A 60,500-nucleotide genomic window follows, 5' to 3' on the forward strand; every position below is an offset into this window, starting at 1 on the left:
CTCGACTACGCCCTCAGCAGCAGAGGGACTCCGAGTCAGAGCCAACAGAAGCCAAGGAACAGGCAGCTGACTCTTGTTGCCTGTTTACCAGCTCTGGGGACTGGGGGGGGGGGGTCCGGGAGGAGCACAGCCAGGCAGCCTTGACTGCAGCTCTGAGCACCGGCACGCCTCCTCGGCGCCAGCCAAGCACAAACAGGTAGGAGCGCTGTCAGCAGGGAATTCTGAGCCTGTCATGGCCAGCCTGCCCCCAGCCAGGCTGACAGGAGCTGTGGCCAGCCTGGGCTTTCCCTGCACAAACCAGGACTGCTGGGACCGTGGGGCTTCCTCAGACTCCAGGTTTGGTTGACTCTGTGGGCATCAAGCCTCAGGACCAGGATGCACGAGGGTGAGAGAGAGCAGTGCTCGTCAAGGACACGCCCCTTTCTCACAAGATGCAGGAAGGAGTCCTACCACAGCTCAGGCTCCGGAAAGCTATCAAGCCTGGGGTAGGTCACAACTGTACCCCACGTCGGGCCCTGACACTTTTCCTCAGTAAGCCAAGTTACAGGTGGGAGGCAGAGGAAGGCGATGTACTCAGTGTGGCCGCATCAGGGACGAATGGATCCGGTCGGTCTTCGGGTCCTACAGACCAAAGTCTAAACAGAGACGAGATGCAACATCCAAGCAGTCCCAGGCAGCGTGTGCCGCGCCCTCCGCTGACCGTCGAGGTCTGAGCGTCAGCGCCACCCTGTGAGCTAGACTGACAGAGTGTTAGAACGCTGGGGAGTCTTTCCAGAAGACTGCCCATATGCTCTAGGGTCCCTTGTTCCAACAGTCTGACAGGCTGAGATGCAGAGGAATCCCTCCAGAGAATCCTCACAGGTTCACCCAGCATACACACACACACACACACACACACACACACACACACGCACGCACGCACGCACGCACGCACGCACGCACACACGTCCACATCTGGGCCCTGAGAGGTGGGCCCTTGAAGAGGACCCCCTCACCTTCATTCACAGGAGCAGTTCTCGGAGGGGAACTTCAGCAAACACTCCAAGACACTGGGGAGGAACAGAGGAGCTTGGACTCTGCGGGGAAACCACCGGAGCACAGGGAATTCAGCTCCAAAAGTTTGTATTTCACAGCTGGGGCTACGCAGCTCCACCCACACTCCTAGTACCTTGATAATCGCTGACGGGTCTGTAAAATATATGCAAACGTATGCAGATTTTATGCAAATTAGGGATTGTGAGGGTGCAAGGCCTGCTCTGAGGAATTGGGGGTTTGTATTCCCCCCCCATTAATGCTGCTTTGGTGATGTATAAGGCAGGAAGGCCAAGTTCCTTCATTCTGGTTTTGTGCAATTTTTTTTTCTTGTCCAAACTTTTTTGTCCCTTTATAGGGACCAAATAATTTGTCACCACAGGCTGAGAGGTGTTTCCCAAGAAAGAGCAAGCTTGCCATCAACCACAGCAGTGGTTCTCGGTCTTCCTGAGGCTAGGACCCTTTGACACACTTACTCATATGGTGGGGACCCCAACTGTGAAGTTGTTTTTATGGCTACAGAGCTCTGCAAGCAAGCCTTCACGGAGTGAGTCAGGTCACGCGTGACAGCTGCTGCTGTACCTTGTCTCTTGGCTGCACGGTTGGGGACGTGCAGTTCTGAAGCGGCTCCTCCCTCGCTGGACAGCTGGCCTGTGGTAACATCACAGCTCTAAACTGTTGTGTGGATTTTTATTCCCAGCCCCCCTGGAGCCTGGCTGCCAGGCTCAGCCCTCCGCTTCCCCTGCGGGTGCTTGCCCAGCTCTGCTCTTCCTTCTGCCTGTGGTGGGTGAGGTTGAGGAAGTCACATTGTTTTTGGTTTACCTTCTGGGAAAGAGCCCCGCGCACAGGTTTAAACACAGCTCTGGAGACTCTGCCACCATCTGGAAGGTTCCAGCAGCCAGGAGCTTTTACACAGGGCAAGTTTGTGACCTCCCACACTGACACATTGCCATGCGACCCTTAGCCCCAAGACACAGGTCCAACCCCCCTCATGGTCCTGGCGTTGTCCTCATTCAGTCCAGCAAGCTTCTATGATGATGACAACGACGATGATGATGTTTTCCAAGACAGGGTTTCTCTGCTTAGCCCTGGCTGTCCTGGACTCCTAGTAGACCAGGCTGGCCTCGAACTCACAGAGATCTGCCTGCCTCTGCCTCTGCTTGGATTAGAGGCGTGTGCCGCTCTGATCTTCCAGTATTCTGAGGACTGTGTGGACCACACGCAGCCTTTGGGAAGGAAATGTAACAGAGAATCACACACAGCCCAGACGCTGACACAGCCTGCTCCCATCCCTCGGAGGACAGGGGAAATGTCTGGACGCTCACTGAGAGGGCCTGTCATGCGTGGGCCCAGGGTGTGGGGACTTGCTGAGGCTGCAGGGGTGCAGAGGGCAGGAGCGGGTTCTCGGTTTAGGAGAGCAGAGCGCAGTGTCCTGATTTGACTTGCAGTGCTGTTTGGGGAAGCACAGTGCCTTCTGCTGCCACCACGTCAGCGGTCGGGAATGAAGACCTCTGCTGCCTGTGCATGGGGATTCTCAGGACTGCGGCAGGGACAAGGGAATAGGGGGGCTGAGGGGAGGCGGGGGCAACTGGTGGGCCCTCTCCAAGGTGTCCCTGGATTCTCCAGGTCCCTGCCCACCCATCAGCCCAAGCTGGGGGCCTAGGCCAGGGCTCTGAGGCTCGTGTAAAGCACAGGAGCAGAACTTCTGTTAAGGGGGTACAGAAGGGCTGGGCGGGCAGACGCCTAGTGTTTCCGGGGTGGGAGTTCCGGCTGCCCTCTAGTCAGGGGAAGGACAGAGAAAGGCTCCCAGTAAGAACTATCTCCACTCCTGTGCAGGCCCATGGCAAGGCACTCACTCTGACCCATGGGAAGGGTGCTAGCCACTGGTCGCTCTTGTCCTCAGATGGCTCTGGCCTTAGCTGGCCCTAGATGGAGGCCACCTGGGAACTGCCAAGGAGGTCCCTAACCATCCTTTCACCTGGCACGACTGTCGTGACGAGCTTGCCAAGAGAAGTGTTTGACCCTGAGACCCAGCTCCTGACGGGAGGGCCTGCTGCTTCTGCCTGAGGAAGGAAGGCAGAAGAGCCCACACTGTGAACCCCGTGCCCCGCCAAAACCTCAAGAATGCAGGTGGGCAGGCAAGTCCAGTCTGAGGAGCCAGGCCTGGCTTAAATTTCTGTTGGCTGGGCTTCCTGCTCCACTCTCCACACAGCTGACTGAGGTGAGTCTGAAGCCGCCCCTTCCCGGGGCTGGACCAGCATCCCCCAGGGGCGGCACAGTGAGGTTGTTTAGTTCTCTGCAGCTTCACAGGCCGCACACCTTTCCTCACATCTGTGAGGCACGAACAGGACTACATGTGGCCTGCTACCAGAGCAGCCTGCATGTGGCCAGAGAGCAGAAAGGCGGTGGGAGAGGGAAGGATGCAGCAGCAAGCCTGTGCCAGCTCCTGACCTCAGACCTCCCAGGACCCGCTTTCTCTCGTCTCCCTGGACCTGCACCTTTTGTGTGCCCGTCTCGTTGTGAGGGAAGGAAAGACAGAGAGGGCAACAGGCAGGGGAAGTAATGCAGGGGTCAGTCTTCATGGGCCCCTGGGACCCAGAATAATGCACTTGCATTCAGGCCCCATGCACCAGGCGGCTGGCAAGATCTGCCGTGGCAGGTGCGCAGAGTCTGATGGCAGCAAACCAGGTGGTTCTGGGAGAGGAGGGACTCAGATGCCTTCCGGGAACTGCGCTTTCTCGGGGCCGGTCTTCTTGGCATGTGTGTGAGGTCAGCCCTCCCTAGTCAGCTAATACTGCTGCAGGCCAAGAGGCTTAGGTGGGTCTCCATGACAACCGCTGCTGGCCTGCCTCCAGGGAGCTGTGGCTCAGCTCTAGGGACAAACACACACTCTGCAAACAGCGGCCCAGCGGGCTCTCTCCTCCAGTAAAACTTCCTGGAGAGGAAGCCCAGGAAGCACAGGAGCGGCCAGCAGTGGAAGAGGCAGAGGGAGGCTGAGGATGGAGCTCGCCCTTCCTCCCCTGCCGGTTTTTAGCCGCCAAACATCCTACTTTCTCTAGAAAAGATCAAGGCTCTCTTCTCCCAGACTGGGGAGCAGAAAGCAGGACCCTCACAGTGACAGTGACAGCGCCCCGAAGGCGGTGGACCTCAGGTAAGAGGGGGTCTCCCCAGAAGTGGCAGCTCTGGGCCCTCACAGGGAACAGCTAGCCACGCTTGGTGATGAGCTCTGAGGGGAGGCTGAGAACCAGAAAGTAGGCTGGACCCAGGTGGCCATGGGGACCCTCCAGTCCTCACCGATCCAAGGTGAGTGGACCCAGCCTGGGTCTCTCCTCGGAAGTTTGTGGAAGCCACAGCTATTGTCTACTCTGGGCTGAGAAAGCCAGCCTTGCTCTCCCCTGAGCCTTGCATGGGGAGAAGGCGAATCTTAAACCAGAGGATGCCATCCATCTGAGAAATGCAACTTGAGCACTTCTAAGGTGCAGAGCCAAGTTTGGGCACAAAGCAGGGACCAGGAACCCTGTGGTTCCCTCACAATGGAGGAGACTATTAGGTCCAGTAAGACACCAGAGGGAACCTGGGTGGAGGTGGGGAGGGCCCAATGGAGACGGCCTCGCTGTAACATTGGGATGAAGGGAGGGCTTCTCGGAGATTGTCCACTGTAGTCAGACCTGATGATCTGCACCTCAGCCTTAGGGTAGAGACCACTGATGGAGTCTCAGCAATCTACACACTCCTTCATTCACATATATTCTACCACCCATCCATCCACCCATCCTCCATCCACCCACCCACCCATCCATCCACCCATCTTCCATCCACCCACCCATCCATCCACCCACCCATCCACCCATCCTCCATCCACCCACCCACCCACCCACCCATCCACCCATCCTCCATCCACCCACCCATCCATCCACCCACCCATCCACCCATCCTCCATCCACCCATCCTCCATCCACCCACCCATCCATCCACCCACCCATCCACCCATCCTCCATCCACCCACCCATCCATCCACCCATCCTCTATCCACCCACCCATCCATCCACCCATCCTCCATCCACCCACCCATCCATCCACCCATCCTCCATCCACCCACTCATCCATCCACCCATCCTCCATCCACCCATCCTCCATCCACCCACCCATCCATCCACCCATCCTCCATCCACCCATCCTCCATCCACCCATCCTCCATCCACCCACCCATCCATCCACCCATCCTCCATCCACCCACCCATCCACCCATCCTCCATCCATCTATCCATCCTCCATCCATCTATTCATCCTCCATCCATCTATCCATCCTCCATCCATCTACCCATCCTCCATCCATCTACCCATTCATCTACTCATCCTCCACCCACCCACCCATCCATCCACCCATCCTCCATCTACCCACCCATCCATCTACCCATCCTCCATCCACCCACCCATCCATCCACCCATCCTCCATCCACCCACCCATCCATCCACCCATCCTCCATCCATCCACCCCCCCCTCCATCCATGCATGCATGCATCCATCCATCCATGGACCCATCTATCCACACATGCATCTAAGTATCCCTATACCCACCCATCCATCTACCCATCTGCCACCCTTCCATCTATCCACACATGCATGCATTGCATTCATCCATCGCCCACCCACTCATTTACCCGCACACTCACGGATTCATCCACCCAGTCCCTCCCTCCCTCCCTCCCTCCCTCCCTCCCTTATTCACTCACTCATTCTCACTCATCTACCCGTCCATCCAACAACCCACATGTCCAGATGCCCATGCGTCCATCTACCCCCCATCTCAGACGCTGGCATGCTGGGTCCCATGGCCGCTGAGATCCATGCTATCTCCATGGGGTGTAATACGGGTCAGGCTACAGGGAGCAGTTAACTCTTAGCGATTGTTTTGAGGGATGAGCAGGTCTTTGTCAGGTAATCTTAAGACCCACAGGCTAGGCCAGTTTACAGCTGGCCTGGTGGACTGTAGGTGATTATTTTTTTAATGCAGAAGGAACAAGGTCAACTGCAGCTTGTGAGGTTGACCTCGGGCCTGAGAAAACAGAGCCAGGAAGAGAATTAGTGAGAGAGGGGAGCCGTTCCACATGCTCTCTGCCAGGACCCAGGTCTGGCCGCAGCTCCACCAGGGAACCTGTGCTCTGCGGCCCGAGGGTCCCCGGAACAGAGCCCTCCCTGGCCTGCCGACGCTGCGGGAGCCCGGCTGTACGAGGAGAGCGCGCCGCCTGGTCGGCTCCTCTGGACCACTAAATCAGGGTCCTTCACCAAGGACCCCTTCGCTGTGCGGCACTGGTGCGCACAGTGGTCTAACTGCCTGCAGCCTGCGTCCTCTTGCCTTGGGGAGTCAGGGTAGGCTTGGGGCGTTTCTATGGTGAGAAGTCACTGTCCTCAGGGATGTCCAGAAATAGGCCAGAGGGGAGGCTCCGCTTGCGCGCAGAGGTGACGGTGTAATGAAGGGGGAAGGCGGCAGGTGCGAGGAGAGCGACGCCTAGCGGCAGCGGTGGAAATGGGGGCTTTTGCGTGCCCCGAGACACCTGCAGTTTCTCTGGAAGGAAAGGGGCTCAGCTCTGCCTCCAAAGCCACCAGATCGCAGGGCCTCAGAAGGCCTGGCTCCAGGTTGGGGTCAAGCTTGCGCCAAGCTGGGGGCAGGAAGTGGTGGTTGATAAGCGTTCCTTTCTGCTCTCCAGACCTTTGGGGGTCAGCAATAACACGTTTTCTGAGAAGTGTTCCTAAGTGAAACCACCAAAGCTGGGTTAGCGAAAACCAGCTCTGTAGAAAAGCAGCTGCTGAAACATCTGTGAAAACATGTGACACAGTGATAGCTGTGCTTCTCTAGGTGCAGGGAGGATGATGAAGTCTATCGACACGCCTAACAAACGCCGTGCTTCAGAGTAGTGGTGAGCACACGCCATTCCATAAATGGCGGCTGTGAGGACTGGGCTGTGAGGACTGGGCTGTGGTTACCCCCTCCTTGGCTGGAGGGACAGTAACAGGAGCTACGGACGGGCACGCCCGGGCCAGGTGGTGGCGATTCTACCTGGAGGAAATGCTGCGCTAAAATACTGCAGATCTACTCACGTGCATGCGGGCTTTGCCTGCATCTATGTGTGCTCTGTGTGTGGTTGGGCCTGTGGATATCAGAAGGGGCCTCAGATACCCCAGAACGTGAGCCGCTTTGTGGGTGCTGGTCCTCTGCCAGATCAGCAAGCGCTCTTAGCTGCACAGCTATCTCTCCAGACTGGAAATGCTACATTTCAAGTTAAAGGTGGTAGCAAAATTTTCCAAGTTCATTATTCCATTCTCTCAGGACCCCAGGGAGGGCCAGTGACAGCCACAGGGGACCAGCCTTATGATATATAAAGCTTTTGGCCAGGCTTCTCTGATTGTACAGGAAGCTGAAACAGCACCTTCACTGACCCATTACAGATGGGGAAACTGAGGCTCCAGTGATCTGGACATAGATAGGCTAGATGAGTCAGGGACAGCTGGCATTCTCTCCCTGGCCTCAGCATGTCTGAGGTTGTTCTCCTCAGAAGAGATCTGGGGAGAAAGAGGGAAGGAGCCACCAGCAGTGGGCTGCATCCATCCTGCCCCATCTCCCAGACACGGGAGACAGCCACCCTCCAGCACCCTCCCTCTGCCCCCCCCTCCCCAGACCACAGCACTAGGGTCTTTTCTGTCTTGGGACCCTCCGTGCCTCATCCTGACTGGCTTTCATTCTCTCCCTTCCTGACTGCGTCACCACAGGCAGGAGCAGATTGCTGTCTGGCAGGCAAGGCAGCACTCAGTGCAGAGCATTCTGGGATGGCCAACCCAGCATTGCACAGGACACGGCTTTGTGTGTCCCAGACATCCTGGGGAGTGTGCGACAGTGTGCTTACCCTGTATACATAGGCCTGGCTATCAGGGCAGATGGACAGTGAGCTCTCAGCGAGGGGTTCCGGGATGTCCCCTCGGATGGCCGCGCACTGAAGACAGGCGCCTCCACGTGGGCTGTCTCCTGCAGAGGAATCCCAGTGGCTTTCTCCAGAGACCCCAGCTCAGAATCTAGGGTGCTGAATTACGTCCTCCACCAAACCTATTCTTGAACACACACTTCTCAAGGGAGCCTCACACTTAGTGTAGTGGAAGGCATGGCACAGGCCCTAGGGCTGCTGGTGGAAGTGCGCCCAGCACACTGCCTGTGCCTGCTGGTGGAAGTGCGCCCAGCACACTGCCTGTGCCTGCTGGTGGAAGTGCGCGCGCCGCCATGCAGGGAAGCTGGAAAAAACACCAAATCCAACACCAAAGGACCTTAGATAGAGCAACTGGTTTTGCAAATGCTGGAGTTACACGTTTGTGTGCGTGTAAACACACATGTCTGTTGCTTGTCTGAGTGGTTGGAGTGTAAGCCTGCCCACACCCACAAACTCCAGCGTGGCCCCCTGACATTCTCCCAGACACTTGTGCCACTTTACTCCCTGGAAGCGCAATAGTCTCCCTAACCCCAGCTCAACTCAGTCCTCAAGCCCAGGCTTGTGCCTGAGGCTGTTAGTGAGGCTGAGTGGGGAGCAGGCCTCTACGGCAGGCTCTGAGGTCACCAGGGCCTGTCATAGGCTCCAGTGACGAGCTAGAGTATGAGGAGAGCCCCCAAGCCTGCCGGGGAGCTCTGCTTCCAAGGGGAGCAGCACCCCAGAGGGGGCGGTGAGGAGAGGGGGGCCACCGCCTCCCTGGGCAGGGAGGAGAGGGTGGCAGGCCACACACAGCCTGCTGGTCTGGAGTCCACCCTGGCTGGACTATCTGCAGAGTGGCCCTCCCTTCCTCCACCCTCCCTCTCCATCCTCTCACCCTAAGAACTTAATCTGGCTTGCTCCTCCAGCCTGCTGGACAGAGCAGCTGGCCCCAGGGACAGAAATAGCTGCTGTTCCATCAGGGCCCCTGTGAGTACGGAGGCAGGGCGAGCAAAGTTGAGACCACTTTCTCCTTTCCAGTGAGAGCCTCAAGATGGGCCACAGAGGTTTAGGTTCCCAGAACTCAGGGGCCCACCCAGCCTTAGTCCCTGAAAAAAAAATCTGCTGCTACAGGGCAGCTTGGGTCTCCAGGAGAATAGTGCTGGGTGGTCACTCCTGGGACCAGCTCTGGCTGAGATTGAATTCTTCCCTGTGTTCATTGGTCATTGTATGTCACTGCATGTCATTGTATACCATTGTGTGTCATTGTATGTCATTGCTTGTTGTTGTATGTCATTGTGTGTCATTGTGTGTCATTGCGTGTCATTGCATGTCATCTTTTGAAAACTGTCCATTTTATCAGCCCTCTTATTGACCATTATTTAATTTCTTGTTTAGTTTTTTAAAATTCTTTGTGTATTCTAGATATTAATTGTGTCACATGTGTAGCCATCACGTCAAAGGTTTTCTCCTATTCTGCAGACCCCTCCTTCTCCAAAGAAGCTTTTGAAATTTCATCAGGTTCCATTTCTTGGTTGTTGGCCTTATTTCCTGAGTAACTAGAGTCCTCCTGACAAAGTCTTGCTATGTGTTATGTACTTGTTTTTATCATTTTTTTTGGTTCTTATAATTTTCTACCTCCCTTTCTTATCCATCCTAACCCCTACTAACCCCCCAACACTAAGTAGGAGAGACAGAGCGTTAGAGGGGAAAGGGCCCCGTAGACCTTTGCAGGCGACTTCCTGCTGAGGAGGGTGTTGTTCCTTGGGGCAAGTTCAGTCTTTGTTGTCAGGATATCCAGTGGTCAACCAGCAAATCAGCAATAGCAGGACGGGCCAGCGGCGGCAGGGGCAGCAACAGAGGGAGCATGACGAGCTTGCAAATCTCCCCTTTACGCCCTCTCAGGAGGGACCAGATTAAACTATGTGCAGCTGGCACAAATCATGCCCCGGCCAGAGCACGAGACACATTGACGTCAGCTGCTGTGGACAGGCTGGAGCAGCCCCGTATCCCACACCTGGGATTAAAACAAGACCACAGTCACATAGCCTAACTGGGCTTTTGAAGACACCGGAATCCCCGGAATTCCCACTACAGCTGTGCTTGTGTCTGTACTGTTTTTTTCTCTAACAGCTGCAGAGTTTCTGGTTTCACAATGACCTGATTGGTCTGGAGTTGTTTTTACCCGATGTCCTGCTCAAGCAGCCCTCTGCACACTTGGACCACGGCTGGGTCGTCACACAGGCCCCATCTCTATCAGCCCTGCGTCTGACGTCTGCCCTTACTCTCTCCCCACCCACCCATAGCTCCTCTGAACCTGCACCCCATCTAATGCTTCCCCCCCCCGTAGATAACTGAGCATGCTCTTCACCAGTCACGGGGTCCCACGGAGAGCAGGGTCCTGAGTGCTGTCATGTCAGTGTCTCTGCACTGCTCTTGGTGAGTGCTTAGTGGAATAAGCATTCACCACTCATGGTGGTGAGTGGAGGGTTATCAGGGAACTGTCAGCCCACACATTTCTGAGTGTGTCATCCTTGGACGGGAGGCTGAGACAGCGTTTCCTTGTTGGATTGGCACAGGATCTAAGTATCTAAGGGTGCGTGTGTGTATACATGTGTGTTCCGTGTGTTGAAGGTGTATATATGTTGTGTGTTGTTTGCTCTATGTGTGTCTCTCTCTATATATGTTGTGTTGTTTGCTGTGTGTGTTGTATGTGTATGTATGTTGTGTGTTGTTTGTTCTGTGTGTGTCTCTATATATATATGTTGTGTGTTGTTTGCTCTGTGTGTTGTATGTGTATGTATGTTGTGTGTTTGCTCTGTGTGTTGTATGTGTATATATGTTGTGTTGTTTGCTCTGTGTGTTGCTTGTGTACATGTTGTGTTGTTTGCTGTGTTGAAGGTGTATATATGTTGTGTGTTGTTTGCTCTGTGTGTTGTATGTGTATGTATGTTGTGTGTTGTTGGCTTTATGTGTTTGTGTTGTGTGCGCTTCTCCCTCATGGATCACAGGGATATTGTGCTCAGCAGGTCCCATGTCCCGTTTCCTGCTTTGTTCAGGGTTAGTGAGATCTGGGGAGTGGTTTCTCGGGGTTCGGGCGCTGCAGTGTTTTCGGGTTTCTTATCGCCGTGGCTGCATGCATCATATCTACGCAATGTTCACAGCGAGCCACGCTTATTCACAACTGCTGCTCAAACGGCCTCTCTACTTCGTTTTCCATAATTAAAGAATTTTGCGCAAAGAGGCGATCCCGCACAGGTGTGTGTGTGGGGTGCAAAGGTTTTCAGCCGGGGCTTGGCTCTCCTCTCTCCTTGGTCTGCCGGGCTCTTCCCTAGCTGACACGGGGCCCAGGGAAGACCTGCTTCTTCGCTGTCTCCGCAGGACCATGTCCCTCATCCCTCGGCTCCGGTGGAATGACCCCCCGCCGCGGCTGTCAGCCCGGAGCCCGGCCGAGATGGTGCTGGAGACCCTCATGATGGAGCTGGCCGGGCAGCTGAGGGAGGTGGAGAGGCAGCAGAGGGAGCGCCGCCGCGCGGTCAAGAAGGTCTGCACGGGCGTGGACTACAGCTGGCTGGCCAGCACGCCCAGGCCCTCCTATGACCTGAGCCCCGCGGAGCGGCTGCAGCTGGAGGGCGTGTGTGCCCGGATCCACCCGTCCTACTGCGGGCCTGCCATCCTCAGGTGAGCCAGGCCTGGGGACCCTGCCGGCTCCAGAGAAGTTCACAGGCGCAGAACCGAGGGCTGCGAGGATCAGAGCCAGAGGGCACCGGGGGCCCAGATGCGTATTAGAGGGGGTAAGGTAGGAAAAGGAGCGGGAAAAGGCAAGTTGGACCCGGAGAGGCTGCGTCTGGGGCCTGCAGGTAGATCCTGGAGGCCCTCAGGCTATGGTGGGCGGGGCTCGGGCGGGGCGGGCGAGGCTCAGAGCCTCTTAAGCTCTGTGTTCTGCTGGGTGGTCATGAACCTGCATGCCAACAACAGCTCCTTTATCCTGTTTATCTTCAATGTCCCCTACTTCTCCTGCTGCATTTCCTCCTCCTCTTCTTTCTCTTCCAGCCCAGGCTAGTCTAGGCTGGTCCCAAATTCACAGCAATCTTGCTGCTTCAGCCTCAGTATTCTTTCTTTGGGACCTTTCCCAGGAAATCTGTAGAAAACTGGTATCCTAATTTTTCTTTTCTTCTTCTTTTAATAAATAATCTTTTTAAAAAGGCTTATTTATTTATTTTATGTAGATGAGTGCTCTTTCTGAGTGCATTAGATCCCAGTATAGATGGTTGGGAGCCACCATGTGGTTGCTGGCAATTGAACTCAGGACCTTTCCAAGAGCAGACAGCATTCGTAACCGCTGAGCCATCTCTCCAGCCCCAGCCCGTCTTAACTATTCTGTTTCAATCAACTTTGACACGGGTCTGAGTGTGTGGGGAAGAGGGACAGGTATGGCTCAGCAAGTGTGTGTGAGAGCCCAGGGCACCAAGTGTGTAAGGCTTCGGTACAACACGGTCTGGAACATGAACCACCTTCCTGAGGCTGTGGCCACCTAGCTCTGTCCTCCTAGAACTGGCAAAGTCACTCCAAAACAGGGACTTTTGACTCCAGAAGAACAGAAGTTTCTGCATTTCCCTTTGTAAAGGACAAATCTACACTTTGACCTTGACCCCTCCAATGTCCTCCAACACTCGCCCAGTGTGCCTCTTCCTCTAAAATTCCCCCCAAAGGAGGACTTTGCCCTTATTTCCCCTCTCGTTTTTTGTAGTCTTCTTGCTGGCTACCTTCCTTTTAGACTGAGGCCTCCCGTTTTTCTGATCCTATCTGATGGAGTTCCCTAAAACTATTTACTTCGGAAGAGAAGATGGAGCTGACATAGCACCCTAAGGGAACCCGGTCTGTCCGCCAAACCCACTGCACGGGGACTCCTTGCTGTGATGCCAAGGGCGGAGGAAGGCAGGGAGCAAATGGACGACCCTGAGCGCCAGAGAGAAATCTAGGCAGAGGAAACAGCTAGGGAGACACACAGGACCACGGAGGCCACCTGCGGCCTTCCTGGCCTTCCTCAGAAGAGGCAGCAGAGCGTCAGCAGAGCCCGAAGAGACCCGGGCTGGGGGAGATTTCTCAGTGACATAGTCTTGCGGGCACTTCAGGGCAGTCACAGGGCGGGTGGGGCAGGAGGAGGGGGGAAGGGAGAGCCTCCCACAGCCAGCTGAGGTCGCCGTCAGCCTCAGGCTCCTGCCTAGGGGAACCAGCTTGTGAAGTGTTGCCTTTCACAGACAGGGTCGTAGAGGCTCAGTGTAGAGGTGGACGGAGCTGGGATTCGAGCTCAGGATGGACGGGTCGAGAGCAGGGCGGGGAGTTGCTGCAGGGGGTGCTCAGACATCACGTCCCCGCAGGTTCCGGCAGCTGCTGGCCGAGCGCGAGCCGGAGGTGCAGGAGGTGGCCCGGCTCTTCCGCTCGGCGCTGCAGGAGGCCCTGGAGAAGATGAAGCAGGAGGAGGAGGCCCACAGGCTCACGCGCCAGTGGAGCCTGCGGCCCCGCGGCAGCCTGTCCTCCCTGAAGACCCGCGCCCGCATCGCGCCCGTCGCCAGCGACATCCGCACCATCTCGGAGGACGTGGAGCGCGGCGCGCCGCCCCCGCCGCGCACCTGGAGCATGCCGGAGTTCAGGGCGCCCCAGGCCGACTGACCGCCGGCGGCCACCTGCGGAGCGGTGCTGGAGCCTCCCCACCCGCCCAGACCCGGCCAGCACCGCCCACCCCAGAGGGCGCGGACTGGCCTCCAGACCAGTCCCTGCTCCTGCCTGATAGTGACACCAGCGGGCTCCTCCCCATCTCTTCCCACGGTCCGGAACAGGGAACAAGTGTCTGTCCCTTTGACAAGGCCTGCATCCTTGCCCCAACTTCCGGGATGCCCCATCTATCCTACCCATTCAGGGCACCTTTGCTGATGACACTCACTGCAAGGGAACCCAGCCTTGGGGTCCAGGACTGCTGGTGGGGGCCACAGAGACTGTACGACCCTCTGTCCAGCCAGCGAGTGAAGGATGGAGTTTTCTCGGGGTCTCGCTGCTTTTGCCTTAACTCTGATGCGTCCAGCGTGGGCTGTTCCTGCCTCCGAGTCCTTGAATACCGGGTTATGACGGGGCAGGACCAATGACTGTATCTCCAACCGCTGCGGTCTTACCCGTTCCTTACCACCGCATGGGTTAGGGTGGTTAGGTAGGGTCATCACGTGGAGTCAGGGCTTAGAAGCCTTCAGACCTCCTGCTGGAGCCGAGGCCTCTGAAGTCCGGGGATCCTCCTGTCCACACCTACTCTCCAGCTTTCTCTAGGAAGTGAGGTCACCTCTAACGCCTGAGCAAACCAGTCCCAGGCATCTTCCTGCTCTAACCGATGGCACTAGCCCACACACTCTAGGGTAGAAGTGGGGTTCAGGGGAGAGTGTGTCCCCAGTACCCAGAAAACACAAGTGAACCTTTTAATAGCCTAATAAAAATCTCAGGGGAGGAAAATCAGCAGGTAATGCAAGTAGTCCCCGGCTCAGTGGGAAGTCTCTGCCTTACCTCTCCTCTTTCTTCCTTCCTTGCTTCCTTCTTTCCTGCCTCCCTCCTTCTACTCCTCTTTCAAGACAGGGCCTCTTTACATGGCTTGCTGGTTAACTGATTCTCCTGCTTTAGCCTCCTGAGCGCTGAGGTACAGAACGGGTATTTCTCTTAAATGACCTGGTTTTGGTACATCAATGGCATCTGGATAGAATGAGAGGATGACACAATCGTCTTAGCCACCGCTGTCAGGATGAAGGAGCTGATTGGCTCGTTAGTATAATCACTTCTAAATAAAAACACCTTTCATTGAAAGACACTGAGCTCACTGTTGCCAAACTGTGAATGGAATTTCAAAGTGGCCTGTGTTGTGTGATGGGGGTTCACTTCGATTCAGGGGGTTTGTGGATCATTCCACGGTGACACCAAGAACTGGAAAGGCTTTGAAACAAACAAGCACACAGCTGGGAAGAAATGCGGAGGGCTTGGGAGCTTGTGGGGCCCTCGGCGAGGTCCTCACAGGCTGGATATGCCTAGAGAGAGGTTCAGAGGAGTCCTCAGAAGACTGATTCTCCTTCCGGGTCTCTGCTCTCCTCAAACAGAAGGAAAACCTGAGGTGGGGAACTTGCTGCAGTGGCTGCTGTGCCGCCAGCCTGTCAGTACTGCCTGCTGTGTCCCATCTCCACTGTGACACTAAAGCCTGCCCAGAGCCTGGCCTCTGCACCCGGGCTGTTAAAGGGACTAATGGCCACGCTGCCATTTCTACTTAAAAAACCCAGGGACAGCAAATGAAAGAGTCTAATGCAGAAGTGGTGGGCTGGGGCGGGAGGGCCCGGGACAAAGATGGATCCTCTGCTGTGGCAAAGAGTTCCACCTGAGATGGGCTGCAGCTGCACCCCCCCAGGACTGCATTTTATTTGTGGTGCTTCTTACTTGTTCTGAAAAGTTTCAAGTCCTGAAAGTAAAGGGAGCTTTAATAGTTATTAATATGTACTTCATATATTAATAGCTAATATTTCATGTTTAAATATATCAATTCAAAATTTTGGCAGATACTTTAATATGAATCCCAGATAAGATTCTTCACTCTTGAACACTTCAGTGTGCTCTGCAAAAGAGAACATTCCAGAAGTTGGGGTTAAAAAATATAGAAGGCTGGGTATGGTGGCACAGGCCTTTAGTCCCAGCACTCAGGAGGCAGAGGCAGGCAGATCTCTGAGTTTGAAGGCCAGCCTGGTCTACACAGTGAGCTCCAGGCCAGCCAGGGCTACACAGAGAAACCCTGTCTTGCAACACACACACACACACACACACACACACACACACTGCTGTTTAAACTGCTAATACAATTAACACAAACTTTCATATTATCTAATACCTAGTCCACACTGAAACTATCCACACTTTTCCCGACATATGACTCCTGCATTTTGTTTCTGAGAGTGCGGGTCTCATCAAATCCCACACATCCACACAGCGATCAGAAAAGTGTGATTTAGTAATACTCAGTCATATAGTGTCCTGTAACTCTACAATGGAGTATTGTTTATGAGAAACAGTAAGTTGATAAAAGACAATGACCCTGAGAGTGAGCTAAAACTGCTCTCTGCTCACATTCTCAGAGTCTCTTCAGCTCAGCCAGGATGCTCTAACACCTGCAGAGCAATGTCTACAACTGGAGTGAGACAGAATGGCATGATGTGGGCACTCTCTGCAGCTTGGGGTGGGACAGGCAAGAACAGCGTCACAACACCCAGCACATTCTGTGTCTCCTCAAGTGCAAGATCATACCGTGAGTTTAAAAAGTTACTAGGGACTGAGATGTAGCCACAGTGGAGGCCAGACAGCGGTTTCAGGGAGAAGGTTCTCTGCTGTGTAATTATATAGAGAGTAACTTTCAGTAACATTAATCTCTTGTTCTCTGACTTTAGATTTTTAATTCTTTCATAAACGAAGAAAATAGCAAAAAGTGCCAACCATTTGTAGCAGTAAATAGGTTTCTACTATTGGCACTGCAGGTGGGGGCACATGCTTGCTTGTTTCAATACTAGGGGGCCTCCCAGTACACACGAGTTACACCCAAGGTGGAAGAATGGGTGGGGATAAGCAGCCCTAACAAACCACAGTCCTGTAGTGTCATCTCTCAGGTTCTGCCTGCATGCTCGCTTTAAGCCACAGACAGCCACAGTTCTTTCAAGTCCCATGGAAAGTTGTCTTTCAGGCTACAAAATGTCCAAGAGTTGTTTACAGTCTTAAGAGAAAGGAAATGTCTTGCTTCCAAAACACTGTACTTGTGGAGATCTCTGGCACTCTGTGAGATCTGGGTTCATCTGCCTTACCGGTGCCGTCGTGAGCTTGCACTGGGAGGTCTGAGGTCTGCCATGCCTGCCAGCAAGCTGAGAGCATGGGATGCTGGGCTGGGCTGGCAAAATGCCTTCTTGCTCCATGAGGCTGGTGGCCTGGGCAACTACCGGGCTGGATGTCGGGAATACTATCTGAGTTCACATCTTCAGGGATCAGCTGAGTGGGGACTGTGCCCGTGCCTGAAGGACAGGTTGTGGAGAACACACCTGATTTGAAGGATTAGGGTGTGCTCCCCTTGTAGGCGGGGAAGCTGAGCCTGATCTGGAAGCTCTTGCTCTGGGGGCTCTTGGGGTTGTGCCGTGGGGACTCCATCTGTTATTAAAGAAGTTGCTGGACCAGGCTGCAGGCTGCTGCCTCTGTGTCAAGGCCCAGCAGAGGTGACCCGTACACCCCACGGACCTTGCTTAGGCTGTTGCCACTTCTACACCACCTGCTCTGTCTATGCATTTCCCAAACTTTATCAGAACGGTGTTTCGACTCACGTTCATTTACTGCCTTTGGGAGCTCACCCCTGGAAAACTTATTATTTTAAACAATGGAGAGAAGACAGAAGGACACCTCCATGACTGGTACTGAAAACATTTACTCATTTCTAATTAAAAAATGAAAAAACGATTCGCAGAAGAGGAAATGAACGTCGTATTTAAAAAAAAAAAAAGATTTATTTATTACATATACAAGTGTTCTGCTGCATGTGTGCCTGAACGCCAGAAGAGGGCACCAGATCTCATTATAGATGGTTGTGAGCCACCATGTGGTTGCTGGGAATTGAACTCAGGACCTCTGGAAGAGCAGCCGGTGCTCTTAACCTCCGAACCATCTCTCCAGGCCAGAACGTTGTAATGTTTAAAAAACTGTCTACCGGGATGCAAAGTAAATAACCTGTGGTTAATATAAAAAAGTAAGAACTATTAAAAACTGTCTACCGGGAAGTCGGAGAACATAAGCTGCGACCTGAAATCCGCGCCCTCAGGGGTGGCACCGTGCTGCACTCCGGGAAAAAGTCGCAGCTGCTGCCTACACCTGTGAGAGGCCGCGGGTCAGGCCGTCAGGATCCGAGGCCGAGGAAGACGCCGGCGCACTCAGCCGCCAGACGCCACACCGCGGGTACGACGCAGCTGCCAGAGACGAACCGCAAGGAAATACCCCACGGTAAAGGACCTGGGCCTCCGGTCCCGGGGAGCTTCCGCCATCTGCCCCGGTGCCTGAGGCCGGGCTGCTCCCCACGCGCGGACCGGCTCGGAGGGCCGCGGCCCGACCGGAACCCCACACAGCGCTCCCAACCGGGAGCCGCCCGTAGGGCCCCACCCCACAGGGACCCGAAAGCGCCTCGGCCCCGCCCCCAGGGCGGCGGCTCTGCGGGGCGTGCGCAGGCGCGCCCGGAAGTCCCGCCCCGCCGCAGTCAGGCCGGCCGGCCCGGGACCCTGAGGCTCGCGGGCGTCGCCTCCCCGAGGCTCGGCGTCTGCGGGGCGTGTCCGTCGGTCCTGGCGAACAAGCCGCGGAGGTGGCCGACACTGGTGTCAGCGCCACGGGTGGGAACGGTGCGCGGGAGCCCCCCGTGCTGGCCGGGAGGCGAGGGTTCAGCTCACGGCCACACCGTTTGAACACTCGCTGGAAGCTGTGCCTTGCCCCGGAAATGATACGCACGTTCTTACGTTTTGCGTTCACTCTTGGGAGCGTTGAGCCTCTGCATTCCCGGAGCTACCTATTCCGAGAACTCCGACTTACGGGAAGAAAAGGAACTGTAACTGCAGAGAGCTCAGGTCAAGTTTTTGTCTCGTGGACGGCAGAACTGTTGAAGCTAGGAAAAAAGTTTGAAATGAGTGCCCGTGGGAGCCAGCAGTAGTAAAACCACCTTGAAAACGTGCGTTATTTTGAGACATTCTCAGGTGTTCCCCTCCCAGACGTTTTGGAATTAAAAAAATTGTTTTTGGTGTGTGAGAGTTTTGCCTGCGTGGAGGACTGTGTAGACATCGGTTCCTGGCGCCCACAGAGGCCACATGGCCTTGGATCCGCTGGAACCTGAGTTCCAGACGGTTGTGAGCCACCATGTAGGTTTTTGGGATTGAACTCACGTCCTCTAGAAGAGTAGCCAGGGCTCAGCCGCTGAGCCATCTTTCTTTATACCCTCTTCAATAGGCTTTTTTTTTTTTTTTTCTGTTTCATTTATTATTATTATTACCTTTGTTGAAAACTAAGACATACGCATGCACCTTGGCTCTGTCCCTCAGACCCTGTCACGGGCTGGTCTTAACATCACTGTTTGGACGTCACCATACACTGACCCACTGGAATGGCTTCAGGGGCTGCTAACTAGGTCTCCTCTGCGGTTCTTGCTGGGGGCCTGCATGCAGCTGTTATCTTTCATAAAAGTAGTGTTTTCTGAGGTCACAGCAGAAGCACAGCACACACAGTAGCCCGTCAGTCCCCGCTGCCCACGGCACCATCCCATCACCCACCCACAGCGGGAAGACAGCTTAGGAATGTTCCCTCTGCTGAACTGTGTGCATCAGCTGCTCACTACAGGGCGCAGGACTGTAGTCCAGGCTCCCCTAGCTCTCTCCAGAGCTAACCAGCCACATGGCGGAATGTAGATCCGTATAAATGGTTTAAGTTATGAGCTAGTCAGAGGAGGGCCTAGCTGTATGGCCTGGGTATGTGTACATTATATGTATTCTGAGTCTCATGAGTTATGATTCTGGGAGCTTGGGGCTGGGAGGAAAAACAACACTTCCAGATCATTCTGGGGCATGACCCTAGCACCTTGACTTTTTCAAAGAGATGAAGAGATTTCTTGGCTTCCAGAAGCCAGTCAGTTAAGTTGTTTCTACGTAAAACCAGCAGTTTATGTGTACGAATGCTTTGCTTGCATGTCTGTGCACCACATGAATGCAGTGCCTACAGAGGCTACAAGCGGGCATCGGACCCCTTAGAACTTGAGTTACAGGTGGTTGTGAGCCACCATGTAGTGGTGGAAACGGAAACTGGGTTATCTGAGAGCGGTCAGGGTCTTAACTGCCAAATCCTCTCTCCAGCTCCATGTTTGGTTTTTAAGATTAATTTTTGGTTATGTGCATCTGTGAGCATTTGTGTGACGGTGTGTGCAGGTGTCTTCCGAGGACATCAGATCCCTGGGGCTGGAGTACAGGGCATGGGCACTGTGGACAGAATTCAGGTTCTCTGGAAGAGCAGCGAGCACTGTTATCCACTGAGCCATCTCTGCATTTCCAGGGTCTGTTTCTTCTATAAGTTAAGCACCAACTGCAAGAGCATGGACATCCTCTCAGGGAGAGCCAAAGTGGCCCTTGTCCTTCTGTGCTTAAGAGCCAGCTGTGCATGAGCAGCGCAAGATGGCCTTGTAGTGAGAACTTTAAAAACACAGGAATGTTATGTGAATGTTTTTGCTGTAGCCCCAGGTGTGGGATATGGTGCTGCTCCAGATTGTCCACAGCAGCTGACTATGATTTGCCTCGTGCTCTAGCAGGGGCGTGATTTTGCCAGCTGCCTCTAGTTTCTGGAATGTATGACATTTGGAATTCTGGGACTCTTGAGGGGGTATATAAATGTGAGAGGGGCTGGGAGTTGCTGCTGCTCCTGCTGCTGTTGGCTGGCTGCTGGTTGTTGTTGCAGTTTGTCAAGTCCTGCACAAGAAGACAAGAAGAAACTGAATATCATGATGGGGAAGATCGAACTGTCCCAAAAAGCTTGATCCCCCTAATCAGTAGGAAGTAGTCTAACAATAATGATATCTCCTTCCCTCTCTACCTGCTTTCTCTCCTAACTAGTGGTGGTGTTGGTGGGGTTTGGAAGGGTGATAAGGAACCCACACATTAGCCAACACTGGCTACATGGCATAGCTTGCATTCCCAATCAGGGCAGGTTGGCAGGTGTCATTACGGAGTTGAAAGGACAGGTCATGGCTTGTATTTACACTTAGGCCCAAAGGACCAGTGGTTTAAACCTGAATGCTGTGACCCTTTAATAAGGTTCCTCATGTTCTGGTGACCCTCAACCATAAACTTATTTCTGTTCGTAAGTTTAATTTTGCTGGTTATGAAGTGTAATGCAAATATCTGTGCTTTCTGATGGTCTTAAGCAACTGCTGTGAAAGGGTCATTTGACCCCTGAAGGGGTTGTGACCCCCAGATAGAAAAGCACTGCAATAGAGAGACAAGAACCCGGTCATTTCTGGTAACAAGGTACGCAGGAAACTCAACGTGTGCCATTTTCTGGTCAACCTATGACTTTAAAAGTTCTTCCAAAAGAACAGAAGCGCTTGGACAGCTGCTCCCCTTAGCAAATGAAGTCCCCTTTATGTTTTCCTAACACTTTCTCTGTCATAGCGAATTGTGCTCATCCTCACCCACCATTACACCAGCGTCACTTTGGTTGAGTTGTGTGAAACTGGTATAGCTGACAGTTTTGACCTAAGAAGATGGTTTTCACCTAGTCAGAGCTGGTGAAATCTGAGCTTTGGCTCACAGAGCATCCAGCACCTTCTGTCCTGAGCCTGCAGAGAGGGGGAGGCACTCACCCCATTTGCCAGCTCTGAGCACCATGCCTACAGACTGCTAGTGAATCTCATACAAAAACGCGATGAGGGACCACAGTGTCTGAGGATTCGGTACTTAGCTGAAGAACTGTGGCCCACCAGACCCCTGCAAACACCTCCGTAACAGCTGTGGCAGTGAGGAAGGCCAGGCCTTATTGTCAAATTATTATAATTTTTTGGAAGATATAAAAATATAAATAACAGCAACATCCCAGGAGATTTAAGTTTCAAATAGGGGAGGGATCCAAGGTAAAAAGATTTGACACTCCAGACACGTAAGGCAAATGGACAAGAACAAAGGTGTTCAGTCCAAAGGGCTGGGCTTGCGGACGGCCCCCTCTGGGCTGTGCCCAGGGTGCCCCTCCAGGGCATCTACAGGTCCTCCAGGTCGGTCAGATCCACAGCCACCTTCAGGAACAGGGTGTCATCTCGGACGTAGGTGTTCTTGGCGTTCTCCAGCGTGGCGTGCGACACGAAGCGGGGGCAGCCGGAGGCGATGTTCATCTCGCCCTCCGGCCGCCTGAAGCTGCTGCTGTTGGGGTCCGCCTTGAAGGTCTCCACGATGTGGTTCTTCCTGTCGCTCTGGTCCAGGAGTGTCAGGGTCACCCTCTGCCGGAAGGGCCACTGCAGCAGCGAGTCAAACTCCCCGCGCATGACCACGAAGTACAGGGACAGGTGCGTGCCCCGCCCCGAGCCGTCCCCGTTCAGGTAGGCCCTGGCGCACAGGCGGTAGCCGCAGCGGCTGGTGTAGAAGGGCTGGCTGAAGATGGACACGGCGTGGCCGTCCACCGCCTCTCTCTTCTTGGCGCCGTAGCCTGTCACCTTCCAGATGAGCTTGCCACTGAAGCACGCGCCCTCCAGCAGCCGGAAGCGCTCCTCGTTCTTGCTCAGCTGAGCCTTGTGCACACTGAGGTGCGCGTCGTGTTTGCTGGTCTCCTCCTCTACAGCAGCTGGAAGGAGAGAAACCAAGCCTGGTGTCGGCACGCATGTCACGCACGCATGTCACACACACACACACACACACGTGCACCACACACGCGTTCCATGCACACCGCTGACTCAGTGGACGCCGTGCCTTAGTAAGCTGACACCGAGCAAACAGGGGTGTGTCCCGAACCCAAAGTGTGCCTAAGAGCAAGACATAGCGGACATCCGCCTTGAGTGAGCTCTCGTGCTGAGCCCTATGCCACTCTAACTGGTGTGTGTGTGATGTGATGTGTCTAGGCATGCTTGTATGTGTGATGTAACTGTCTATGCATGCTTGCGTGTGTGTGTGTGTGTGTGTGTGTGTGTGAGGCCTGTGTGAGGCCTGTGTGGCACAGAGGGTGGGCGTCTCCTCAGTTGTGTCTTAGCCTCTTGGAGCAGTCTCCCACTGAACCCATCCCTGCTGCTCTAGCTTGTCCTGGGAATCCTGCCTCAGCCGCCGGTATGTGAGGATGACACTAGCATTCACGTGGCTGTAGGGGTCCAGGCCCCAGGCCACGTTTACACAGCAGGGGTGTTATCCACAGAGACCTCCCGCCCTATGACGAAGTCTGCACCTAAAAGCTCTGCTGCTGCTGGTATTGCTGTATCTCTGCATTTCACATGTGAAGAGCTCTGTCGTTAGTGTGTGTGTGAGTGCAGGCATGTGAGTGCCACAACACGCCCTCGGAGTTCACAGGGTAACTTTCAGGAGCTGGTTCTTCCCCTCCACTGTGTGGGTTCCAGAAATCGAACTGGGTCGTTGTGTCACATGAGCGGGGGCTGTTTGGGGGGTTAGGAGGTTCGGCCTCGTTGGAGGAAGAGTCACTGGGCTTGGGTTTCAGAGGACTTGTGCCATGTCAAGCTAGCTCTCTGCCTCCTGTCCGTGGATGGGGTGTGAGCTCTCTGCCTCCTGTCCGTGGATGGGGTGTGAGCTCTCTGCCTCCTGTCCGTGGATGGGGTGTGAGCTCTCTGTCTCCTGTCCGTGGATGGGGCGTGAGCTCTCAGCTGCCCGACACATTCCTCCATGCATTCTGACCTTTCTGGGCCCAGAAGTCCAATGACCCCTCCTCTTGGAGGCTGCCTTGGTCACAGCATTTCATCACAGCCACAGAAAAGTAACTGACACACTGGCCACTCTGATTGCAGAGCGATCATCCGCTAAGGCTCCTTGTGGCCCCTTAAACAGCTTGCAGCGTCCACACATACATCAGCCCCCCTTCCCCCACCCCGTGCTCCTGCTCCCCAGCCGCCTGGGCCTGTCGCCCTTTGCTTGGATTGTACCCTCGTTTTCTGAGGCAGCGTCGCCGCCTGTGACTGCTTAGCCTCTTTCACACACGCGTGCAGCCAGGCGGGTCACGAGAGACGGCTGCTCGCCACACGTACCCAGTCTCTGGCCACTGGCCTCTAGCAGGGCGATCCTGTGCTTCACGCTGTCGACGGCGTCCACCAGGGCCCGCAGGTCCCGTCGGCTGTGCTGCTGGCTGACAGTGTGCAGGAGCTGCTGTACCTGCGCCTCCAGCCGGGCCGACCTGTCCTCGTGGCCGGCCAGCGCCTGGGACGGACAGAGCGCTCCATCACACAGGAGCTCGGGGCCTGCGCTAAAGGCGTGCGCCACCGTGCGTCAGCAGGAGCTGCGGAGGCCGCCCGAGGGCAGCGGTCCCCTGGCCCTCGGGGTGCCGGTGGGTGTGAGGCACAGAGCAGCCCCCGGCTCATGCGTGTGACCCTCACCTGGACGTTGGAGAGGAAGGTTCCATTCCTGCCGAACATCTGTGTGAAGCGCCTCAGCTCCTTGTCGAACGAGTCCACGGTGGCCGCCAGCTGCTGGATCTTGCTCTCCTTCTGCTCCAGACTCTGCTGGAGGTCAGAGATCTAAGGGGCGAGAGCGGGCATGGCAGTCACTGGGTGTGTGTGTGCGTGCACACGGCTGAGACACCACGAGCGCGTGGCCAGAGGCCCGTGTAAGGCAGGAAGGCAGCTTCGGGCCAGCTCTGAGGCCGCCAGGCGGGCCGCCCCCACCGGGCTGGGCTCGGTCGGGGGTCTGCGGATGAACTGCTTGGTGCACGCTGTCAGCGTGAGCTGGCACGCAGCCTGGACACCATGCCTGGGTGAGCGTTACCTTCGGCCTGTGTCCCTCCGGTCCCCAACGAGCCCCCTCAGGTAACTGTCGAGCACAAGCAGCTGTCACCAAACCAGTGAGCACCCCTAAACCTGGACACCACAACCGATCCGAGTGAGCGCACACTTCCCACCTCTTCCGGGCACAGTCTGAGCCTGGACCAGGCCAGTGGCCGTCCTGGGGCCACACCTGCATGGGAGCCGAGCAAGTGCTGGTACCCACGAGGCCCAGGAACAACCAAAGCCTGAGTGCATGCCCCTGGTCGTGTGCCAGCTGGCCAGCTTCTGTACACATACACACACACACACACACACACACACACACACAGAAAAGCTTGCACAGCCATTCTCACCTCACCTCATCTGTGTTTGTTTGGTTTCTGGGATTTGAGAGTTGGTGTGTCCCAGGCTAGCCATCCTGCCCCACATCCCCATTGGTGGAGTTTCAGGTACGAACACACACACCATCTGTTTCAGCTTTCACAGCCTCCGTTTTCACCGAGGCTGTGATGCTGCCTGCCTCGTTCTACCCCGAGACCTTGCACACTCGAACAGGAGGAGTCCCTCCATGCCTGGATCTCAGAGCATGGTGGAGCCCGAGCAGGGGTGGAAACAGTATCTGCTGAGTGGCGAGGTTCTCCTGCAGTTCACACTGCACCCTCGACCACCACCACCGAGAGACAGATGCGGTCACCTCTTTCTCCTGCTCAAGCATCTCTGGTGTCTGCACAGCCTGACACCAATGTGGCTTCATGCTCAGTTCTACCCGTGTGCACACAGCGTGACCGCACAGCAGCCAGCTCACCCGTGTGCACACAGCGTGACCGCACAGCAGCCAGCTCACCCGTGTGCACACAGCGTGACTGCACAGCAGCCAGCTCACCGGTGTGCTACGATGTTTGCCGAGACTGTCTCACTTCTTCATTCTCTGGACCCAGCACAGTGCCTTACAGGGAAGACGCTGGGTGTGTGTGATGAATGAATGTATAGCGCCTGCCCCTCTCCCCACCCCCGCCTGCTCCCGTTCTCACGGCGCCCATCTCAGTTGGTAACATTTGCAGGGCTCTTCCTCCCCAGCTTGCAGCATGCCAGTCCAACCTCAGAACACCCCGTGCAACCTGCCGGCACAGGGATGCACCCCGGTGCCCACTCCAGCTCCCTCGAAATGCTGAAATGCTTGCATGTGCGAGGCACCGTGTGGAGAGGCTGCCGCGCCCTTGCTGCCACCCACCACAGCCCCATTTACACACGAGGAGAAGGATGGGAAAGAGTGGCGTGCGGCCTGCCAGCCCCTGCTTCTCTGTTACCGGAACCCTAGACGAATGGCTGGCTGAGCGCTTCACAACACGAAACCGTGAGCTCCAACTTTTGATCCTTGAACCTCTAGACCTTGGGTGAGTGAAACCGTGACTGGACACAGTATTCAGAGCATCGCTCTCGAGGCTGTTGCTGTCTCAGGCCAAAACACAGCAGTCTCCGGACACGGCTGCTTGCACCGGGGCACCTGGCGCCCTCACTGCATTCCCTTACCCCTGCAGCTCCTTCTGCGGCCTGCCTGGCACAGCCCTGCGTCTGCATGCCCAGTTTTCACTTCAGCAGCTGAGTCCGTTCAGCGTCAGCCCGGGAGGGGGCGGGTGGCTGGGCAGAGGAGAGCAGCTGCCTCCCTTTACAGACCTGTGCTGGGTGGCTCGGCTGCCCAGGGGATCTGACACCCTCTTGTGGCCTCACACACACACACCTCATAGGTGTCATTAGTGAGATGAACAAAGGTCCGGCTTAGGTGTTATCTGGAAAGCCCGCACGGCTTTCCCAGAGGCCTCCTGCGGCCTCTGCACACACAGAGGCCTGGGTCCCAGGGCCCAGCCACTATCTGGCCGCATTCCCGGAGTTTTCCTGGAGAGGCTGCATCCAGCACTCAGTGCTGTCTGGTTAATCGATGGATGGTCCACAGGACAGCAAGGAGCCTGCATGCCCGGCGGCAGGCTGGGACGGGCTGCTGCTGAGGGGGGTTTGGGCGTTTCTCCTGGCCCTGACCCCGAAAGGCACACACCCACTGAAACGCAGACGTCACAGATGACCTGCGTGGTGAACTGCTCTGGACAGAGGACGAGCCACCGGCCCAGTCTGGCAGGATAGCTAGCTCGCTGCTGGACAGCTGCTCCTCAGGGTGGGCCTTTGTGGGGTCCCCGATGGACACCCCAACAACCTGGCAGGCTTAGAAATACCAACGGCGAGAGTGACAGGTAGGGGCGGGAGGGCATGGCTGTGGGGGGTTTGTGAGCCACCGGGGGTGGGGGTGGGGCTGGCCTGAGGCCCAGCGTGCCACAAGCAAGTTACAGACTTCAGGCTTCTCACTGAGCTCGTCTGTGGGGGAGGGGCATCTGGCCTCTTGCATGGAGCCAGAGAAAGTGCGGACAAACCAAAACAACACAAGGCATCGCACAGCCAGTGCCAGCGACCCCCCTGCCCTTGCCACACCGCCCGGCTCACCTGCTGCTCTAGCCGGACGTTCTTCTCTAAAACCAGAAGCATGTGGTCCTGCAGGGCTGCGCGCTCATGCTCTGGCAAGGTCCCGCGCTTACCCTGTGACACAGGGCAAAGCCAGCAGTCAGCGGGCTCCGGGCAGGCGGGCAGGCCACAGGGCTGTGACGCTGAGCCTCAGCGACTTCGTGGCTTAGATCCCACGCACACCCTTTCTGGAGGACTGCAGGATAAATGACTCCTAGGCTCCTTGCTTCAGAACTGTCCCATAGCCAAACTGACAAGACAAGGAGTCAGCCTGCTAGCCAAGCTGGGCTGATTTTCTTCCTGCCTTGGCTACAACAGGAAGCACAGACACCACCACGGCTCAGCGTTTCCAGAGCTTCCCTGCAGCTGCTTTAAGCCTGGGCCAGTTCCCCGTTCTCCAGCGCATTGCCTGCTGCACAGAGCCTGCAGCCTGGTCTTCATCCAGCCCTGGCAGTTTGTTGCACTCAGAGAAAAGAAATGGTTACCTCTCCCCTGTTTATTTGACTCCTGCTAAGCAAAGCAAAGGCCGACGTTTCCACATGCATCTAGGCAAACGTCAGCACCGGCTGCCCCTCGCTGAGGGCTGGCCCCTCGGTAGCAGGACTCTCCAAGGACGGTCCCGAGACCAGCGCTCCTACCCCTCCATAGCCCGTGACGCTCACGTTAGCGCTAGGGCACGGCCAGCTGGAGGCGGGCCGCAGGGCTCCTCAGCCGGGAAGCAATGGTGCCCATGAAAGGCAAGCTAGGCCCTTCTGCAGCTACACAGCCACCCGCTGTCAATCTGTGTAAAGGGTCCTGACATGTTGGTAGTGATGCCGGAAATCGACCAGTTTGCTCTACCACTGAGCTGCTCACCAACTGTTCAAGTTTTTTTAAACTAAAAAAAAAGTGCTTATGTTAAAAATATAATCGGGGTAATTTTAGACTTATAGAATATATGGGTTGCACTCAGCACGATGTTTCAATCTCTACTCTGAATGAATAGAATCTTCTAGAAGACCTAAAACTTTGTTCTCTTTATTTTTAACTTGTTTTATACAACTTATTGAATAACTATTTTAAAGGTGTTTTAAAACATTAAAGTTTATTTTAAAGCACATTTTTTTTTATCACTTTTCCTTGGTGCTTTATTTTCCCAGTGCTGGGACTTGAACCCGGCCCCTCCCTTACGTCAGCCGGGCAGGTACTCTGCACGAGAGAGAGAGAGCCACAGCCTCAAATCTCCCTGTCTCAGCGCATTTAGAGGTCCACAGTGGCACTATGAATCCAGGAATCACGGGAAAGCCTGACCCTGGAGGGCTCCTGACCCTGGAGGGCTCCTGACCCTGGTAGACGCAACAGAGCAGAATTAGAGAAAGCTGACTGTCATGGGTGGTTTAGTGGCAACCTCGTCAGGCTGTTTTCAGTGAAAGCTAGTCTAGGCGCGGCTCTGAGACTATTGCGTAGACGCGGTTAATATAACTGCTCAGCCTACACCGACCCACCCATGAGGTGGCCGAGTCTTGTCCAACCAGCTGAAGGCTGAGCAAACCCCGGAGGAGCGGGCTTCCGCGACCACAACACAGACACTTCAACCCGAGTGACCCAGCGGGGCTGGCTTGCAGATGTGGTATGCACTAACCCCACAGAGGCAGGTGAGGTGCTCCCCACACCTATACGAGCGTGTGTGTGTGTGTGTGTGTGTGTGTGTGTGTGTGTGTGAGCATAACTGTGCACGTGCAGACTGTATGCATGCACAGGGAGAGCCCCGAACACCGACGTAGCCCTGCAGTTCTGGTGTCCTTATGCTTCCACGCCCTGAGCAGAGTTAGAGTGAAATGAGCCCCCCCCCACATGCCCGGCAGGCATGAAGGTGGCCCGAACCCGCACCTTACCTTGATGGCGCAGCCGTAGTGCTTAAAGGGACAGTCCTGCTCAGCCTCAGGGCACACAGCAAGGTGCTCATTAACCTACAACACGGAAGGCCCATGCTGTGGAAACACGTATTCTTCTGCTTGGTACAACTGGGGACCAGTAGTGACTTGGGGGGAGCGGAGGGGCAGGAGCAGAGTCCCTGGGAGGCTACGATGGACACCGAAGGGTGTGCAAGGGACGGCCCCAGCAGACAGATTCAGCTATGACCAGGGGCCTGCGGTCCCGGGCGTTTGGCTGCGGCGCTATTAAAGCCCAGCGTGGGGTTGTGAGCCTTCTGTGTGCCCTCGGGGAGGAGCACTGACTCACCTCCGCTCGTGGAATAGTCAGCGCACACTTGTTGGGACAAGACACTGGGTACGCAGGGCACGCGTTCTCCTCATGATCCTGAAACGGAAGAGCGGGTGGGAAGCGCAGCCACGGTCCCGAGCCTCGAGGCGCTCACACACGTGGGTCTGGGGAGACCCCTCAGGCCGGTTCCGAACCAGCTCAGGGACGGCCGCTTTCTGGACGCAGTGAGCTCAGCTGCTGGGCGCGTGGGGCCCGGAGGGCGCCGGCTTCCTGCACGCTGGCCACCACCGCTCGAGCCGTCCCTCCGTGACAAACAGGCCCGCCCCCGTGCCAATCCCCGCGGAAAGCGGAGGCCCCCGCCCGCCCGCCCGCTCTCACCTGCAGGCCGGCCGCCAGCACGGCCCGCGCGCAGTGCGGACACCGCTCCTGCCGGAAGCGGCAGGCCGCGCGCAGGTGCTCCCGCACGTCCTTCCGGGCCACGGCGGCGTGGCAGCGCTCGTTGGGGCAGGGCACGGCCTGCAAGGGGCAGTGCTGGAGGTGGTCCTGCGGGGTGACAGGGCCTCAGAGCCGGCGGGGGGTAGAGCCGGCTCCCGCTCGGCTCCCGCTCGGCTCCGCTCACGCTCTGCTGCTCTCACTCTGCTCACGCTCGGCTCCGCTCACGCTCTGCTGCTCTCACTCTGCTCACACTGCTCTCGCTCTGCTCACGCTCTGCTCACACTGCTTTCGCTCTGCTCACGCTCTGCTCTGCTCATGCTCTGCTCTGCTCACGCTCTGCTCTGCTCATGCTCTGCTCTGCTCACACTCTGCTCTGCTCTGCTCGGCTCACGCTCTGCTCACACTCTGCTGCCGCGGGTTTGCTCTGAGGGGAGGAGCCGGGAGCCTCCCAGAGCCCGACAAACCCCCGGGGGTCACTGTCTGACCCCTTTGTTTGAGCGGCAGGTGTGGGCACACAGCGTTAACCTGGGTGGACACTCAGCGGGCAGAGGCGGCCAGCCTGGTCTCCAGTCGGTCAGCTGCACTCTGAGATGAACGTTCATGACACTTCTGTCTGGGGGGGCGGGGCACTGGCGGCTGTGCGGTGGAGGCGGGAGACCAGCAGGGGGCCGCTGCCTTCCCGGCAGGTTCCAGGGGTCAGGCTCTGGCCTGGAGGCAGGCGCCCTTTCCTGACCTCAGCGGCCCTGCTGCAGGGCTCTTCACAGAGAGCAGGGCTGGAGCTGGGGGCATGCTGCCTGCAAAGCCCAAGCTTCCTGTTGACTTGCCTTTCCGTTTGTTTGCTTGTTTGTTTGTTTGTTTGTTTGATGTGTACGGGTATTTGTCTGTGTGCCACATTCCTGCCTGGTGCCAAGGAAAGGGCGTTGGAGCCCTGGGCCTGGAGGCAGAGAGGGTTTGCGCCAGCATGTGGGTGTGGGGGAGGCTCTCCTGGGACAGCCGGGGTGCTCCCACTGAGCCACCGTGCCAGCCGATAGTGCCGGCGAACAGGAGGGTCCTCAAGGAAAAGCAACTGGGGAGTTCTTCTCCCTCAGGATAAAGATTAGAGTTTTCCTCTGCTACCTCAGCAGTGAGGAGTCAGAATCCCAGCACCGGTTTGCTGATCTCGGCAGCCCTCCCGGGACTGTCAGTATTCCCTCCAGCCCTGCCCCGTGACAGCCTCCCACACCGGCGCCGGGCGGCGTGACAGGGCTGAGACCCTCCCACACCGGCGCCGGGCGGCGTGACAGGGCTGAGACCCTCCCACACCGGCGCCGGGGCGGGCGTGACAGGGCTGAGACCCTCCCACACCGGCGCCGGGGCGGGCGTGACAGGGCTGAGACCCTCCCACACAGGCGGCTGGGGCGGGTGTGACAGGGCTGAGACCCTCCCACACCGGCGCTGGGCCGGCGTGACAGGGCTGAGACCCTCCCACACCGGCGGCTGGGGCGGGTGTGACAGGGCTGAGACCCTCCCACACCGGCGCCGGGGCGGGCGTGACAGGGCTGAGACCCTCCCACACAGGCGGCTGGGGCGGGCGTGACAGGGCTGAGACCCTCCCACACCGGCAGCTGGGGCCGGCGTGACAGGGCTGAGACCCTCCCACACAGGCAGCTGGGGCCGGCGTGACAGGGCTGAGACCCTCCCACACAGGCGGCTGGGGCCGGCGTGACAGGGCTGAGACCCTCCCACACAGGCGGCTGGGGGCAGGTGTGACAGAGCTGAGACCCTCACACTCAGGGAAGCAGGCATGACAGTGCTCCCTGTGAGAGCCTCCCACACAGGCGGCTGGGGCGGGCGTGACAGGGCTGAGACCCTCCCACACAGGCGGCTGGGGCGGGCGTGACAGGGCTGAGACCCTCCCACACCGGCGCTGGGCCGGCGTGACAGGGCTGAGACCCTCCCACACAGGCGGCTGGGGCGGGCGTGACAGGGCTGAGACCCTCCCACACAGGCGGCTGGGGCGGGTGTGACAGGGCTGAGACCCTCCCACACAGGCGGCTGGGGCGGGTGTGACAGGGCTGAGACCCTCACACACAGGCGGCTGGGGGCAGGTGTGACAGAGCTGAGACCCTCACACTCAGGGAAGCAGGCATGACAGTGCTCCCTGTGAGAGCCTCACACACAGGCGGCTGGGGCCGGCGTGACAGGGCTGAGACCCTCCCACACAGGCAGCTGGGGCAGGCGTGACAGAGCTCCCTGTGAGACCCTCACACACAGGCGGCTGGGGCAGGCGTGACAGAGCCTGTGCTCTGCTCTCTCAACTTTCAGTGGTGTGTCCAGGCTAGGTGACAACTGAGGTGGACAAGAAGCCCTGTCTAGAATTTGTCCCTCAAAGCGAGCGGCAATGACCGTTGTACAGGAAACAATATAGTCCTGTGAGCTCGTCATCCCAGGGTGACGAGGAAATCATCCACACATCTATCATCCCAGTGTGCGGTGTGTGTGTGTGTGTGTGTGTGTCTGTGTTGTGTATGTATTTTATGTATGTCTATGTGTGTACTTGTGTGTCTGTGTGTGTGTATGTCTGTCTGTGTGTATATATGTGTTTGTGTCTATGTGTGTGTATATATATATGTGTTTATGTGTGTACATGTGTATGTGGGCGTGTACGCGTGTGTCTGAGTTTTCTGGAGGCTTGATAACAGGCTGAGTCATCTGGCATGTTCCAAACTGCGTGGGTGTGGGGGAAACTCTCAGCAGCTGCCAAGCGATTCCGTGGAAGCGAGGGGCGGCTGAGTCACTGCGAGCCTGCTGGTGACTGATGGAGGCCGTGCCTTCCCAGCTGCAGGAAGCTGCTGCTGACAGGCTTCTATTCCCTGTCCCTGGACTTCCCCAGCGCCTCTGTTCACACTTCCATCAGGCCTCACTTGGGGGCACACCTGCCCTGGCCCAGTGCTCTTCATGACCACGGGTGTTACACCTGAGGGCACAGTCCACGGCACCAGGACACAAAGCAAATCCTGGTGGGAAGGCCTGACCACACAACTGTGCCCTGTGCCAGTCACGCCTGCCTCCCACCCTCGGGTCCCCAGATCCTGCATGGGCCCCATAAAACGAAGCACCCTTGATGGATGCCCCCCTTCTCCTTTTCTCAGTTTTTTGAGACAGACTCGCTCTGTAGACCAGACTGACCTCGAACTCAGAGACCCACCGGCCTCTGATCCTGAGTGCTGGGATAAAGGCGTGCACCTGGCTTAGAATGTCTTTTGTCCTGTGAGCTCGGCACCTTCTCCACTCCACGGTCCCATCCTCTAGGCTGGGACACGGACCGTGCTCTCTCCATGCTGCTACAGAACGAAGCCCGTGGCTGCGCCTCTGCCCAGTGCTCGTGCTACGCTGGGGACAACCCCAGAGGGACCAGGGCCCGTCACAGAAAGTTTAAGGGACTGGAAGAACGGCACGGACACTGGTCACGGCGGTACCAACCTGGAATCGTCCCAGAGTAACCCTGGCATCACACCCAGGGGCGTTCTTGCAGTAGACGTACAGATTGAGGACTTCCCTTTTGCAGCAGTTGTCTCTGAACACCTGGAAGACAGACAGCGTCAGTCTCACGTCCGCAGTGCTCAGGAAGCTATGGTCAGACTGGCCCTCCAGCCTGTCTCAGAGGCAGATGGAAACTTCCAGGCGGAGGCCGGGACAGAAGTGTCACACGACCACGCTGAAAGGGAAGGCTGCCTCACACACATGCTTCTGGCAAGGCACATTGATGCCCAGTGCTCAACCCAGCAGGAGGTGGCAACTTGGGGAAGCCTGGCCAGGTGAACTTGACCCCACACAGCCAAAGGTCACGAGGGGGCTGTAGCTGGGGGAGGGGGAGGAGGGAAGGGAGAGCCCTGGTCCCCACTCTGGCATGAAGTGTCGGTGCCCCGAAGCAGGGATGACTGGTAATTTCAGCTCAAGCTGTGTACCGGTGTGCTTCCTCTGTGAGGGGTCAGAGGGCACACACTGTCAGCTTGGCAGACCGTGTGGCCACCACCTCACCAGTGTATCTCAACTCCGAGATCGTGAGTGGGCACAGCTGTGCTCCAACAAAACAGCGGGACTCAAAGAGCGTGTCATATTCATGCGCCACAGCACATTCTTGTTGGGTTTTATTTATTTTCGTATGTGCCGGCGTGAGTTTGCAAGCACTGTGGACGTGCAAGCACCTACCCAGGCCTGGAAGAGGCATCAGATCCCCGGATGTGGAGTTACAGGCAGTTGTGACCTGTCATGTGGGCACGGGAAACCGAACCCAGGTCCTCTGCACAACCCTAACCCTAACCCTAACCCTAACCCTAAACGCTCTTAACAGCTGAGGCATTGCTTCAGCCCCCTTGCTTTCGAAAATAAGTTATTTTCAAATAGTTTAAGACTCACAGGACGCTTCAAAACCAGCTTAATTTTGTGCCTCTTTTATTACGAATGCTTAAGAATTCAGAAAGAATTCTTAAAGAATTAAGAAAATCATTCTCTTAGCTGAGGCACGCAGAACTGGCAGGCTTTGCCCAAGGTTGTGGTGTGCCCGTCCCTGGCCTCGTGTGTCACACACTGGGCACCACCCGGGCCTCTGGAGAGCAATTACAGGGAAGGGGATGCGAGTCGGGTGGGCCGCCCAGGGACGCTTCAGGAGGAGGCAGATTCTGAGCTCCGGGAACATAAGGCAGAAAACTGAATTTAAGAGACGTTTGCAGGGAGACATCTCCGTGACCCCAAGTTAGACAGCGGTTTCTTGGACACAGAGGAGGACGAGAAGCACACACAGCCAAACCAAAAGAACAAGCTGTGCGGATTAGTTTTTGTCAACTTGAGACCAAGCAGAGGCGCCAGGAAAGAAGGGACAGACCTGCGGGTCGGGCAGGCCGTGGCTAACTCTGTGGGGCCTTTCTTAGCTGCCAGCTGATGTGGGAGCCCAGCCATGTGGTGGTGGCCCCTACCCAGCTGTTCCCCGACTGTGTAGGAAAGGCAGCCGAGCAGACAGGAGCCAGCGAGCGGCGCCAAGCCACGGCGGCCCGAGGGCAGCAGTGTCGAAGGCTGTGGAGAGCAGCTGAGGCGTGTCACCATGAAGCGGGCTGACTTCCTCAAGAGGCCAGAAGGCCACCGGCAAGGGTGCAGCCCAGTGCAGGGGAGAGTCCAGTGCAGTGCAGCCCGAGCCCGCCGGAGAGCCAGGACCTTGGGGAGACTACCGAGGACAAAGGCCCACTTGGCACAGTGCCAGCCCCAACCTATTGGACAAGCTGTGTGCTGTGGATAGCAAGCCAAAGAAGTGTGATTGCCAAGCCTCTTCTAGTGCAGAAGTCCAGACATCAGACACCCAACACTTACACTGGTGGAGCTTGGATACACTTGAAATAAATATTCAACCCACAGGTCTGGTTTGGCCTTGGAAATTTTTGTTTGTTTGTTGGCTTGTTCAAGACAGGCTTCTCCGTGTAGCCCTGGCCATCCTGAAACTTGCTCTGCAGACCAGGTCGGCCTCTGCCTCCCCAGTGTTCCCAGGGGTGGTAGCGGAAGTGCCAGCATCGCCTAGCTAGAGCCCACGGTTCGAGACTGCGTATTTTAAAAAGACGCTGAACCTGTAATGTGTTTGACCTTTTCAAAGGTGGCGGAGCTCATGAGTTTGTATTTGTTTGATATTAACATTTGCATGATCTTGGGGACGTAAAGGAAGGGAATATTTGTGGTCTAATAGTGGGTGTGGGGGTGTCACGCTGATGAGGGGTCAATTGTGCTCACTAGGTGTGTTTTCTTGTTTGTTTTCTGTCACCCTGACTTGAATTAGAGTCACCCAGCACAGGAGCCTCAGTTGAAGAACCGCCCTGTCAGGCTCATCTGAAGCAAGTGTGAGGGTCATTTCCTTAACTGATGGTTGGTGTGGGAGGGTCCAGCTCACTGTGGGCGGTGTCAACTCTCGGCAGGTGGTTCCAGCTTGTGTAAGAAAGCAACTAGGCCAGCCTGAGGAGCAAGCCAGTGAGCAGCACTGCCCCATGCCCTCGGTTCCGCCTTGACTCCTGCCCTGACCTCTCTAGATGTCGGACTGTGAGCTGGAAGTGTAAGAGGACGTTTTCATCGAGCTGGTTTGATCCTGATGTTTATCACAGCAACAGAGCAGCAAGCTAAGACCCACAGATAATGAAAAGCAGATAAACTAAATGTCAGAAAACTGAGAACTACCCACTCAGAACACACGCCAACACAGTGAGAATAAATTCTGTAATAAGAGAAAAATGTCAGCAAATCTGACAACAACCCCCAGGTATCTGGAATATAAAAAGGACTTGTAATAATTCAACAATTAGAAAGAGAAAAAAAACAAACAGCTAAAATGGGCAAAGTTGGAGTAGGAGAGAGGCCTCCGGGGTTAGAACACTTGCTGCTCTTGCAGAAGGCCTGAGTTCAATTTCCAGCACTCCAGCCTAGAGACTCGCAACCCCTTAACTCCAGCTTCGGGGGCTCTGACGCCCACTCCTGGCCTCCACGGGAACCGCACAGACATGAGACAGAGCCACACACTCGTACACACACACGAAAGAGAGAGAAAAAGAGAGAAAGAGAATAAATCTTAATAGCCATTCCTATAGGGAAGACACACGGCTGCTCAGCTAAATTGATAAGTGCCACCAGCCATCAAGGAGATGTTACTCAAACCCCGGACACATGAGGCTTCAATCCACTGGGAAGGCTGAGAAGAACACATTTTGATGGGATTGGCTACCGCAGAACCCTCATGCGCTGTGGTAAGAAGGCACAAAAGGGGCAACTGTTTACCCAACAGACTGGCAGCTGCTGAAATGGTAAGCCCAGTTTTGCCATGTTAGCCAGGAGCTCCACTCTCAGGTGTGTGTGCAAAAGAACTGAGCATCTGAGCGGTCTGTGTTCTAAAGCCAGGCTGTCCCAGCAATGTTAGCTTCTTTCCGGGTCTTGGATACAAGCTCGGAGATGAACTATTTGCTTTTTCCGGGGCTGGGAACTGAACCCCAGCTTGGTGAACAGGAGCCTATACTGCAGCTCACCCTAAGCTCCTAATCTCTATACCAATTCTTCTTGGAGTGTTGATATGTGTGTGTGTGTGTGTATGTATATGTGTGTGTGTCATCTGTGTGTATCTGCATGCATGTCTCTGTGCCATATGTATGCAGTGTCTGCAGACACAGAGAGGGCATTGGGTCCCCTGGACTGAAGTTGAGGTGGTTGTGAGCCCCCATGTCAGGAACGGAACCCGCTGCCTTAGAAGAGCAGCCAGTGGCCCAAATGTCCAGGAACTGCGATGGAGAAGGCAACCGTGGGACGGCCACACAGCAGAATGGTGTGCAGCAACAGAAAGGAATGACACACTAACACAATTAACCACGTGGACGACCCTGGCGGACAAGGCAGGATTCCGTTCATATGAAACACCCAGGAATGCAGCTACACCAAAGCAGAGGCGAGGCCGTGATTTTCATGGCCGGGAGGTATGGGGAGGCAACAGCCAAGGGACATGGGATTTCTTCTTGGAGGTCAGCACACGTCACGGGGCTACAGAACAGAAAATACTGGGAGCTGCTGAACCAGCCGTTTGGAAGGCAGACTTTACGGTGCATGGACTGTGCCAGAGCCATTATTAAACAGAACAAGATGCTCTGAGGGTTAGCCAGACGGACAGTGAACTCCTCAAACAGGTGTTCTACCCTTCCCGGCAGCTTGGTGTGGCTGGAGCTGGTGTAGGAAGGGGTGAGTGGTGTAGTGTGGCCAGCAAAGCCCACACACGCTCCGAACAGTCAGGAGTGCCTGACGCGAGCCACAGCAGAGGACTACGGGCGACAAGGAAGGTCCTGGGACAGTGTCCTGTTCCAGCTGGTAGTCAGCCTGGCGCCTTCCCCAACACCCGAGGCAAACCAGCGTTCTCCTCACCTCCTGAGGCTTGATGATCTCCTTGTCCACCGGGCAGATTGGCACTGCATTCAGCTCTCTGGAGAGGAAAGCAGGAATGGGCCAAGTTAAGTGTTAACCTCAGCACTCCTTCCGGGAGCAGCCGGCATCCGCTGCTCCCTGGCCCTGAGGAGCCTGGACTGGCACAAGCTGTGCACACTCCTTGGAGGGTGGCCTTGCACCCGGCTGCAGCAACTTCCTAGTCTTACAGCCTAGGAGAATGCAGCCGTCAAACCAAGCCCCCGGAAGGCGTGGAGGGCTCCATGCTTGTTCGCCACTGTGCCGAGGCCTGCCCCTCCTCAGGTGGGGACGTGCTGGAGAGGACCATGGGGCCCTCTGCCTGTGGCTCTTCACCTCCAGAACCCGGAGCACAGTGGACAGTCGTGCTGACCCATGTGGGGCGAGCGAGGGTGCCTGTGCCCTCCAGAGCCCCCAAAGCCTGCTTCCACCAGCCTGAGGCATGACGCCAGCTGCTCTGGTTTCGATGTTAACCCCCCCATCTCTGTGGCCCCGGGGGTGCCGTCCCAGGCCTTGCCTCGTGGTTAACCTGGCTTAGCTCTGGAATCCACCAAGAGCCCTGTGTCTGGGGGTGGGGTGGGGGCTCTTGCCAGGAAGGAGGCCCTGGGAGGGGAGCCCCCTGCAATTACAGGCCGCAGCTCCTTCCTGCCCAGAGATGAAGCACCGGGGAAAGCAGCACAGCCTCCCCGTCACTTTACAGTCTGAGTCCATCTTGCCGGAGCTGCCCTGTCCTTCAATGGCTGCGGACCCCAGCTTCTCCAGCCTTCCACTGTGTGTTGGAGGCCAGCGGCTCTCCAGGACTCCTCGTGGTCTTCAGGGCCTGCCTGGGGCCCCTCGGCCCCCAGCTTGGCAGATTAAGCAACTGCCTGGTGTGCAGGCTCTCCGTGTGGAGGCACTGTCGGTGCGCAGGCTCTCCGTGTGGAGGCAGACACTGTTGGGCCGCCCAGACGGCAGCCATTCTGGTTCCCCACTGCGCAATGGTCCCTCATTCGGTGGCTCTGCTCCCGCTGGAGAACCTAACAGGAGGCAGAGGCTGGAGAGGTGGGGCTGGAGGGGCCCTCAGGGGTGTGCTCGCAAAGTGGCAAGGCCCAGGCACCTTCCTGTCCTCCTCTTCTCCAGATGGTGGAGTAACCAGCTGGGCCCCAGCAGCCCTTCCCCACCCTGTGCCTACATTTCCAAAGCAATGGGCCTGCCATCCACAGAGCGGCACCCCCAAAGCGGTGGGCCCGAACGAGCCCTTCTGGGCTAATTGCCTTGAGTATGTTGATGGAGTGATGTCACCGCAGGCTTCCCGTTTGCCTGGGCAGTGGGCAGCCCCTGGCAGTCAGGGCTCTTACAGCAGCCCACTACCCCGAAACAAGCAGTCCTCAGGACAGCCACAGCACAGACGCCATGAGCCTCGGCCCTCTCCAGCAGTCAGCTTCCGGACAGCCGTAAGGCGGGCGAACGCTCACGAAGCAGTGGCAGGCAGAGAGGATTACGCTTGGCTCTCAGCCAGGAGCCTGGGAGCATGTCTCCCAAGCCACAGCAACTCCCCAAACCTCATTCCAGCCCCAGGGGCCACTCCTCTGGTTCTGAGCCCTGCCCACTCACCTCAGAGACAGGATGCAGTGCTGGCAGAAGCGGTGCCCGCAGCCGGTCTGGTGGGGGTTGTGAAGCACCGAGTGGCAGAAGGCACATCTGTACCGCTCTTCCAGCTGCTCCACAAACTGATACTCTGTGTCCGGCTCAAAGTCCAAGGAGATGGAGTTGCCGGAATTCTGGCGGATGAAGGCACAGGGGACAGCCTGTTGCTCTTCTGGATGAGCCATGCTGGGCAGACAGAGAGAGAGACCACTTCAGTGTAGTGATAACCCGAACAACAGCAGCACACGCGTGGGTCACAGCTAGAATCACAGCTAGAATCATTACAACTTCCTGCCACACGGGCTGCCTGCCAGGGTGCAGACGGCTCCTGGCAAGACCCAGGACGGCCCCTCCTCCGACTGGATTTAGCATCTCCGCGAAGGCCTTTCCAAGGGGATTAGTTGAGAGGGAAAGCTCCACCCTGAGTGTGGGCGTGGGTGGCACGGGGTCCTGGGCTGAATGATAAGGGAGAAAGCCAGATGAGCACGGGCTGGACTTCCCCTTTCTCTGCTTCCAAGGACACTGCGATGTGAGCAAGCAGCCCCAGGCTCTCTCCACCACAGCCTCGCCTGCCATGCCGCTCCTGGCCTGCCACGGCTCACTCTGCCCGCTCAAACTACGCGCCAAATAAAGCTTTCCTCTGCTGACCTGGCACGGCGACGGGGAGCGTTACCAGTACCTTCCCCGGAACAGGTCTCTGTCCTTCAGCTTCTTACAGGACCCCGAACAGCCGGGCAGCTGGGCCACGAGCCGAGCACAGCAGGTGTTGACTGCTTTATAGGCCAGTGGTTGTGGCCCAAGCTGCCGCCTCCCAGGAGGGCCTTACCCTGCACATTTCTTGCCACCAGCCTCAACCTGTCGCTCTCCGCCTGCCGCTTTCTGCAATCTGCTGAATGTTCCTGTCCCCACGGGAGGTGGGGCCCGGGAGAGGATGAAGTCCCCGTATGGGAGATTACTGCCCCCACCCCCTCCTTCCTGCACCCATGCTTGGGGAGCCTCACCCGAGGCTGACCTCGCCGTCTCCAAGCCCAGCCTCCAACCACTGGGCACAGGTGTGGCTCAGGGGCTGCCTGGCCACCACACGTTAGTCACAGCATGAGGACAGCCCCAAGCGATCTGGGGAAGATGCCGAGAGCTGCCTTCTCCAGGCTGGACGGCAGGGCCGTGTTCTTAGAGCTGCGCCACTCAGCTCCATTCCGTGGCTCAGTGAGAGCTCAGTCTACGAGGAGGCTACAGAACCCCACCCTACCCCAGGACCCCCACCCTACCCCAGGACCCCCCACCCTACCCCAGGACCCCCACCCTACCTCAGGACCCTCACCCTACCCCAGGACCCCCACCCTCCCCCAGGACCCCCACCCTCCTCCAGGACCCCCCACCCTACCCCAGGACCCCCACCCTCCTCCAGGACCCCCCACCCTACCCCAGGACCCCCTAGCTTTTGTCTACATTCCAGCAACACCCATTCCAGTCCGTTAGGTCCCCATGCTGGCGGGCAGCGCAGGGCGAAGCTGCAGTCCCTGACGGGGCTGGAATGTTGCCAGGTGATAACCACATGCCGTCGCTGTCTCACATTGAAGCCACTGTGTTAGCTCCAAGACCTCACAAGCCCGGGTCACTAACCATCCCTCCACAAGGCGCAGGAGGCCCACTGAAGGCACCGGAGGGGCTCAGGAGGGCTTGGCTCTCTCCTGACACCCTGTGAGCCATGAAGGCCTGACCCCCGTGCAGCAGCAGCTCAGAAGGTGCCCGTGCTCCTGAGGTAACGCCTCTCCCCTCCTCACTTACACTCGGGATTCACCAGGCTAGGCTGGTGTTCCCTTGGTGCTCTGTGGGACCGTGCATCCCTTCCCAGCATCCTCCTGGTGTTACGGCAGAAGGCAGACTGAACCCCTTCAAGCATGCATGGGGCCCTTACACGGCGGCTGTGAGTGTGGGGGGATGAGAGGAAAGTCTATCGCGAAATATCCTCAATTTTTGAGTGAGTGCATCGTCAAATCAAAAACGAACACAGGAAACAAGCCCTGAGCACCCAGTAGGTCCACCCCGCAGGTTCCTTTCCAGAGCAGTCCTGCCTGAGACGGTGCAGATCTGCCTGTGTCCCCAGGGGTAGGACTCACATCTGGGCTTGCTCATCATACCTCAGGCCCTGTCCGCCACCGGCGTGGGACCGGCTAGGACGGTGTTTGTTGAGACTGTGGCTTTGAGCGGATTTTTGAGGTGCAGCTGTGTTAGTGCTGGCTTCAACACGGCGACACTAGCCTTTTCCGTGCGTGCCTTACCCCTGCTTTGGAAGATGCGGTGAAAGCGTCTACCCACCCCAGGCGCCATGCACACACCCCCGGGGCTTCTGTGTGTACCTGGGCCCCAGGTCAGGAGTCCCGGGAATGTGATGATGCAGGCCACACTGTGGCCGGGGTGTCAGAGCTAGCAAATGGTTAAGCACGGGAGCCTCGTGGGTGGGCCCTGGGGACGCCATCTTTCCCCATGGCCGGTCAGGAAGGCCTGGCCTGCAGCCCGCCCTGGTCGATCGCCCGTAGCAGCTGGCGGCCTGACAAGCAGGGATAGGGGTGCGTGGCCTCTGCTGGGGTCAGCTGGGGTCAGCTGCCGGCCTGTGAGCCCTTCCCACTGCAGTCCTGACTCAGTGTCTCTGTGAGCCTAACACTGCTCTAAAGCAAAACCTGTTTTTAGTAAAAGGATGATGCCTAAGGCTTTCTGTCTGTCCCTCTGAGATTAAAATAGAGGATTTAAAAACATTTCATTAACTCATTTTAGCAGAAGCACATTCAATGTTGACATGGGCGACACTGTTATGGAAAGTGGACCAGTGAACAGCTGCGTGCTTTCACAGCTGTCTGCCTCCTCCACATCCTGCCACCCCTCAGTGGGGCTCCTCCAGCTCAGGGAACCTGAAAGCCACCTCTGTGCATGGTGAAGGGAGCTACAGGTGGCCAGTGTGGCTTGTCATGACCACACCTGCAGCTGCAGGTGCCCTGAACGGGAATCGGCACTCAGGCTGAGCCCACGAGCGTTCTCCCACTGCGGGAGCCGAGGCAGAGGGCCCGGGCTCTGGGCGCGGAGGGAGGCGCAGGGCTGCTTGTTACTGAGTTCACCTGGAGCTGGTGCGCGCCAGCAGGGATTTGCCAGCAGAGGCTGCTTGGGCGCCAGGGTTCCTGAAGCTCATTGGTTTGGCTGCTGGGCCCGTGTCCTCCCAGCTGGGCGGCTGGCAGGGCTGGCCGTTCTTACTGCCCTGGACACTCTCTCGCTCCTGGGGAACAGAGAGCAGGGGCCTCAGGACCCAACGTTCTTTGCTCTCCTCATTTGCACATGTGTTTCCTAGATGTGAACACTCCTGAGTCTCTTGGGGTCCAACCATGGCTTATACCTCATCACATGTTTGAAGCTCAGCATGTCGGGCAGGATTTCTGATGGTTCAGGGCAGTGTTCCTGCACAGCAAAGGAAGTGGGTGTGTCCTAAGTTGGGGTACTGCTCCGTCCTCCTGAGCTTTCTCAAGTCTCCACCCACTGGGCTCACCCACAGGAAAGCCCAACAGAACCACAGCGGGCTGGCATGGATTCACTTAACACTCCCTAATCAGCTAGAGGCTTCCCGTGAGCAATGGGAACACGTAGGAGCTTCCTTCCCTCAGTGCTGTCAGAGCCTGTAGGAGAACCGCGAAGGAGCCCAGCTCTTAGCGAGAGGGCAGAGCTCACAGAACAGAGGCCTTTCTGCTACCAGCACCGGCTTATTCTGCCAGTGGTGGGATGCATAGATCGCTGGGGAATTACTAGTTCAAGAAAAAAAAAATTGCATACAGTTGCTCTCTAAAACCTTTGTTTTTTTCCATGCCATAAACAAATGCATTTTTCTAGAATTCAAGAGTTTCAAAGGATAGCCACGAACAGCACATTTTAAAAGCTAAAAAAAAAAAAAAAACGTTTCAGTGTGTGCACACACATCAGATTCCCTGGAGCTGGAGTTCCAGGGGGCTATGAGCTGCTGGGTGAGTGTGGGGGGATGGGAGGAAAGTCTATCTCGAAATATCCTCAATTTTTGAGTGAGTGCATCGTCAAATCAAAAACGAACACAGGAAATAAGCCCTGAGCACCCAGTAGGTCCACCCCGTAGTCACACACTGCTGAGCCTCCGAGCCTCCGCTCCGGTTCCCAACAAGCCAAGTTCTTTTCTCCCCTTACGCTATTGTCCTAATTTTTAAGAGCATAAATACTCTCAAATGCAGAAGCTGTGAACATTTAGCTTTGTGCAAAAATGTCACCTGTCTTGGTCTCAGGTTCAAGGAAGTAAAATGGGCCCTCCAGAGCCCCAACACCTTGTTTGGATCGGTAAGTATTCGGGAATGTTTTCAGACGTTGGGTTACAGTTCCTAAGACAAAGGCCCAGGTGGCTCCAGATCTTGGGGGAGATTTAAGACCTAGGAGCAAAACTCAGAGGGAAGCATGCACAGCTCCAGCAAGCGCGCCGTCTCTGCCCTGCTTCCTACCCGCTCCGCAGCCCAAGGAAGACCCATCTGTCTCCCACCCCGGCAGGCCGCCCATCCACTGATTCCCACAGGAACAGTGTGTGCTGCTCCCTGGGTTACGTCCGGAGACAGCACAGGCCTGTGAGAGCCAATTTTCCTCGAGGCCCTACAAGGGCAGGACTCTCACAGAAAAAGGTGAGTTACAATATCTCAGCGGCAAGTGCCACCAAGAGGCTTTGATGAAGGGCTATTGGAGCCTGGATGAAGCTTAGCGAAAGTCTGCTGAAGTAAACTGGGCTTGATGGCGCAACGCCTGTGATCCCAGCACTCAGAGGGGCAGAGGCAGGCAGATCTCTGAGTTCAAGTCCAGCCTGGTCTACAAATTGAGTCCATGACAGACAGAGCTACCCTGTCTTAACAAACAAACAAACAAACAAACAGAAACTCAGCTGAAGCATCTCTGCTGAGCTCACAGAGAAAGCAGCTCAGCTGGACTGAAGAAGGCATTTCATGGATGAAAACACAAAGGAATTTCCCAGAGGGCATTTTGGAAGTTCTGGGCTGGTTAATGAAGAACTGCACCGGGTGTGAAGGAAAGCAAGCTGCTTGCCCAGACCCACCCTAGAGTCTTGCTCTGCTGGGGCCCACCCTGCACTCCGGGGCCTGTACCAGGATGGGGCGAGGGCTGCCACCACAGAGTGTTTCCTGGAAGGAGAATGAAGAAGACACGGGGCTGGCCTCAGTGTGACGCATCTGTGTGGCTCCAAAGCCAGACAGCCCTTCTCCACAGGGAAGTTCTCACTGGGCTGGCTTAGTGGACAGCAGATAAACTGCCGAGCTGCCGACACGCCCGTGTGCCCTCGGCTCTAGAGACCCTGCCTCATCTCCCAGCAGCCTCCCGGGCCTCCTGTTGGTGTCTCAGCTCCTCCAAGGCCTGTGAGCCCACATCCCACCTAACTGAACTCGCTGTCGGAACAGCTACGGGCTAGAGACAGCCGACGGAGGTGCCTGGTGGATGCCACAGGCAGGACTCTCCCGCCTCGTCTCTGGTTCTGATCTTGATACCTGTGGGAGACAGCCGCCTACAATGAGGAGATAAGCCTGCTATGATGAGGTGCGGGACAGCGCTGCCTAGCCAGGGCAGAGCCCTCACCTGGGAAGCAGCTCTGAGGTCACATGCGTAGGCCTAGAAGCAAACTGGAAAGAGGGTGAGAGAGGACCAGGTGAGGACACAGCCCGGCTCCAGGACAGAACAATACATGGAGGCAAGCCGAAGGTGTGGGCAGGAGCCTTCCCCGGACGGCTGCCTCCCAGACCATCTTAGTGGGCTGGGTGAACCGTGCGTGAGCTGTGAGCTGCGCAGTGAGCTGTGACCTGGGTGTGAACTGTGAACCCTGTGTCAACCAGCTGACACCCCGCCTTTCTGGTATCACAGTATATCTTACGATTTGTGTCTCACAAACTCGCCAGGGCCGGGAGACGGCTCCGGTGGTGTGTTGCTTGCAAGCACAAAGCCGAGAGTTTGAGCCCAGCACCGAATGTGAAAGCCAGGCGCGGTGACGCATGCTTGTGATCCTGGCCCTGGGGAGCGTGGACAGGAGGGTCCCCACACTCACTGGCCAGCCTAGCGGATGGACCTGCAGGTTCGGAGCAGTGAGATTCCCTCTTCACACTGCCCCAAGCACTGTGTCCTGCTGTCCCCATGCACTCAGAGAGAAGGTGATTCGAAGGGATGGCTCTGTCACAGTCACACTCCCAAGTGTGGAGTTGTGGGAGGGCTGGAACCACAGCTGCGGCCTCTGGGCACCGGCTCCCTGTGGCTGGCATGCACCGGAAACTGGCACTGGTGTAATTCTAGGGTTTCTCTAGGTCGTATTCGGGAGCTTTGCATCTGGCACCCGCTGCCGCTGCCTCTGAAGCAGTCCAAGGGCTGCTCTCTGCATCCAGCTCCCTTCAGGAAGCCTCGTCCTTCCCCTGGAGCTGTGTGTGTGTGTGTGTGTGTGTGTGTGTGTGTGTATGTGAAGGTGTGCCCTGCCCTCAGGCCATCCTCAGGGGAGGGAGCCTTTTGGATGAGAGGTGGGGTGTGTGGAAAGACCAAGGGTGGAGAACTCACCCTGGAGAGCCTGCATGGCCGAGGAGGAACCCCAAAGCCACACTCCTGAAGCAGCTGGGCCCCCGGACTCCTGTGAACCCACACTCCACCTGAAGGCAGCTGGGCACCTGGGCTCCTTGAAACCACACTCCTGAAGGCAGCCGGGCACCTGGGTTCCCCTGAAGCCACACTCCTGAAGCAGCTGGGCTCCTGGGCTCCTGTGAACCCACACTCCTGAGGCAGCTGGGCACCCCGGGCCATTGAGTGGTGGGGCTGCTGGCACAGATCTGCAGATCTTTCTCCCTCTCCCTCTCTGGCTGCTGAGCTGTTCACGCAGACAGACACACAGTCATATGCGTGGGCTGTGAGATTCCAGTGACCGGGTGGACCCGGAGCTGGGTACACAGTCAACAACCAACATGACAGATTAGCTGAGAATTCTGAAGCTCTTTCCAGTGATGGTGGCCCCTGAGCCACCTTCCGTGGACTGGGGGTGGTCTGGAGGAAGCGGGGGCCACAGAAGCCAGGCTCAGGAACACACACGACAGCCACCTCCCCTAGCTACAGTTTTGCTGTCTGTGGTTTCTGTTACCTGTGAGCAGCCAATGTCTCAAAACCATGAAGTGGAAAGTTCCAGAAATAACCAGCTCATGAGTTTTAAGCTGCGCACATCGCTTTCTCAGTGGCCTGTTAAAAGCTTCCGCTTTCCCACCCCACCTTACGCTTGGGGCGTGCGCCTCGCCCTCGCCCAGAGTCTCCACACCGTGTGCGCTGCCCTCCCATCGGTCACCTGACAGCTGTTTTGGCTGTCAGATCACTGCTATGGTTTCTCAGAGCTTCTGCTCAAGGAACCTTCACTGCACAGACATAGGTAGAGACACTGGCGGTTTATTACAGCATCTTACTCTGTTTGCCATTAGAAGCTGCTCATTTCTCACTGTGATTAACTTACAAGTTAGGCTCCAGCATCTGTCTAGGGAAGGCGTTCTGGGCATAGGTTCCGTGTCATGCAGGGATCAGGCACCTGCTGGGTATTTGGAAGATGTCCTCTGATGCTTAGAAGCCTTGGCTTGACCACTGGTGGCTTTTAGCTCCCAAAGGTCATATTCTAGCCCCATCTTTTCACTGATGCTTCTGTCTGAGCTTAGTAAAACATACCCATCTCCAACCTGGAGGCTGGCCACAGAGGAGCTGAAGCTGAGGGCCATACTTTAAGAGAGGCGGATGGAGAAGCCACCTTCTCCCTGGCATGGAGGCCAGTGATGGCCCAGCCTGTGGAGAAAGCAGACGGACCGAAGGTGACAATCACACACAGCCCAGCCTCATGGAGTATGCAGAGGCCTCCGAGGTCCACTAGACAGACAGGCCCCAGATGCCCAGCCCATGTGGAGTGCTCCAGGGTTGTCTCCAACACTGTGTCAGTGCCGTCCGCTGTCAGGATGGGCAGGCGAGATCAGCCTGCTACCCCCCTTATGTGCTGAGACGGGGTCTCACTGAGTTGCCCAGGCCAGCTTTGAACTCGCTCTCTCTGCCCGGGAAAGGCTTGCCGTCTTCACACCTCAGCCCCTGGTTGTTCTGATCTGCCACTGGAGTTCCTCCCTCGAACTCCGACCTCCTTCCGAGGACCCTGCCCGCTCTTTGGCATTAGCTGGTGCCACAACCCTAACACCGTGCTCACTCCTCCTGTTAGCGCCCAAGCCCAGTGAACCACCCACATCCTCACTCCTCACTATGGCTGAGGCCACAGCCTGGGCGTTATCTGTCTCACCACACCGAACACTGAAGTTGGGCTGAGGGGCATGAGAACGGACCCCACACAAGAACCACAGGAACTGCAGGAATGCTGAGCGTGGACAAAGAGTCTTCCCCAGGAAGAGCGCACCAATTGGATACCAGGTGGTCAGCCTTGGACATGGACTGGCAGCGTGAGGCAGACAGTGCCGTCCACTGCACGGAAGTCTCACCTGCACCAGGCCTGCAACCCACCGGGCCTACACCTGCACTTGCGCTGCGTCTGGACGTGCATGTATCAACAGTGAAGAGCAGAGAGCCCGGGGCTTTGAAAGAGAGCAAGGGGAGCTGCATGGGAAGGTTTGGAGGGCCGAAAGGGGAATTGAGAAAGTAAGCAGTAAAATCTTAAAAAAAAAAAAGGCAGAAGCTGGCTCCGCCACTGTTCGGCTCCCGGGAGGGGCCAGTGTCCCTGGGTCAGGGCTGCTGTGCGGCGACCCTCGTTCTGTGTTTCCCGAGGTGTCCACCCATACCAGCCACAACAGCCCGTGTGCCCCTCCACGCTGCCTTCTGCTCCCTGCTCCGCCTGCCACGCCCTCCTGCTCCCTTGCTTCGGGGATGCCTCATCAGCCAGCACAGAAGCCTGACCCGGCCACCCCACCCCGAGGCAGGTTCTGCACAGCTTGGGGCACCATGTCCACGCCTCTGCTCCCTGACTTCCCTACAGATCAGAGCCCGTCAGAGCAGTGGTTCTCCTTCTGCTGGCTGGGGTCCAGGCCTAGGAGCAGCACACGCAAGTTCTCAGGAAGCACCCCCCGAGATGCCACCTCTCAGCCAGCAGCACCCCCCCTGAAGCGCCCCCTCCCAGCACACATTCAGGGACAGCTATCGGGTACAGCAGGAGCCGCTAGTGCTGGCGGACTTGAGGTGGGCTGCAGGCGGAGAGACAGCCCTGAACAATGTTTTCCGCTCACTCAGGGAAGAGCCCCAGAGGGCACCCAGCCTCAGAGCCCGGGCACCTGGGGGAGAGGACAGGGCTGAGAGGGGTGCGCACACAGACAGGCAGTGGACGTCCGCGTGGCTTTCACCCAGGTCCCACAACTGGAGATGCTTGCTACACAAAGCGAGAGGTCCCCAGGGTCCCTTTCACAAAACTTGACTGTGCAACCGTGCGAGGCCAGCCTTTTGCTTTCACCCCTCCGTGTTTTCAATATCTATTTCAAACTTATCTCTTCTCTACAAACCTTGACAGCTCCCTCAAGCCTCCCTGGGAAACCTCACTTCCTACTGCAAAGAAAAACGTAGAAGTCATCAGACTAGAACAGCCTGCTTCCTGCCCCACACCTGTGTGTCTCCTGCACGGGCCCCTGACCGCCCCCTGCCCTCTCATGGTGGCCGCAGAGGTCCTCTCTGACTTCAGCTGGACTCCCGAGCTGGTGAAAGCCTGCCCTGGACTCCCAGCTCCGCTCTGGCTGCTCTACCGCCACCCTCCCCCCAGCCAGCCTCCCCTTCCAGCACTCAGTCCTGAGTCTCTCACACGGCCGGCCGAGGGAGCCCCTGCCATCTCTCCGGCAACCCTGGACCCTCTGAGCCTGCCCACATCTGCACCACACCTGGTCTGCTTCCACCCCCAAGCCTCTGTGGTCAGGGTCACTCGTGACTTCCCCGGTGCCACTGGTCACGCTGGCCTTCCCCTTACGTGTCCCTGAGGCAGCATGTGACACAGCCAACCCCCGGATTTAACAACACCCACTTAGGAACATCGTACAGCTTCCTTGAAACCAGCCTGGGCTGGCGTGGAGGACAGTGGACGGGGCGTGAGGCCCACCCTCTCCTGTGAACCCAGACACCCTCCCCGGGAGACCGGCCTGCACCATTACAGACCTCAAACACCCGGGTCAGTCAGCTCGCCTTCCATGGAGTCACCCCGAGGCGAAGGCTCATTCTCTTCCCTCGCTTCAAAGCCGGCTCAACACCCAGGTCTGCCCGTGTCCTCCAAACCCACCTGATTTTGCGGTCAACGGTTTTATGTGTGAGTGTTCTGCCAGCACGTGTGTGCAGGTGGCGCGTGTAGCCATCGCTCTGAGCTGCTGAGCCCTCTCCCTGGCCCTGCTGGTGTCCGTCTTTGGTTTATGCCGACCTGGGCGACATGACATGTTTCCCTAGGCCGTACCCCAGGTGTGTTCTCAGAAGGCCCTTGGCAACATCTGCTTAGTCACACCGCCAGCCCCTCCTCCGCTTCTAAGCCACCATCTGAAGAGGGAAGAAGGAGACGCCCCACATCACTGCTGCCTGGCGACCTGCAGCCTCTGGTTTGCTTCTCTAATCTGCTTTATTTCCCTCTTCTGGCAAGTGCTATCTGCCCTCAAAGCTGCAGCCTGGCTTGAGTCTTTCCAAGGACCTAGAATCCCAAACCCTGACCCTCCGCCTCCTCAGCTGCCTGGGATCAGCCTAGCTAATCCCCACTGTTCCTGTCCCAACCCTCCCAAGCTTGCTCCTGAGGTCTCTGGCCTAGCCTGAGAAGTGACAGCAAAGGATGGCATAGTTTCTGGTCTACCCTGGCACACAGCACATCTGCTCTTTATTTCAACCAGAACGCCCCTAGGCTGAGAGCTTCCATTTCCCAACTCTCCAGAGACCTCACTGGAGTGCCCTGAAGGAAGCCGTCTTCTCCCAAGCTCTCAGGGCCAGGCTCTTACCTGACCAGGAGCCCCGGTGGGCGTGTCACCACCTCCGAGAGGCAGCAGGACTACAGGAGAACTAGGCAGCCTACCCTGACCACACCCAGGAAGTCAAAACTCCAGACATGCCTGCTGTTTACCCACAACTCCAGCATTTGGGAGGCTGAGGCAGGAAGGTTGCAGCCAAGTTTTAGGCCAGGCTGGCCTGCGTAGTGAGTTCAAGGGCAGCCTAAGCTATACAGTGAGATTTTTGTCTCAAAAAGAAAACAATCCAGATCGAATCCAAGCCTGCCAAGTATGCAGACCAACTCCAATGTGACACAAGCAGTGCGTTAGCCAGGACACGTCTCAAGGAGGGCCTCCGCAGCAGCGTGGAGGGGAAACTGAATGAATGCACGCACACCTGCACACACACCTGGAGCCCGAGGAGGGCAAATGGCTGTCTCAGGCCAGCCAGGAAAGAGGCTCTGATCCCAGCCAGGGAGACTGGCGGACTCTGCAACAGTTGGGGGAGGAAGGAAGAAGTGGCTGCTGGGAGTGTCAAGCGTGCTCATAGGACGTCACGGTCAGTCAAGGCGGCTAACACCGGAGAAGCCCAGTGTCTTCCGGGAAGAGTGTAGGTGTAAGCCTTGAGGGACAAACCCAGGCAGCTTCCTGGCACAGCCGAATTTGGGAATGCCAGCGGGGACAGGGCAGGCTCCAAGCAGACAGCCGGCGACAGGCTGGAGACAGCTGCCGGGCGCCTGCTGGCCACAAAAGATTATCAGACCTCAGGAGTCTCTAAGGCTTCTGGGCAGCACAGCAGGTGCAGGGGACCCAGTGGGGCAGAAGCCAGAAATGTAGACACCTCTTTTCAGAGGCTTCCAGGGGAAACACAGCCCCCCCACCCCCGCTGGGAGAGGAAGAGCTTTGGGGTGGGAGAGGGGACTGCAGGGGAGCCTGGCTCAGGAATAAGACAGACAGCAGGTTCTTCATGGAGGTGGCAGTTTCTGGCTGGGCTGGGAGGAGAGTCCAGAGGCCCTCTGAGTTGCTGAGGACGGAGACTGACTCTACTGCTGAAATGAGAGCTGCGGCTGGGCTGTCCCTGAGGAGGACCTCCCTGTACATCTGTCCCCAAGGAGGACCTCCCTGCACATCTGTCTCTGATGAGGAGGACCTCCCTGCACATCTGAGTGCTTTGCAGGGCACAGTACACAGGTGCACACTGCCTTTGCTAGAACACCGTAGCCAGCTGCCTGCAGATACTAATATGCAAACTCTGCTTGGGGCTAGAGTTTCTGTCAGGACCAATGAGTATTTTCACTTTTATTTTGAGGTCTGCCATTCTGCTTCCTCAGAAGACAAGGCTTGCCAGAGGCTGCACACAGGAATCCCTCAAGTACTTTTCTCTCAGCAAAGCAACATTCGAATGCTGGCCCAATCCTTGTGGTGGTCAGTGGTGGTGGCAGCAGGCAGCCCAGCTTTTGGGGTTTCTTCTCTGACCTATAGAATCATTTGCCTTTCCCTGTCTCTAACATGCGGCCCCTCTGGCCCCTCCCAAAACTCTGTAGGAGCCACGCCGGCAGCAGGGGGAGGGGAGGAATGAAGCCATTGGCTCCTGCCCAGAAGAACCGTGGAAAAGCTGCAGCCCAGGCAAAGGAGGCGCTTAGAGATTGTATCTGTGTCCCTGCGTCCCCTTCCTCCAGTGTGTTAAGTCTTTAAGCCTGCAGTTCTAGGCTAGTACCTCACTGGTCCTATCACTATCCAGAGTGTCTTGGCGTCCTCTAGCCAACATATACTGGAAAGAAGACAGGGGTGGAGTCAGAAGGCTCAGGCTCGAGTCCTGCCCATTCCTGGCTTTGAGGTTTTTCCATCACTTCTGAGTTCCAGCCTGCAGTCAGGTGGAGCCTCTCCCTGCCTTCTGTCTGGGAGACAGAAGCTAGTCTGATGAGATAGGGTATTTATAACCTGAATCTTTAGTCTGATTCCTGGATCCTATCACCTCTCTGGAATACCCGTCCTCAGCAGCTGGGAGACACATCCCAAATAAACGGAGCACAATTCAGCCTACATCTTTTTAGGCTAACCAGGGCTAGACTCCAGGCTACAAACAAAGCCAGACACAGCCCTTGCCCCAGTCACTTGGCTGGCTGAACGGATGAGTAGCATTTGTTCACATAATGGCTCCGGTGGTCTGCAGCAGAATGTCACCCACATTGCTGGAACGGATGCTCTGGGCACCTATGGGAATCTGGGTCCTCGTGCTGACCCCTCAGACTATGGGGTAGGGGGTAGGCAGCTGTGCTCTCTGAGAAGCCAAGGTGACAGCCCCGAGGCAGAAGCCCCGGACTCCCACACCTGGCTCAGCGGCAGGGCTCGGGTGTTGGACCCGGTGCTTCCCCTCACATCTGGGGGATGTGGAAAGCCGCCCTGACTCACAGGGCACCGTGGGGAACAGAGTGAGAACCAGTGACAGGAGTGACAAGAAAACACCTTCAGGAGCTGTTTTTCTTTAAGGCCCCCCTCAGTAAGTACACAAGGCTTGTTCCTCTCGCTGGTCTGATGGGACGGGCTCAGAGGATTTGCCTCCCCAGTTTGCTGATCACCCTGAGACACCCCAGAAACGAAAGCTCCTACTGCCAGGGGCTGGCCCTATGCCATCCACCCACATCCAGTGGGCTCTCTGCTGACGTTGGCCATCCTGATACCACGAGCCTCAGCTGGGACCCTGAGGAAGTTGCCCTTCTCTGTCACAGCCCATGTCCACCAGAGACCCAGGGACACGACAGCCCAGGACCTGGAGATGACCGACCCATTTCCTGAGCTCACCACAGGAAGAAAACCTAGCCATTTCCACCTCATCTCCCATCCATCTTTCCTTGTGTAATTTCTGCCCTTTTTGTCCAAGGGGGCAGGTTTTCACCGAACCCCTCAGTTGAGTTTTAACGCCTCTGGCGTTGGGCTATGAAGTGCACCAGACAGCGGCAGCTGGATCGGAGAGGTCCTGGTAAGCCAGACTTTGCTGTCTAAAATTATCTCTCACAGGAAATTCTGTTCTCAGAAATGCTTTAACCAATTCCTTTGCATTTCCAGTCTCCGGAACACTTTAAAAATGCGTATATTCCTGGAAAAGGGAACCGGCCCCTTGGGCCCTACTCCGTTTTTCGCTCGGCACCTCCGCCCGACCTTTAGGCAGTGCGCCGGTGGCTGGATGCCTTCCTCGCAGGCCGTGCAGGCTCGGGGAGAAGGGAGCCCCTCATTTACTCAGCCCACAACCTCGACCAGCCCTGCGCCGGCCGCAGCGAGATACCGAGTTCTCACGACAGCCAATCTGAAGTAGCCAAATATGGAAAGTCAGCGGGGCAGAACGCAGCGGCCCCGAGGGACCGGCCACGGGCACCCCGAGGGCTGGCAGACGCGCAGCGGGTGCGAGGGCTTGCGGCAGCGGCGGGAGCATCCCGCCCCCCAGGCGCCCGGGTCTGCAGAGTCTGGAACTCACCTTCCGGAGAGCCGGGTGCTGTCTCCCAACACGCTGCAGCGCCGGTGCAGGCTGGAGTCCCTGGCATTAAGCTCGCGTCAACGTGCTCGTGCAGAGTGAGAAAGTGCCCGGGGCCGGCGCGGGGGTCCCGGCTTGCCTCCCGTCCGCCCGCTACCGCTCAGCCTCCAGCCGGCCGCCCGGAGCCGCTTTCGGTTTCGGAGTAGCTGGGACGGTCGGCTCACCGCTCGGTCCCTCGGCGCCGGTGGCGGGTGCTCGGCTGCTCCGCCTGAGCTGCGGGCGCCGCCAGCCCCAGAGCACGGCTCGAGGGGGCGGGGCCTAAGCGGGGCGGGGCCAGGACGCCCGGGAGGCGGGGCCGGAGCGAGGCGGGGCCTGAGCGGGGCGGGGCCAGGGGGCCGGAGCAGGGCGGGGCCTAAGCGGGGCGGGGCCAGGCCGCCCGGGGGCGGGGCGTGAGGCTCGCGGGAGTGTCGGAACTCGGCGGACGGGAGGCGGGGAGTCCCTCAGACCCTCGCCTTCCCTTTCTAGAGCCGGTCGTCCCTCACGCGCCTTCGGACGGTGCATTTCGCTCTTCAGCCAGCCTCCCCTCTGCCCCCCAGACCTGCTCACTCTCGACCAGACGCGTTTGCTCAAACCACGTCTTCCCGGAGCTCCCCGCAGAGCGGAACCGCCGCTGGCCCTGTCCCGCGTGAGCCCGACCTTCTCCGTCTCTCAGGCTCGCAGACTGCCTGGTCTTCAGAGCCGCCTGGTGGAGCGTGTCTGAACTGCCAGCGCTGTCTGAGCTCCGGAGGCCAACCGAGGGCACCGACCCAGGGCTGGAACCTGAATCCCGGCCTCCCAACGCCTAAACACAGGTCCAGGCTCCACGCGATCTCAATTACTGCAGCCTACGTGAAGGAAGCTAGCTAGCATCCCAGTTCTGGCCTCTTTCAAGCCAGACGTCCGCAGGAAGTACTTAGATGTCCTGAGCGTCACTAAGAGAAGAGGCTACTGGGTACGTTGGGGTGGACACGCGTGTGCATTTTAGCTGGGCAGGAGTTTTAAGGAGCAGATGTGGGGTCTTATGGAGCGCCCAACAGGAGCCCAAAGCCCAGATGCAAACCTTTGGTTAGCGTTGTAACCTGCTTAAATTCCACAGCCCCTCTGCGGAGACCTGCTTTAGCTCTTAGCAAACTATGGCTCCTCTGTTAACACCTGCTGTAGCGTTAGCAAATTAGAAGCCATTTTCCCTCCAAGTATATCTCCATGGTTTCACTTCTAAAGCTTTGTATACTTTGTTACCTGGACACTCCACGAAGTTCCCCAACCGTAGAACCAACAAATAAAAGGTTAGAAACGCTTTGTCTAGTCAGCCAAGAGGATACAATGTTGCTCCCTACGCCTGGATACTTGGTTACATTTTTGTTCCAGGGTTGGTACTTAGTGGCGGTTTGTGTCCTACACCTGGTTACAGTTGTGTTACCTGGTTGCGTTTTTTGTATAAAAAGTATGCCTTAGGAGCAGCCCAAGGTCACTGTCTGGCTTCCGAGTCCAGATGACCAACCCGGCCAGTCAGTTCCGGTTCCCCGCTCAATAAACATCTGTGGAGCTGAGTCTGGTGTCTGAGTGGTCAGCGAGCAGCTCTTCCTGAGCCCCTGACAGCTAGATTAAACACGCAGTGGGGAAGGTGGTCCGAGTGCTCGCTCCGGCCCTATGGACCAGCTCACTCCTGTGAGAGCTGAAGAGGCTGAAGTCCTCCCGCAAGCTTCCACCCAGCACATCTACAGCATTTTCTACTTCCCCTCACTCCGCTGGGCGGTGACACAAGCCCATACATTCCAACACCACAGGAAACAGGCAACACAGACGGACAGACCGGTGTCTGGAATGAGCGATGCTTCCTGGTCTCGGCCACCACGCTCAGCTCTGATCCCTGTCTCTCTTCACCAACTGAACAGAGCAATCTTCCAAAAACGAGACCCGAGGTCTTGGCAAGATGCAGCCCCGAGCTGGGGTTAGATCTTAGCTAGATTAGATCTTATCGGGTCCCCGATGGTGGCCGCCAGACTGCGCAGGCAGAGGGTTTTGGTGGGGTTGGGGAGGATGACGGCACACACTGAAACTTTTTTTGCCTGCATGTATGTCTGTGCCCCATGTGTGTTCCCGGTGCTCGAGAAGGCCAGAAGAGGGACCTGGAGTCACAGACAGTTGTGGGCTGCCATGTGAATCTGGAATGGAACCCAGGTCCTCTGGAAGAGCAGCCGGTGTTCAGTGCTGACACGGGTAGTCCCACACGAAGGATGCGTTCCCAGCTCCTGTGGCTGACCCCAGGGTCAGACTCCTGTAGCCCAGGCTGGTTCCCACCCGCTATGCAGCGGAGCTGACTCGAACCCTGACCCTCGCCCCTCTGCCTCCTGAACACTCTGACTCCAAGCATGCTCATCTCGTCCAGCTTTATTTATCTACGTGCATTATGTCTCGCCCTTGCCACACATCTTCAAGGACTTTTGTGTTTTGTTTTGCCACAAGCGAGGATGTCTGTGGGTTCCAAGGTAGGCAGTGAACCGATCAGCCTGAAGACAGGGCGAACTTAGTATTCTGAAAATGTTCGGTATTAATTTCCACATGATATTTAACAGCACACTGATGTAATAGTCCTTAAACCAGCTTCCCCTACAAAGAGAAGGGCTGAGCTCCACACAGACTCCTGCAGACAGAACCGTCATCTTCCAGCTCTAGGCTGCCTACCGCCAGCGCTTTAATTTACCGGGAGGGTTAGGGCTGGGGAGGCTGACAGGAGCTGCCACCTGCTGGCCGAATGCGTTCCGTCCCTCAGTCTACACCCCCAGACCGGTGAGGTGGGGTGCACGCAGCGCAAGCAGCCTCTTAGCGCGCAGGCCGCAGCTGGGCGGACGAGGCTGTCCCGGGAATAGGACGAGCAGAGCAGCGTGAGCCCTGGGCCTGGGGTCGTGGTAGCGGCGGCGGGGCGGGCCGGCTGAGGGGGCCGTGGAGTGGGGTGCGGCAGCTCGGAGCTGCTTACACAGATGCGGGAACGCCCCACCCCAAACGCGGCCGGGCCCCAGGGTCGCCGGCGATGGCGGACGAGGGAAGGTTCACTTTCTGATTGGACCTTCCAGGCCGCGCCATGGTCCGTGATGCGCCGAGGCCACGCGTGGGTCTGCAGCCCCACTGCAGCCGGGGTCAGGGTTGGTGTCCAGGGCCCAGGTTAACGTCACAGGCCGTGCGCCGCTGTCGCCACCTACTCCGGTCAGCGGAGCCTGTTATTAGCGGGGAATAGAAGAGAATCCGATCCTGTGAAAAGATGGGCTGAGAGAAAGAAATGAGTCCAAGCAAACAGGTGCTTGTCAAGGACCAACTTTACTGAGCAGAATCAGCTTTTATATAGGGTTCAGGATGAGGAAGTAGGGTGGGTGAAAAATTACAGATTCTTCTCGGCCAGGGGCCTGAAACATCTTGTGATAAGCCATGGTTCTGTGAGCACATCTCAGCTGTTACCAAGCAGTATGTTTACCGCAGGTAAGGAAACGGGCAAGTTGAGGCAGGTTGATGAGTTTCTACAGGTGGTCTCTGACATCTCCAAGCAGTATGTTTACTGCAGGTAAGGGAACAGGCAAGTTGAGGCAAGTTGGTGAGCTCCTTCAGGTGGTCTCTGAAGTTGGCGAGTTCCCTCAGGTTCCCTGACAGCCAGGGGCCACACTGATGTGCGCGAGGCCACGGTGATGTCTGGCTGTGCTGCCCCCGGGGCCTTGTCTGGGTCCACCGTCCCGCTGCCGCGGGGAGCTGTGTTGGCCGTCTGTGCCGTTTCCAGAATCCACGAGGACGCCCACGACGCCAGCTGCCGCCGACTGCACGGACCAGGGACGCTGCCTTGGCAGCGCCATCGCTGTGCGCGGCTGCACGGTTGAGAAAGAGGGACGTGGGAGGCTTCTCTGACAGCCCCTCCCTGCGCCCCACCCCGCCAAGGTAACCGCAAAACAGGAAGAGAGAGCCCTCAGGAGGACGGGCGGGCTGCGGCAGCTCTTCACCCTGACGGCTTCCTGCGTGAGGGTGGCCAAGGCCCTGCGTGGAGGAGGAGGAGGCGGTCCTGCTGGGAGGAGGAGGAGGCCTGCGAAGAGGAGGAGGAGGAGGAGGAGGCCCTGCGTGGTGCAGGTGGAAGGCTGCTCAGTGCGTGGTGCGGGTGGAGAAGACCCCGCCACTGGGAGCTTGGCCACACATGAGCATGCAGTAAGGACAACACAAAGTGGACTTTGTTTGGGAGGGGGTCACAAGGGCACGGCAGTGGGGGGTGTCAGCAAACGGGGCAGACGTGGAAGGGGGGAGTGTGATCTGAGTGTGCAATGTAATGTGAAAATTCCAAAGGCTCAACAGAAATATTACTTTGAAGATTGAAAAGCAGACTGTGTATTAGGCGGTGATGGGTGTGAGCAGACGGGGAAACCGTCTCCCTGGGGCTGGGAGTTGCAGGCGGAGCCCGCTGTGGGCTGCAGTGGAGAACCTGCTCACCTGCTGACTAGGGTCAAGAGTGGTGCGGCAGCAAGGCAGGCCCGGCGGGAAGCAGCCCAGGCTGTGGTCACAGAGAACGCTCTGGCCTACCAAGCGTGTTGCACATCTGTGGGTTTCTTCCTGGCCAGATAGAGGAGACCCTTTCTAGTCCACCCAACAGGCCTGCCCTCAGCGCTGCCTGTCTGTGGGCTGGCTACCACAGAGAGGCAGGCGGGAGGAGGAGCGGAGGGGCGGAGGGGCGGAGGGGCGGAGGGGCGGAGGGGCGGAGGGCAGCTCCCTCCCCAGATTGACGGGTTTGATTTTGAGGATTCTTTCTGGGACCGGGAGAGAGACGGCCCAGGTTCAGCCCCCAGAACCGGCATGGCCGCTTGCAATCGTCCACAGCTCCAGTGCAGGGAGCCGGGGACCCTTTTGGGGTTGCCAGCGTTGCATTCACTAGTCAGACAAGCAGATCCATGCACATAAAATCCGCTTAGAGCCTCTGCACACAGCAGCTCAGTCCCGGCTGAAACGCCTGAGGAACGCCGAGCCTCTTTCCTCCGGCCTTGCTACCAGCTGATCAGAACCAAGTTTCAAAAAGCAGCTTCACTGCCATCTCTTTCAAGGGCATCCGCCCTGGATCTGTGCACCGCCCTCTTCACACCCGTGTCTGGAGCGAGTCAGCGTTTTGTTCGGGTCCTAGAGTTCATTCAGTCCTGCTGTCTCACACACCTGATGAGAAGTGAAAGCGCCGAGGCCCCGACTGCGGGAAATGTGAGCAGAGCAGACTGTCTTTTCTATAAAGGGCTAAATAAGACAGGATTCTGTCTAAAAATCGTGAAGAAGCCTCGGGGCAGAAATTTAAGTCCGTTCCGGGTCAGCACTTCACAAAATCGAAATATGTATTCAAGTTTGTTCCTTTTTGATCCTCAGCTGTCAGCCACACACGTGGGCATGGCCACCCAGGCATGGAGTGAGGCCCAGGACCGTGTGGAGTTAGTAATAAGGACCCGACAGGACCCCACGGTTGTGCCTGCCTGTTTGATTCCACAGAAGAATTTTTTTTTTTTTTTCCTTCCTTAAAACCCTTTCTCACCAAGGCTCCTGGTACAGCCTAAGAAGCCCCATCAGGAATCGCCACCCTTGTCAGCAGTCTCTGATTTGTTAATGGCAGCTTAAAAACACCTCGGTGCAAATACCATCTCCCTTTACTGCTTCCTCACTGAGTGCTCAGGGATAAGAGAGGCTGAGGAAAGCGAGAGGGGGCTGAGGAAAGGCAGGGGTGGGGTTAGGTTTGCTTGAAAATGCCACGACACTTAATATTTGTGTGATAATTTAAAAACAAGTGAAAGACCTCTACCATGATGCTCCTTCATGAAGATGGGTAAAGATGGGTTAGTGTGAACTGAATATGTGACGGCTCAGCTTGGGCGTCAGCTGGGCACCCGTGAGGGAGCCGCCTCAGCCTGGGCCTCCACTTCTGATGGCACCCGACATGGAAGGACACGGAGGAGCAAAGCTTCTCTTTTGCTTTTCTGCGCTGGACCTACTTCTTGCTGGCAAATTCAACCATCCTGCGGCTGCTCAGTCACCAGAACCTACTTCTTTGGGATTGCAACTCAGACTGAAGACTCTCTAGACACCCGGGCGCCAGCCCCAGATCACGACTGTTGTGGCATCCAGTCTTGTGACTGAACAGCTACCAGATTCTTGGCCTTTCTGTCAGGAGACAGCTATTGCTGGGCCCCTCAGAACACTGCCTGTGCCCACTGTAATAACCCCGCACACATATGAGAAAGTGGGAAAGTGACCATCAGACAGCGTGTGTGATACAGGACTCCTAAGCTTGACCTGGGTTCTTCCTGTGTGCAGTTACTTCCACCTTACCAACAAGGTGATCTGAAAGTGACTAAGTTTAAAAATCCAACACATTTTGGTTTATATATTTCCTACAATCAGAATGCGGAGAAGCACAGAGAGTGATAAACCTTGAGTCCTAAGCTACCTTCTTCCTGGGGGTCCTGGAGTCCCCGTTTTAGTCAGGATTAGGATACTTAAGGGACAGGAGCGAACATTAACAGAACATACCTACCTAATAACTGAACTTTGGACTTTTTTAAAAAGATTTATTTATTTATTACTTATACAGTATTCTGTCTGCAGGTTCACCTGCACGCCAGAAGAAGCACCAGATCTCGCTATCGATGGCTGTGAGCCACCATGTGGGTGCTGGGAACTGAACTCAGGACCTCTGGAAGAGCAGCCAGTGCTCTTAACCTCTGAGCCGTCTCGCCAGCCCCCCGAACTTGGACTTTTAACCAAAGTACTTCGTAGTTTT

The 60,500-nt window shown here is 56.8% G+C and overlaps 2 protein-coding genes and 1 long non-coding RNA gene across 5 annotated transcripts; 1 reads left to right on the top strand and 2 right to left on the bottom strand.

Annotated features, from left to right (window-relative positions):
• The first annotated feature begins 3,822 nt into the window (after positions 1–3,822).
• Rd3 (RD3 regulator of GUCY2D) lies at positions 3,823–14,821 on the top strand. Its single transcript, XM_021664039.2, has 3 exons — positions 3,823–4,183; positions 11,365–11,664; positions 13,365–14,821. The coding sequence occupies exons 2-3, from the start codon at positions 11,369–11,371 to the stop codon at positions 13,654–13,656; spliced, it is 588 nt and encodes a 195-aa protein (XP_021519714.1). The 5' UTR covers positions 3,823–4,183; positions 11,365–11,368; the 3' UTR covers positions 13,657–14,821.
• Positions 14,822–17,527: 2,706 nt separating this feature from the next.
• Positions 17,528–18,475, bottom strand: LOC132646514 (uncharacterized). The gene is made up of 2 exons (XR_009584813.1): positions 17,830–18,475; positions 17,528–17,733 (listed from the first exon to the last, which is right to left on the bottom strand). It is a non-coding gene; the product is annotated as an uncharacterized LOC132646514 (long non-coding RNA).
• Positions 18,476–21,579: 3,104 nt separating this feature from the next.
• On the bottom strand, positions 21,580–53,826 carry Traf5 (TNF receptor associated factor 5). Of its 3 annotated transcripts, none has more exons than XM_021664040.2 (11): positions 53,687–53,826; positions 39,194–39,412; positions 37,565–37,622; positions 33,116–33,217; positions 29,597–29,761; positions 29,237–29,314; positions 28,891–28,965; positions 26,999–27,091; positions 24,122–24,262; positions 23,777–23,945; positions 21,580–22,377 (listed from the first exon to the last, which is right to left on the bottom strand). In XM_021664040.2, exons 2-11 carry the CDS (start codon positions 39,409–39,411, stop codon positions 21,800–21,802), a joined length of 1,677 nt encoding a protein of 558 aa, XP_021519715.1. In that variant the 5' UTR covers position 39,412; positions 53,687–53,826; the 3' UTR covers positions 21,580–21,799. The 3 variants fall into 3 exon arrangements, with proteins under 3 accessions (XP_021519715.1, XP_060220927.1, XP_021519716.1); XM_060364944.1 differs by lacking the exon at positions 53,687–53,826 and adding an exon at positions 49,533–49,550; XM_021664041.2 differs by lacking the exon at positions 26,999–27,091.
• Between the last annotated feature and the right edge of the window lie 6,674 nt (positions 53,827–60,500).

This window comes from Meriones unguiculatus, chromosome 11 (assembly GCF_030254825.1).
Source record: "Meriones unguiculatus strain TT.TT164.6M chromosome 11, Bangor_MerUng_6.1, whole genome shotgun sequence".
Classification (NCBI taxonomy): domain Eukaryota; kingdom Metazoa; phylum Chordata; class Mammalia; order Rodentia; family Muridae; genus Meriones; species Meriones unguiculatus.

Excerpts from the sequence above, each read along its gene's own strand:
- Rd3 (XM_021664039.2), top strand. The coding sequence starts at position 11,369 with ATGTCCCTCATCCCTCGGCTCCGGTGGAATGACCCCCCGCCGCGGCTG. Across the intron at positions 11,665-13,364 it reads TGCGGGCCTGCCATCCTCAG|GTTCCGGCAGCTGCTGGCCG; the intron begins GTGAGCCAGGCC and ends ACGTCCCCGCAG.
- Traf5 (XM_021664040.2), bottom strand. The coding sequence starts at position 39,411 with ATGGCTCATCCAGAAGAGCAACAGGCTGTCCCCTGTGCCTTCATCCGC. Across the intron at positions 28,966-29,236 it reads TGACTATTCCACGAGCGGAG|GTTAATGAGCACCTTGCTGT; the intron begins GTGAGTCAGTGC and ends TCCGTGTTGTAG. Across the intron at positions 24,263-26,998 it reads ACGTCCGGCTAGAGCAGCAG|ATCTCTGACCTCCAGCAGAG; the intron begins GTGAGCCGGGCG and ends CTCGCCCCTTAG.